The sequence below is a fragment of the Eucyclogobius newberryi genome, unplaced genomic scaffold (genome assembly GCF_026437365.1).
Source record: "Eucyclogobius newberryi isolate DKJ021-1_F unplaced genomic scaffold, fEucNew1.0.hap1 SCAF_15, whole genome shotgun sequence".
Classification (NCBI taxonomy): Eukaryota; Metazoa; Chordata; class Actinopteri; order Gobiiformes; family Gobiidae; genus Eucyclogobius; species Eucyclogobius newberryi.
The window spans coordinates 5,382,915-5,443,862 of NW_027315779.1; the positions used below are offsets into that span (position 1 = coordinate 5,382,915).

The 60,948-nt window shown below is 42.0% G+C and overlaps 3 protein-coding genes and 1 pseudogene across 3 annotated transcripts; all 4 read left to right on the forward strand.

Annotated features, from left to right (window-relative positions):
• The first annotated feature begins 13,524 nt into the window (after positions 1–13,524).
• LOC140360284 (olfactory receptor 6C4-like) lies at positions 13,525–16,170 on the forward strand. The gene is made up of 2 exons (XM_072445494.1): positions 13,525–14,475; positions 15,949–16,170. The coding sequence occupies exons 1-2, from the start codon at positions 13,525–13,527 to the stop codon at positions 16,162–16,164; spliced, it is 1,167 nt and encodes a 388-aa protein (XP_072301595.1). The 3' UTR covers positions 16,165–16,170.
• A 20,427-nt stretch (positions 16,171–36,597) lies between these two features.
• Positions 36,598–37,505, forward strand: LOC140360426 (olfactory receptor 2AT4-like; annotated as a pseudogene).
• Positions 37,506–48,673: 11,168 nt separating this feature from the next.
• On the forward strand, positions 48,674–50,395 carry LOC140360427 (olfactory receptor 6C2-like). Its single transcript, XM_072445635.1, has 3 exons — positions 48,674–49,602; positions 49,708–49,743; positions 50,392–50,395. Exons 1-3 carry the CDS (start codon positions 48,674–48,676, stop codon positions 50,393–50,395), a joined length of 969 nt encoding a protein of 322 aa, XP_072301736.1.
• Positions 50,396–57,622: 7,227 nt separating this feature from the next.
• Positions 57,623–58,636, forward strand: LOC140360285 (olfactory receptor 1E16-like). Its single transcript, XM_072445495.1, has one exon. It carries the CDS (start codon positions 57,623–57,625, stop codon positions 58,580–58,582), a length of 960 nt encoding a protein of 319 aa, XP_072301596.1. The 3' UTR covers positions 58,583–58,636.
• The last annotated feature ends 2,312 nt before the right edge of the window (positions 58,637–60,948 follow it).

Consider the following 60,948-nt stretch of genomic DNA (forward strand, 5'->3'; position numbering starts at 1 on the left):
AAGCTCATTGTAAAACAACTCGGACATCCACACTATGAGTGTGAACGACGTGAAAGATAGTGGGTTCTCAGATGACTTGCGGACTGGTCTTTTCAAGTACTGGCTCAATTCTGTACCGTCTGTTAAGTACAGAAACACACCGTTGCGCGAAAAGTGGGACGGCTAAGCGTCCTATCAAGTCCTGTTGCTCGACTTCCTGTATTTTCGTTAGTAATTACTTGTTTACTACGCGTTATCTCCCCCCTGGGATGACTAATAGGTTGAGAAGTTTGCCTAAAATGCACCAGAATGCAGGAAATCACATCTACGAAATTCTAAATTTTAAATAGCCCCACCTAAAAAAAAATTCACCAGCCGCCACTGAGCTACAGCTCTACAGCTCAACTCACAGCTCAACTCACAGCTAAACTCACAGCTACAGCTCTACAGCTCAACTCACAGCTACAGCTTTACAGCTCAACTCACAGCTACAGCTCACAGCTACAGCTTTACAGCTCAACTCACAGCTTTACAGTTCAACTCACAGCTACAGCTTTACAGCTCAACTCACAGCTACAGCTTTACAGCTCAACTCACAGCTACAGCTCAACTCACAGCAACAGCTCAACTCACAGCTACAGCTAAACTCACAGCACAGCTCTCAGCTACTACTCACAGCACAGCTCTCAGCTACTACTCACATCTACAGCTCTCAGCTACTACTCACAGCTCACAGCTCAGAGCTCCAGCCACGCTCGCTGAGCCCCGCTGGCAGCAACGCTCACGGCATCCACACAAACTCCAAACCACGGCGCCAGCCACTCTAGCTCCGAGCACGAACCTTGCCAGCCACTCGCTTGCCCCGACCCCCGGCAGCCAGCCACACGCTCGCCACGGCAGCAGCTGCCACACCGCAGCAGCCACACACCGGCTCCCTCCCTCAACCACTCATCCCTCCCATCCCTCTCATCCCTTCCTCTATCACTCATCCCCCTCATCCCCTCCTTCAATCACCCCGGCCACACGCTCACCCCGACCCACGGCAGCCGGCCACACGCTCCCCCCGACCCCGGCAGCCGGCCACACGCTCGCCCCGACCCAGGGCAGCGGCCACACGGCAGCAGCCATACGCCCGCTCCATCCCTCAACCGCTCATCCCACTCATCCCTCCCATCCCTCCCTCTATCACTCTTCCCACTCATCCCCTCCCTCAATCATCCATCCCACTCATCCCCTCCCTCAATCCCCGGCCACACACTCGCACCGAACCACAGCAGGCCACACGCTCCCCCGGTCCACGGCAGGGGCCTCACGGCAGCGGCCACTCGGCAGCAGCCACTCGGCAGCGGCCTCATGCCCGCTCCCTCCCTCAACCACTCATCCCTCCCATCCCTCCTCAACCACTCATCCCACTCATCCCTCCCATCCCTCCCTCATCCCACTCATCCATTCGACGCCTCTTCCAGGTCCTCACCACGCCGTCTCTCCCCAGAACTATCGCCGGGCACCGGGTCGCCGTCTCTCCCCGGAGCAGTCACCGGGCACCGAGATGCTCAGTCATCTCACATTCCCTCTTTCTCAGAAGAGGCATATCTCGGCACGCACCTCAACCCATCGTGCATCTCGATGCATCGAAGACCGCTCAATGCACTCCATCATCCTACAGGACAAGCCCTTAATTCCAGACCAAGGATCCGCTTCCCGTCCCGGTCAGGCGACCATCAGACTAGGATGATTCTTCTCCTCAAGGCCCAAGGGAAGGCAGCTCGTTTCCGGCTACTCTAACGGGTCCTCCACGCCTGTTCGGATTATACCCCACTATCGTTCAGGACATTTTTTGGGGGTTCGACCAGTCAGAAGGCACTCATTCGACAACATGTCTTAGTAGATCAGTAAGGGATCATTTCTATTACGCCGCACCTCATAAGTCTCTAAACTGCCTACTCCCCTCTATCAATCCGTCACCTGCATTGCTTATACTCAAATCACCATAATCGACCAACACCTACTGTAACAAAGAGCCTGTTTGTTACACTAGCACTTTACACTGTTCACTATTTGCACTTTAAATTACATTTAACTTTAATTGCACACAGCACTTTATACAGCTATTAGTACTTTAAGAAGACAATTGCACAAAATTGATTTTAAATATTTATTAAAGTAATGTCTCTTTTATCCCATTTTTAGATCTGGTGCACAGGGGCACTTTAATGGAAGCCGTCTGTCCTGGAGGGAAAAGGGAGACAGATTAAATTATGAAATTGGTTATGTGCAATATATATGGTGCAATATTGGTTGAAGATGTTTTGGTGTGTGTTAATGTGGTTTGTGTTTTAGTGAATTGTGTATTTACTCACTTCCTCTGTTCTTGTGTCCAGGAGTCAAAGGGCTCCCTCCAGGAACAAGCTCCCTTTTTAAAGGTTCCCGGCCGGATCAAGACAGAGGAAGTATAGGGGAGCACCATTGGGTTAGCACAGGAGTTTAAGGTTTTTTTTTTTATCATGGATTAGGTGTTGGTTTTAGGGTTTTATGTATATATTTATGTATAGTGAAATGTGTATGTGTTTATTGGTTTTATGGAGGTTTTAGTACCTTTTTATGAGCTAAAGATACTGTCAACATCCATTGTAATTATGAATAGTTCGACCCAATGAGGTGGACCAGATAAAAGGGGCCTGAACCATCAGTCCTGGTTCTGCTGCTGGAAGAGACACAGCTCGTGGCCTCCAAACCTTTTTGCACATGCACTTTGCACTTTAGTTTGATTGAAGATTAAATAAAAACGTGGACTACCATTATCTCTCGTCTCACTTGACTTCTACCGCTCCGGCCATCCTACGTCTCACCTACTCAGGATTCACCGTTCAAAAATTCTACGCTACGCACCGAATTTCGATGATCGCCAATTCCTCTTCGATCTTCAGGAAACACTTAAAATCGGACTACCCCTTCATCTATCTCTTATTTCACTCATTCTAAAAAAAAAAGCTTGAATTAAGTTCCTTCATTCATCACTCACATTGACCTTACTACTATCCTCAGCTCGTCAACTCCTACATACATGCAAATTGCTCTCCCCAACCTTTCTCCGCAAGAGGAAGGCGACTCCACCATGTAATCCAGTTTAACAATTGCTCGTCCAAACCTCAATCTATCGCACTCTCACCTTTTCACACCCACGTACTCCATCGATGACCCACAAATGGGTCATTCAAATGCACCAGTACTAATTCTCATCTTCAGTAATGGACAAACCGCTTTTAGATCAGGCTACACTCCAGAGAGCCCTCGACTATCCAACTCCTCTTCTCTCGCGCCACTCGGTTAACATCATTTTCAGCCAGGCCTCACGTCGAGATCCAGATCATCTTCCTTCATTTTACATCATCTTTGGGGGTTCTGAATCGGCTGGGCTGATTACCCGAGACAGAGCCCCCATCCTGAGTCTTTACACAGCCAACTCTCGTTGCTCGATCGTCGCTGCATCGTTGCTACATCGTAGCTTGATCGTGGCTCGATCATGGCTACACTGTCGCTACACCGCCGAGCTCCGTCGCCGAGCTCCGTCGTCGTTATTATCAATAAATGTTCTTTCATACGTTGTGGTGTGGTCCCTGCTAGTGAAGTGGAAGATGGAGATGTTAATCGCCTACTGGTGTTCAGGAGCGGGACCACGCCTCAACGTCTACTCCATTAGTAAACACGCCCCACTCTCTAACCACACCTCTAATTACCCAGAAGCCCTATTTATAAGGCCTGTTCACAGAATATCTTGTCGTCTCTGCTCTCTCGACCCCACCCTCCCACCCCATGTCTCGATCATCTTCACCTTAACACATTACCATCTACTGAGGGGGGGTACTGAATCGGCTAGGCTGATTACCCGAGACAGAGCCCCCATCCTGAGTCTCTACCCAGCCAACTCTCGTTGCTCGATCGTTCATTCTTGATCCTTGTGATCATTGTGAATTAGGTTTGGGAGTATTTGTTTCATTTGGAGATAATCGAGGTGTATATTCAGAATAGAAATAGGTCTGCATGAGGCACAATCCAATCGGTCCTTCCTTTCTTTTGGTATCAGGGATATGATGGCTTCTTTCCAGGAGGGACCTGAGTTTTCTTAAGTGCACAGTTAAAAGTGGCCAAAAGGAAAGGGGAAAGTGTGTCTTTTAAAGCTTTATACCACTCCGAGGTGAGCCCATCGCGCCCAGGAGATTTATTGTTCTTCAATCTTTTGATTGTGCATTGCATTTCCAAAATCATTTCAGCTCCTAATTTCTTGTTTCGTTCTTCTGACATAACAGGTAAATTAAGGGCTTCCAGACAGCAATTTATATAATTTTCTTGGAATTTAATTTTTTATTTTTTTTTAGAAGGATTCAAATGCCGATTGAATTGAAGTTTCTAATATAGTAATTTAGAAAATGTTGATCCACTCTTAAAATGGCTTTTTTTTTTGGTAAAGAGCATTTTCCTAAGTATTTCGTGTGAAGGTCTTACTTCCTGCTTCCGAAGAGTTCAGACGCTTTCTTGATTGCTCCAGCTTGCTATCGCTGCTTTTCTTATTTATTTTGCTTTTTAGTCAGTTTTTGTCTACCAAACATTTTTGGTTAGGACTTTTTAAATAACATTTTTACAGTTTTAACTACATATCTGGGAGAAGAAGGGAAACAGACTCTTGTGAACGCTGTCGGAAATATCAACAAGAAATTCATGAGCTAAAAACACGGATATTTGCTTTAGAATCTGAAAAAGGACTCAAGATACAATTCCAGTGTCATCCAGTGGTAAGAAGTCCGCAGTTTTTACAAGAAAAACAGCTAATTTTAACATAAACCAGAGTGACTGTGTCATTCTCAAAATAGTTTTAAGACCAGAAAGACCAGGCTGTATCTTGGAGCAAACTCGGTGCAAAGCTTAAACGATACAGAGATAACGTAAAGTCATCTATGATACAGCTTACAAACAGACTTTTACCACTTTCAGAGACTGAATTAAATGAAAAAAGACATAACGTGGACAAAAGGAGAGAATTTGTGTCAAGCGTCAAGGTCACTGATAAGTGTCTCCTGATTTGCGATTCTGCAATATGGCATGTGGCGCATGAAAAGATCAACACAAATTGTTTTCCCAGCGCCACTGTTTCTGAGATAATTCCAAATGTTTTGGCCAATCTTCAAGGAGTTAAACCGCTGATTGTGCAAATGGGTGTAGTGGATATACGGTGAAAACAGACTGAAGTTTTGAAAAGAGACTTCTTGAAGTTATTTGACGTGCTTGATCAAATGGAGATCAAAACATTCATAAGTGGACCTCTTCCGACAGTTTAGCCAGTTGCTTCAACTGAACACATGGCTGTCCAAAGAGTGTGCACCTAGAGAACTACTCTACATTGAGAACTTCTATCTATTCTGGAAACGAAAGGACCTGTTTAAGAGATATTTCCCCCAACTATGCAGAGGTGGAGTGAGGGTGCTGTCAGAGAACCTGCTCCATGCACTGAGGCATTGGACTGGCCTGGACAGGGTCCTGAGCAGATAGTTAGAGAAGAGAGGAATGAGAGAAGAATTCCTTCTCCATCAGCCAGTGACCAAGCCAATGTTTCATCATCAACAGCACCACAAGCACAACTGCCTCCACCAAAGGATTCATCGGCATCCGATCCATCAGCAAAGGTTTCAGCTCCAGCTGCTCCACAATCACCTACACTGCCTCCAGCAAAGGACTCATCAGCAACAGCACCACAAATATCTTCACCGTGGCCAGCGCAGGAATTATTCTCCATAGGGTCCTCATCAAAGGCCTTGGACCCGTCTGTGACAGGTCCGACAGCATCCCTCCTTCCCATCTCCACCCTCACCTCAGGGGCCGTCCCAGCCATTTTGAATGACTGATCAAATCAGTCCTTAAGATGGCTCCACTCACGCCTAATATAGCAAGATCAAGAGTTATGGCAACACTTATCAACTCTTCCCCCGGACAAGCTGAGTCCTGCTACACCAACAAATGCCCCACCACCTATCCCCCCTTGCCTTTCACCTGGCATCTCCCATAGATAGGATGCACTGGGTCTCAGCGTTGCTGGGACCTATATATTATTATATATATTAAAAATCAAACCAACCTGGGGCCCTGTGTAAATAGCCCCCCCTAGTGCTATTTCTGTAGTCGTCATACAGATGGGAAAACAAAATGCGAGTCAGGTTGCCCAATCTGAGAAATTTGATGTCACGAACGGCACAACGGAGCCAATTACGGGCTGGAAACGGGCAAAGAATTAACAGTCTTTAATGGCACAGAACAGTAAAATACAAGGTCTCTTGGTTAAGAGTGACAAAAAACAAAATATCCTTCCAGCGGTGGGCGGCGCCAGCAACCGCGGTGTCAGGGTAAAACGAGAGGCCTAGTCAGGTCCGTTTCAGGTTGTGTACAAAAGGCAAAAACAGTGTTGTCAGAGAATAGGCGAAAAGGTAATTTCAGGACGGTCCAGGGTTGACGACGGCAAACAGGAATCACGAGGAGTAAGCAGAAATCAGAGTCAAAAATAGGACTCAAAGTCAAACCCGCTCGAATGTTGGGGCTAACAGGGCTTCGCAGACATCTTACACTGAACAGAGAAACCCAGACATCTTAAATACTACACCCAGTGATTAGCAATGAGACACAAAAGGGGGTAACTAGAGGGAGAACAAGAAGGGAGGGGGGAAACGAAGAGGAGCCATGACGGTGACCATGATGTTTGATTCATATTCCCTGTGAAAAGATAAACCCCAGTCCCACTGAAACTAGTCTGCAACTTGCTGTGCTAAATGTCAGATCCTTATGTAATTAAGAGTGCAATCACTCTTAATTAATAATTTTACTTCTTCATATAATCTTGATTTTATGTTTTTAACTGAAACATGGCTTGACAAAAACACGGGAAATGTAGTTCTAATTAGAATCTGCTCCACCCAACTTTAAGTTTGAATCTGAAACAAGAGAAAACAAATTTTTTTTTTCATTATGGAGATTTCAATGTACATTTTGATAATATTTGTGACAGAAACGCTAAAGAGCTTGATGCTGTCCTTGAAACCTTCAGTCTAACTCAGCATGTGAGTGGCCCCACCCACAGCAGAGGGCACACTCTAGATCTGTTAATCACAAAGGGGGTTAATGTCAATGTGGTCGATGCTGCTCTGTCTGATCATTTCTGTGCCTTTTTTGACATTTTTGTTTCCCCAAACCAACGGCTGGTCCTGCAGTTGTTTGACAAATAAATGACAGCACAGGTGCACTATTTATGGATGATAAACTTGTCTCAAAATGTCTCATGTTCTAATGTAACTTACTTTTTGAACTCTGTTACATCTAGTGTTTTGAATGTTCTGGACGTCATTGCCCCTATGAAGGCTACATTTTTTTTAAAATGAGCAGAAGTAATTGGAAGCTGCAGTAACAACTTCTGTCTCCTGTTCGCCACAGTAGACAGATTAACAAACCCTCCAGCTCAGCTGCTGTTAGAACTAATTTCCACATCCAAGTGTAATGAGTTTGCATTATTTTTTAATGACAAAGTTCAGGGCATTAAAAATGCTATAAATCCCACAATACAAAAAATAACTCTAAAACCACCAAGACACTTAGAGCTAACTCACTTTGCACCTGTAACAAAACAAAACAAAACTGTCCAGGATATCATCACCAGTCTGAGTTCATCTACATGCTGCCTCGTTGTGTTACCCACCAGATTTCTAAAGTCTGTAATTTGAACTTTAACCCTTGCAGCCTTCAAGACATGTTCCTTCACACGATTGTTTAGAAACTCAAGATGGTTTATCAAGATGTTGTGCTCTTTCGACTGTGATTGGAGGGATTTCAACTCCTGAGCCATCAAGAAGCTCAGGAATAATCTTCTCCAAAAAACTCTCTGAATCCTTTCCTTCTTCTTCTTCTTCTTCTTCTTCTTCTTCTTCTTCTTCTTCTTCTTCTTCTTCTTCTTCTTCTTCTTCTTCTTCTTCTTCTTCTTCTTCTTCTTCTTCTTCTTCTTCTTCTTCTTCTTCTTCTTCTTCTTCTTCTTCTTCTTCTTCTTCTTCTTCTTCTTCTTCTTCTACGCCCACAAGCCTCAGGTTAGGTCGACATGATCTGGACTCTAAATCCAAGAACTTATTTTTCATATTATTGTTCTCCGACTCCAGCGTTGTCACCCTGGCCCGCAACGCCTCCATCTTGGACCTTACTGTCTGGATTTTGCACTTTATTATCTGATACATGCTGCTGATAGAATCTGCTCCACCCAACTTTAAGTTTGAATCTGAAACACGAGAAAACAAAAAAGGGGGTGGAGTCTGTGCTGTCTTTAGAGATGAAATAATTACCCGCAGGTTGTCTTTTGGGGTGTTTTCATCATTTGAGTATGTATCCTTTAAAATGGAGCTAAAGCGGTCTCCAGCCATTCTCTTCATTGTTTTATACAAGCCTCCCCAGCACTGCCAAAGTTTTATTGATGATTTTACTGAGATGCTTTCAGTCGTATGCACAGACTTTGATGGTTTGGTCATTACAGGTGATTTCAATGTGCATGTTGATAATATTTGTGACAGAAACGCTAAAGAGCTTGATGCTGTCCTTGAAACCTTCAGTCTTACTCAGCATGTGAGAGGCCCCCACCCACAGCAAAGGACACACAAATGTTAATGTGATCGATGTTGCTCTGTCTGATCATTTCTGTGTCTTCTTTGACCTGTCTGTTTCTCCCAAACCACCGGTTGGTCCTGCAGTTGTTCAGAGGAGACACATAAGTGATGGCACAAGTGCACTGTTTATGGAAATGATAAACTTTGAAAATGTCTCATGTTCTAATGTAAATGATTTGTTGAACTCTGTTACATCTAGTGTTTTGAATGTTCTGGACACCATCGCCCCTATAAAGGTTAAAATGGTTAAAAATAAGCAGAAGGGGCCATGGAGAAATGATGATTCGGTCAGGGCACAGAAAAGGGAGTGCCGCAGGGCCGAACGGAAATGGCGCAAGTCAAAGCTCCAGGTTCAAAAAGAGATTGGCAAAGAGAAGCTGAACATGTACAACCTAAACTTATGTAGAACTAGGGAAATATATTTTTCTGAAATAATTGGAAGCTGCGGTAACAACTCGTGTGTCCTGTTTGCCACAGTAAACAGATTAACAAACCCTCCAGCTCAGCTGCTGTTAGAACTCATTTCCACATCCAAGTGTATGAGTTTGCATTATTCTTTAATGACAAAGTTCAGGGCATTAAAAATGCTATAAATCCCACAATGCAAAAAAATTACCCTAAAACCACCAAGACACTTAGAGCTAACTCACTTTGCACCAGTAACTGACAAAACTGTCCATGAGATCATCACCAGTCTGAGTTCATCTACATGCTGCCTTGATGTGTTACCCACCAGATTTCTAAAGTCTGTGCTGAACAGTTTGTTAGCACCATTCACTCACATAGTTAACATGTCGCTTCAATCTGGAACATTCCCAATGTCTTTGAAAACTGCAGTCATAAAGCCTCTCCTAAAGAAGAGCAGTCTTGATGCCGCAGTACTGAGTCATTACCGGTCCATCTCTAATCTGCCATTTTGGGGCAAAGTCCTTGAAAAGGTTGTTTACCAACAGCTCACAGATTTCCTCTTAATAAACAACTCATTTGATGTTTTTCAGTCAGGTTTTAGACCTCATCACAGCACTGAGACTGCTCTTGTCAAGGTGACAAATGACATCCGCCTGAACACTGACACGGGCAAAGCCTCAGTCTTAATTCTGTTAGATCTGAGTGCTGCTTTTGACACTGTCGATCATGGGATCCTCTTACAGAGACTAGAGGACTGGGTGGGCATCACTGGCACTGCCCTAAACTGGTTAAGGTCCTATCTGGAAGACAGGAAGTACTTTGTTGAAATTGGTAGCTGTGTCTCAGACCACATGACCCTAACCTGTGGAGTGCCCCAAGGGTTAGTCCTGGGTCCCCTTCTGTTCAACCTCTACATGCTGCCGTTAGGTCAGTTGATACGCAGTGAAAATGTGTCCTATCACAATTATGCAGACGACACTCAGATCTATGTTTCACTATCGGCAGGTGACTATGGACCAGTAGATTCACTCTGTAACTGCATCCAACAGATCAGTGTGTGGATGCAAAACAACTTTCTCCAGCTGAACTCAGACAAGACTGAAATAATCGTTTTTGGCCCACAGAAACAAAGAGAAAGTGTTAGCGGTCACCTCCAGAGTCTCGCTCTAAAACCTACAAACCAAGTTAAAAATCTGGGGGTAATAATGGACTCAGAACTTTAATAGCCTCGTCAAATCAATAACATCAGCAGCTTTTTACCATCTAAAAAACATTGCCAAAATCAAAAATATAGTGTCAAAACCAGATTTAGAGAGACTTATCCATGCGTTTGTCTCCAGTAGATTAGACTACTGTAACGGCCTGCTCACTGGCCTCTCCAAACGAGTTGTAAAACAGCTGCAGTACATCCAGAACGCTGCTGCTCGGGTCCTGACTAGAACCAGGAAGTACCATCACATTAGTCCTGTTCTCAGGTCTCTGCACTGGCTCCCTGTGGCTCAGAGAATAGACTTTAAAGCAGCTCTGCTTGTGTACAAGTCTCTCCATGGCCTAGCACCAAAGTACATCTTGGATATGTTAGTGCCATATGAACCATCTCGGACTCTGAGGACCTCAGGGACCGGCCTCCTGCTGGTGGCCAGAGTCAGGACAAAACATGGGGAATCTGCGTTTCAGTTTTATGCAGCTAAAATCTGGAACAGTCTTCTTGAAGATGTGAGACAGGCTTCTACTCTGACAATGTTCAAATCTAAGCTAAAAACAGTTTTGTTTAGCTGCGCATATGACTGAAAGGATTTTTTCTTTGCACTCTTCTCTTTTGTTTGTGATTTTATTAGTTTAGACAATCAGTTGGATTGATAATTTTTTATTTAGTTGATGTTATTGTATTTCTGTTTCTGTAATTTCTTTGTGATTTGAATGCATTTTTCCTGCTGTGTGAAGCACTTTGAATTGCCTTGTGTATGAAATGTGCTCTACAAATAAACTTGCCTTGCCTTGCCTTGCCTCAACTGCATCCATATGTGCTTTGGTTACACCTCCTGCCTTCAGCTCAGCGGCCACCGCAGCAGACACCGCAGCAATTATCTCGGCTTTAAAAGATTGCATATAAGGCTACCCCAAATAAATTGTCTGTTTGCTGTAACCCGACCCACCATTTTTCAAGTGGGTAGGTATTTAGGTATTTTTATTTTTATTTTTTTTAACTTTAAAGCATAAAATATTCCAAATTTGTATATAGAATTTAATGATAATTTGCCTATAAAGTTAAGTTAATATTATCATTTATCAAAAGAGATGCTACCGTAAATGTACAAAACAAAAAAATGAATAAGTCCACCCAATAAACTATTTTTGTACAGGACAAATTATTTAATTTTTTGGCCATTTTCATGTCGTGGAATCGTCGACATCTTGGTCATCATATATGACAAATTCTGCATATTTCAGCCCCCTGTCAAATCCCGCTTTTTCGATTCTGCCAGTGACACGCAGTGACCGCCAGGGGTCAGGCTTCAACAGACAATGACTTGAACGTTCTCCGCTCGTGTTAAGTTTCTATTTCATTTCTTTTTCGGCTTTGTAATATTTTTAGCAAGTTCCATTGATACAAAATTATTCAACACGGCGCCTTTTTGAAAAAATGGTCGGTGAGTCGGCGAATTATAAGAAAAATAAAAGAATTTGGCATAATTTTGACAAAATGCTGAAATTTGTTTTTCAGTCTGCAAAAATTTTGACGGCTCGTTCGGGTTACGGCAAACAGACATATTATTTTGCTCTGCCTAGTGCCACATTTCGTCTTATTTTGGACATCATCAGCAATAACTAATGATCAGTTGTATTCTCTCCCCCTTCCGATGCAGAGAAGCCATGAGAGTCTCCATCTAGGCCGGCGGTAGACCGTTTCTCCGCCGGGGAAGAACTGCGGTTCTCTGCCTCAGGCATACTAGCCATGTTAGCCTCGTTAGCTTTGTTAGCACAATTTGTACACAGAGTGATTCAAAGTTACAACGAAAATACACAAAGATACAAACTTACAATTAAAAAAAAAAAACGTTTAAAAGAGAAGAGAGCAGATCATATGCACAGCTAGAACTGTGTTTTGCTTGGATTTAAACATGGTCAGAGTAGAGGCCTGTCTCACATCTTCATGAGGACTATTCCAGATTACAAGATTTCGACCTTGATTTGTAGGTTTTAGAGTGAGAAAATGGAGGTGAATGCAAACACTTCTCTTTGTTTTTGTGAGCTGAAGACGATGATTTCAACCTTGTCTGAGTTCTGCAGAGAAAGGTGTTTTGCATCCACGCATTGATCTGTTGGAGGCAGTGAAAGGTTGAATACTGGTCCCTATTCACCTGCCATCAGTGAAACATAGTTCTGATATCATCTGTGTCGTTGTGGTAGGACACATTGTAACTGCACAGCCTGTAAAGGTTGAACAGAAGAGGTCCAAGGATTGGCTCATGGGTCCCCACAGGTCAAAGCCATATGGTCCGACATAGAGTGACCAATCTCACAACGACTAACTGTATAACATTTGCATGTAAAATTGAACTAAATATGACTGATTTAATGTTGTTTTGTGATTGCAAAAAAAAACATTTTAGTATTTAAAAATCTGCTTTAATACAATCCATATGTACCATACTAAATTGTGCTGTATAATTCTTGAATGTATCAATTTCAAGTATGTATTGTAGCACTGAAAAACTAACAAACAAACAAACAAACAAACAAACAAACATACTGTATTGTTTGTTTTACACAACTAATCAAATGCAGGCAATGTAATTAATAATGTATGGACACCATAATCATTTGCATACAACTGTAAAATATTCAATTCTTTATTAACTATGTTTAGAATGTAAGCAATTAATAAATGGACAAATTATACACAGGACACAAAAAACTTTTCTGGGATAAATAAGCCCTCCATTGTATACAATTATAGACCCTTTAAAAGACTATGTCATCAGAACATAGGAAAATAGGAGGTGTAATGAGAAAAAGTGAATTAACCATAACACTCTTAATCAACTGACATCAAATCTACATATAAATGGGTTTAAGTCTTGACACAAAAACTAAGAAACAGTTTTGATTTTCCAGGGTAGACAGACTTTTTTTTTTCAAGACTCTAATTTGTAATTGATTTTTGCAAAACGTAGAATCTGCTTTTATTTAATCTAAATGTTTAATTTATATATTTTTCTCTTATTTTCCAGCCTTTTTTGCAAATCCTAAACATGTAAGTACAGTAATAAGGAATAATAATAAAGACCAAAGCAATTCCATTGGCTGACACAGATTTGTTAATTAATTATTTGCTTAAATTGGCTGTTGACCTCAGGATCAGCCTGAGATGGGGCCACTGCTTTTTTCAGTTGCTCCTGCCCGTTCCCTCAAACTCACAAACATGTTGTGAATTGTATGTGTATGTTTTAAAATGGATCTATTTAACTCTGCTTTGGACAAAAATATCACATTTGTGCGTCCACCTTTTTTCATTATACGCGGTTTTATCGGCATTCCAAATGTGAAATATTATTATGTATTTCTATTTTTTGTATTTCTCTTCTCTGTCATTGGAAATGCATTTGTGATGCTTCTTATACTTGTGGATCATAACCTACAGACTCCTAAATACATTGCAGTTTTTAGCCTTTCTTTTTCTGATTTGCTTCAAAGTTGTGCATTAGTCCCAAAACTTCTAGATATATTTTTGTTCGGCCACGATCGTATCTCTTACAACGACTGCATGGTGTTTATGTTTTTCTGTTATGTAGGCCTTTCCATGGAGGCTTTAAACTTAGTGGCTCTTTCCTACGACAGACTCATAGCTATAATGTCACCTCTGCACTATCACCTCAGAGTTACTCACAAGTCTATGTCCAGATTAATTGCTTTTTTCTGGATTTTTGTTATACTAGTAGTGCTAATGGCAATAGGCCTCCTGACGAGACTTTCATTTTGTGGTTCTGTGGTTATAAAGAGCTATTTTTGTGATCACGGCCAGCTGTACAGACTTGGTTGCAATGATACATCACCAAATTTTGTTATTGGCATTTTGCTAACTGTACTTATCTTGTGGTTTCCTCTTGCATTCATTTTAGCAAGTTATATCAGAATAGGCATTGCACTGGCCAATATATCGACAATGCAAGAAAGAGTAAAAGCATTTAAAACTTGCTCTGCACATCTTTCACTCGTGGCAATGTATTTTGTACCTATCTTGACAATCTATACAATAGGTCCAGCTATAGATCCAAATATTAGGATTATAAACTTTTCGCTAACATCCGTGTTGCCTCCTCTGTTGAATCCTGTCATATATGTACTGCAGACGCACGAAATCAAAGACTCTGTGAAGAAACTTATCAAAGTAAAAAGACAAAATGTGATTACAGTGAAGATAGTCAAGTGAAGAAACCACTATGTGAAAAATACAAGGTCTATTAGAAGTGTATTGTGTATTAAAGTATTTTTTTAATAATCTATGTATGTTGTTGATATCTAATTTTCCCCCAACTTAACCTATACTATAACCCGCATTTTTAGAGAGATATGTTTGAATAACTGGTTCTCTTGTATAAATCACTACTTGTTTAATGAGGGCATGTTCAGGCAGTGGGAATGACCAGGCAAGGCCCAGTTTATTTGTAGAGCACAATTTGTATACAAAGTAATTCAAAGTTAAAATAAATATAAACAAAGATACAAGCTTTCAATTAAAAATAACTTTAAAAGAGAAGAGAGCAGATCATATGCACAGCTAGAACTGTGTTTAGCATGGATTTAAACATGGTCAGAGTAGAAGCCTGTCTCCCATCTTCAGGAGGACTATTCCAGATTTCAGCTGCATAAAGTGGAAGTACTTACTGAGCACAGGACTAATGTGATCATACTTCCTGGTTCTAGTCAGGACCCGAGCAGCAGCGTTCTGGATGTACTGCTGCTGTTTTACAGCCCGTTTGGAGAGGCCAGTGAGCAGGTCGTTACAGTAGTCTAATCTACTGGAGACAAACGCATGGATAAGTCTCTCCAAGTCTTGTTTGGACACTATAGTTTTGATTTTGGAAATGTTTTTTAGATAGTAAAAGCTGCTGATATTATTGATTTGAAGTTGCTGGCAACGTTCAAGTCTGAGTCAATTTAAATGTTTTTATTTTAAGATGTAAGAACACATAAAAACAAACGCGGTGAAAGAGAACCACGGCCATGGAGAGCAGATACAAATTAAAAACAGTGCTAATCCAAACAATAATTAAAACAATATAATCATGGCCTAGAAAACACTAAAAGAAAAATGTCCCATTTAGTCCAAAGTTTAATAATTTATATATTTTCAGTTTAAGTCTGAATGTGATTTTATTCATATTAGGAATGTCCATTATAATGTTAGTCCAGTCCATGATTGTCGGTACATTTTATGTCATCCATTTTTCCGTCAGGGCCTCTTTTCTGCCGCCAGGAGGATGCTCCAGAGATAAATGAAGATCATTTTGCAGATGAGACCGGGGACAGGGATGAGTCTGTCACCTGAGTGAGGTGGACCGGCTGGTGTCCTGGTGCAGCAGTAACAACCTGGAGCTCAACTGCCAGAAAACAGTGGAGATGGTCGTGGACCCCGGCCCCCCCCTCACCCCTCATCCCTCCGCTTTCTCGGTATCACCATCACCCGGGACCTCAAGTGGGCGCTCACTATCAACTTCCTCAGAAGTTGAGGAAAGCAAAGCTGCCAGCTGAGATGATGGTGCAGTTCTACACGGCCATCATCGAGTCCATCCTCACCTCCTCCATCACCGTGTGGTACGCTGGAGCCACAGCCAGGGACAAACAGAGACTACAACGCATTGTGCGCTCTGTTGAGAAGGTGATCGGCCGCGAACTTCCATCTCTGCAGGACCTGTATGTCTCCAGGGCTCTGGGACGAGCAGGTCAGATCACAGCCGACCCTTTTCACCCTGGACACGGACTATTTGAGCCACTCCCCTCAGGCAGGAGGCTACGGTCCATCCGGACCAGAACCTCCTGTCATAAGAACAGTTTCTTTCCCTCTGCCGTTGTACTCATGAACACTTCCTAAGTACTTTGCACTCACTGCACTGTTCACTTTTTATTGCACTACATATTTTATTTTATGTACATATCATGTCTATTTTACTCTACTCTACTCTACTTACCTATTTTTTAATACCCAGTAGTTATTTATTGTCCATTGTTTTTGTATTCGGGGTGCACGGTGGCAAAGGCGGTTAGCGCTCTTGCCTCCCAAGAAGGAGATTGTGGGTTCGATTCCCGGACCAGACCAACGTCACATGAACGTCTGGGTGGAGTCTGCATGTTCTCCCTGTGTTACCGTGGGTTCTCTCCGGGTTCTCCGGCTTCCTCCCACCGTCCAAAGACATGCATGTGTTAGGCAAAATTAGTGACACTAAATTGGCCCTAGTGAATAAATGTGAGCGTGAACTGTCTGTAATGTCTGTGTCTCTGTGTTGGCCCTGTGACAAGTTGGCCACTGTCCAGGGTGTACCCTGCCTAAGGCCCGAAGTCACTGGGATAGGCTCCAGTCACCCGCGACCCCGAAAGGGAACAAGCGGTAGAAAATGGATGGATGGATGGATGGATGTTTTTGTATTCATTGTTCAGTGTTTGATCTTTGTGTTGCACCGTACCGCCAGGACAAGTTCCTACGTCCGTAAATCCTGTTCATTGACAAACGGCAAAAAAAATTATTCTGATTCTGGTTATCTTAAGTCTGGGAGCAGGAACACGCCCCTTCCTGTGGCTACACTATATAAAGATCCAGATCACATACACCTGTGTTCATGATGTCGTGTCCCTGCCACCCTCTTTTTAATAGTTCTAATCATTCTAATTGATCTCCTAGATGGGGGTATCGAGGCCCGGGAGCCTACTGCCCTCATCGCCAGAAGCCCCAAACGGGATCCATTTCTGTACATTTGTGTTGTTCATGTTTCTCGCATGCCAGTAAACACTTTGCATCGTAGCTGGGGTTGTGGTCCTTGATAGCAAACTGCCGATTGTATCTATGGCAGGAGTCCTGAGGCCCAAATACAGTGTTTTCAAATCCAGCGGAATAGAAATTTCATATATTGTCCGTAAGGCTTTATTGATCTCCATCCAAAAACCTCTGAGCAACAGGACAATCCCATCCATGACACATGATAGTGATTTGCCTCCTGGCTGCCACATCCTCTCCAACAGTCTACAGTTCCCTGTGATATATGGACACTTTGACATGGGGTTATAAAGAAATGAGACACATTCTTCCAACAGAATTCTCCCCAGATATGTGATCCTCCAATGAGATGCACACATACTTTCCCACTCTTTATCAGCACAAAGTGACCCTCTCTTTCCCATTCACCCTTAATGTAATCAGTAGAGTGACTGCCCAGATTGTTAATACATTTGGATAATTTAAATATTAATCCCATTGAAAGTTCAGATGTATATGCTTTAATAAATATTTCAGCTCCTTCCATGTTGTAAGAACAGATTTCACCCACCGGGCCCTCCTCCACTGGTATCCCGCTGCTACCGGTCTGGTCGCATTATTCAGCTGTTCTCACAGGCGCAGCTCTTGCTTACGGTTGGCTATCTCCTTTCTTTTTTTCGTCTTCTCCCGCTATGTCTCACTAACTGCAGTCTGGTAGCTCACTCTCCGGCCTCCGTCCATGCTCCATGCCAGGCTCCCGTCAGCAGACCGGCGTCCTCGGATAACTTCTGCTTCCAGTCGTTTCTCCTCGAGCACCGTGTTGCCAGCTTACAGTTGTTTCTCCTTGGGCACCGTGTTGCCAGGTTCCACCCCATGTTCCACTTCCCTTCAAGCTCAGGCTTCCAGGTCTGCCCACCAAGCACCATTTTGCCAGGTTCAGCTTCAGCCTCCTCAAGGCAAGGCAAGTTTATTTGTAGAGCACATTTCATACACAAGGCAATTCAAAGTGCTTCACAGCAGGAAAAATGCATTCAAATCACAAAGAAATTACAGAAATACAATAAAATTAACTAAATTAAAAATTATCAATCCAACTGATTTTCTAAACTAATAAAATCACAAACAAAAGAGAAGAGTGCAAAGAAAAAATCCTTTTAGTCATATGCGCAGCTAAACAAAACAGTTTTTAGCTTAGATTTGAACATTGTCAGAGTAGAAGCCTGTCTCACATCTTCAGGAAGACTGTTCCAGATTTTAGCTGCATAAAACTGAAACGCAGATTCCCCATGTTTTGTCCTGACTCTGGGCACCAGCAGGAGGCCGGTCCCTGAGGTCCTCAGAGTCCGAGATGGTTCATATGGCACTAACATATCCAAGATGTACTTTGGTGCTAGGCCATGGAGAGACTTGTACACAAGCAGAGCTGCTTTAAAGTCTATTCTCTGAGCCACAGGGAGCCAGTGCAGAGACCTGAGAACAGGACTAATGTGATCATACTTCCTGGTTCTAGTCAGGACCCGAGCAGCAGCGTTCTGGATGTACTGCAGCTGTTTTACAGCTCGTTTGGAGAGACCAGTGAGCAGGCCGTTACAGTAGTCTAATCTACTGGAGACAAACGCGTGGATAAGTCTCTCTAAATCTGGTTTTGACACTATATTTTTGATTTTGGCAATGTTTTTTAGATGGTAAAAAGCTGCTGATGTTATTGATTTGACGTGGCTATTAAAGTTCAAGTCTGAGTCCATTATTACCCCCAGATTTCTAATTTGGTTTGTAGGTTTTAGAGCGAGACTCTGGAGGTGACCGCTAACACTTTCTCTTTGTTTCTGTGGGCCAAAAACGATTATTTCAGTCTTGTCTGAGTTCAGCTGGAGAAAGTTGTTTTGCATCCACAAACTGATCTGTTGGATGCAGTGACAGAGTGAATCTACTGGTCCATATTCACCTGCCGATAGTGAAACATAGATCTGAGTGTCGTCTGCATAATTGTGATAGGACACATTTTCACTGCGTATCAACTGACCCAACGGCAGCATGTAGAGGTTGAACAGAAGGGGACCCAGGACTGACCCTTGGGGCACTCCACAGGTCAGGGTCATGTGGTCTGAGACACAGCTACCAATTTCAACAAAGTACTTCCTGTCTTCCAGATAGGACCTTAACCAGTTTAGGGCAGTGCCAGTGATGCCCACCCAGTCCTCTAGTCTCTGTAAGAGGATCCCATGATCGACAGTGTCAAAAGCAGCACTCAGATCTAACAGAATTAAGACTGAGGCTTTGCCCGTGTCAGTGTTCAGGCGGATGTCATTTGTCACCTTGACAAGAGCAGTCTCAGTGCTGTGATGAGGTCTAAAACCTGACTGAAAAACATCAAATGAGTTGTTTATTAAGAGGAAATCTGTGAGCTGTTGGTAAACAACCTTTTCAAGGACTTTGCCCCAAAATGGCAGATTAGAGATGGGCCGGTAATGACTCAGTACTGCGGCATCAAGACTGCTCTTCTTTAGGAGAGGCTTTATGACCGCAGTTTTCAAAGACATTGGGAATGTTCCAGATTGAAGCGACATGTTAACTATGTGAGTGAGTGGTGCTAACAAACTGTTCAGCACAGACTTTAGAAATTTGGTGGGTAACACATCAAGGCAGCATGTAGATGAACTCAGACTGGTGATGATCTCATGGACAGTTTTGTCAGTTACTGGTGCAAAGTGAGTCAGCTCTAAGTGTCTTGGTGGTTTTAGGGTAATTTTTTGCATTGTGGCATTTATAGCATTTTTAATGCCCTGAACTTTGTCATTAAAGAATAATGCAAACTCATTACACTTGGATGTGGAAATGAGTTCTAACGGCAGCTGAGCTGGAGGGTTTGTTAATCTGTTTCCTGTGGCAAACAGGACACGCGAGTTGTTACTGCAGCTTCCAATTATTTCAGAAAAATATCTTTCCCTAGTTCTACATAAGATTAGGTTGTACATATTCAGCTTTTCTTTGTAAATCTCTTTTTGAACCTGGAGCTTTGACTTGCGCCATTTCCGTTCGGCCCTGCGGCACTCCCTTTTCTGTGCCCTGACCGAATCATCATTTCTCCACGGCGCCTTCTGCTTATTTTTAACCTATTTTAGCCTTTATAGGGGCGATGGTGTCCAGAACATTCAAAACACTAGATGTTACAGAGTTCAACAAATCATTTACATTAGAACATGAGACATTTTCGAAGTTTATCATTTCCATAAACAGTGCACCTGTGCCATCACTTATGTGTCTCCTCTGAACAACTGCAGGACCAACCGGAGGTTTGGGAGAAACAAACAGGTCAAAGAAGACACAGAAATGATCAGACAGAGCAACATCGATCACATTAACATTTGAAATATTTACCCCCTTTGTAATTATGAGATCTAGAGTGTGTCCTTTGCTGTGGGTGAGGCCTCTCACATGCTGAGTAAGACTGAAGGTTTCAAGGACAGCATCAAGCTCTTTAGCGTTTCTGTCACAAATATTATCAACATGCACATTGAAATCACCTGTAATGACCAAACCATCAAAGTCTGTGCATACGACTGAAAGCATCTCAGTAAAATCATCAATAAAACTTTGGCAGTGCTGGGGAGGCTTGTATAAAATAATGAAGAGAATGGATGGAGACCGTTTTAGCTCCATTTTAAAGGATACATACTCAAATGATGAAAACACCCCAAAAGACAACCTGCGGGTAATTATTTCATCTCTAAAGACAGCACAGACTCCACCCCCTTTTTTGTTTTCTCATGTTTCAGATTCAAACTTAAAGTTGGGTGGAGCAGATTCTATCAGAACTACATTTCCTGTGTTTTTGTCAAGCCATGTTTCAGTTAAAAACATCAAATCAAGATTATAAGAAGAAATACAATTATTAATTAAGAGAGATTTGTTACATCAGGATCTGACATTTAGCACAGCAAGTTTCAGACTAGTTTCAGTGAGACTGGGCTTTATCTTTTCACAGGGAATATAAATCACATTTCTCAGATTGGGCCTGACTCGCATTTTGTTTTTCCATCTGTGTGATGATGTGACTACAGAAATAGCACTAGGGGGGGCTCTTTTCACATAGGGCCCCGGGTTGGTTTGATTTTTAATGTGACAATAAGTCCCGGCAACGCTGAGACCCAGTGCATCCTAGCTATGGGAGATACCAGGTGAAAGGCGAGGTTGGATGGGTGGTGGGGCTTTTGTAGCCAAGGAGAGTTTGGGACCAGGTGAGAGGCGAGGGGGTATGGGTGGTGGGGCTTTTGTTGGTGTAGTCGGCTTGTGCAGGGAAGAGTTGATAAGTATTGACATAGCACTTGCTATATTGGGCGTGAGTGGAGCCATCTTAATGCCTGATTTGATCAGACTTTCAAAATGGCTGGGAAGGCCCATGGGTGAGAGTGGAGATGAGAAGGAGAATGATGAATCTTTAGTGGGAGTAGATGTTGCAGGGGGAACCCAGGGCTGGTGTGAAGACAGGGGCGATGACAGGGATGTTGTTGGGCTTGTCACAGTTGGGTCCAAGGCCTTTGAAGATTGTTCCTTTGCTGGAGGCGGTGGAGGTGAATGTGGAGCAGCTGGAGCTGAATCCTTGGCTGGTGGTGGTGGAGCAGCTGCTGATGAATCCTTTGGTGGAGGCTGAGGTTGTGGTGCTTTTGATGTTGAAACATTGGCTCGGTCTCTGGCTGATGGAGCAGGAATTCTTCTCTCATTCCTCTCTTGTCTAACTATCTGCTCAGGACCCTGTCCAGGCCCAGTCCAATGCCTCAGAGCGTGGAGCAGGTTCTCTGTCAGCACCCTCACTCCACCTCTGCATAGGTGGGGGCCATTTCTCTTAAACAGGTCCTCTCGTTTCCAGAATAGATAGAAGTTCTCAATGTAGTGTAGTCCTCTCGGGGAACACTCTTTGGACAGCCATGTGTTCAGCTGAAGAAGCCGGCTAAACTTGTTTATCCTCCTGTCGATGTTTGGAAGAGGTCCACTTATGAATGTTTTGATTTCCATTTTATCAAGCACGTCGAATAACTTCAAGAAGTCTTTTTTCAAAACTTCAGTCTGTTCCCGCCGCATGTCCACTGCACCCACGTGCACAATCAGCTGTTTAGCTCCTCCATGCTTAGCCATAATTTTTGGAAGGAGTGACGTTATCTCAGAAACAGTGGCGCTTGGAAAAGAATGTGTGTTTATCTTTTCATGCGTCACGTGACTTATCACGCCGTCCCCAACTAAAACAATCTGCGTGACCTTGGCTCCTGGCACAGATCCTCCTCGCTGTATTTTGGCCATGTCATCTTTCCTTTTTTCATTTAATTCCATCTCTGAAAGTGGTAAAAATCTGTTTGTGAGCTGTATTTTAGGTGACTTCACGTTATCTTTGTATCGTTTAGGCTTTGCTTCAAGTTTGTTCCAAGAAACAGCCTGGTCTTTCTGGTTTTTAGACAGTTTTGGAAACGACACAGAGTCACTGCGGTTTAGGTTGAAAGTAGCAGTTTTTCTTGTAAAAAGTGTCCTCTTCTTACCGTCGGTTGACACAGGAATGGTATCGTGAAGAACTTTTTCAGATTCCAAAACAAATATCCGTGTTTTCAGCCCATTAATTTCTTGTTGATATTTCCGACAGCGTTCACAGTCTTTCTCCCTTCTTCTCCCGGACATGTCGCTGGCGTCAGATATGTCGTTAAAACTGGAAAAATTTTCTTAAAATCCTTGGTTTACTTGAAAAAGTCTAAAGCAAAAATGTTTGGAAGACAAAAACTGATTAAAAAGCAAAATAAATAAGGAAAGCAGCGATAGCAAGCGGAGCTAGCAAAAAAGCGTGTGCACTCTTCGGAAGCGTGTGCTCTCTCTCTGTATATTTCTGTGATGTATTTTATCTGCATAATAGTGATATTTTATCTGCATCATTAGTCTAAGAGAAGAACGGGTGTGTGACAAACTGCATTTGTGAAGGGGTCGTAAAGATGGGCCAAAGGATGTTTACCCAAGGGGGTGTGACAGCCCAGAGGAGTTTGGGTAATGTTTTCCCAAGGCTTGATCTCTAGGAAAAATACCAAGTGCCTTGATGTGAAGCTGACCAATGAGAAATGTGACCCGTCTATTCCAGAATATCTAATAAAACCAACCAGCATGGGAAAAAACGGGGTGAGACGCAGGAGGATCACGCAGGTTGCGTACTACAGCCTGCATGATCAGTCCCGGCTTTTTCCCCCAAGCTTGCCATACAAATGTCTGATATTTCTGTGTCGTTTCATATTCTAAGTTGAATTGTGTTCTCGATGTGTTACGGAATAGCATTGGTGTATTGTCTCGATCCCAAGGACATTTTCTGGTCCTATAGAGCCGAGAAGTTCTTTATCTCCGAAGGGCAGCTGACCAGCTGCCCTTCGCGGAGATTGAGCGGTGAATCAGTGAAGTCTGTGCACAGCTAAAGGAAGTCCACTTTTCCCGTGGCCGCCCATCGCATCTCATTCTCCGCGAGGAGAGCGCGTCATTTCGAAGCAGCAGGAGAACACAGGCAACGAAGAAGGTCAGACAAAACATTGTGTGTGAAAAAGAGTTAGCCATAAAACGTTTTATGCATTAGTTTGATATTTCTGAAAAATATTGTTAGCTGGGGAGTTTATCTACATTACCATCTAAGAAACAATTCCAATCACCCCCTATAATAGTATTTGTAGTTCCAAATTCCACAATCAATGATGTCAATTTAGAAAAAATATTCAATTCAATTTTTGGAGCTGCATAGACATTCAGGATGGTCACAGTTTGGCCATATAATGAACCGTGTGCTAAAACAAAACATCCCCCTGGATCTGATTCAATGTGTTCAACTTTAAGTGGAAGATTTTTGTGGATCAAAATTGCAACTCCTCTGCTTTTGCTATTATAAGAGGAAAAATATATTTGGCCGACCCAGTCTCTTTTCAGTTTTAAATGCTCCGATTTTGTCAAATGGGTCTCTTGTAGCAGTCCAATGGCTACCCTTTCCTTTTTCATAAATGTTAATATTTTATTCCTTTTTGTCGAGTTATTGCACCCTTTAATATTCCAAGAACATGTTATGACTGTTTTGACATTTACCATGAAGTTATTCTAAAACATGTGAGCTTTTTCCATCTTTTCAGAAGCCACAAATTGCTCAGTAGATCATTGGATGCCGCTTTAATAATAAAGGTTAAAATAATCCAAATATATTTAAAAAAAAGAGTAAACACAAAATTTAAAAAAAATAAAATAAAATGAAAAAGTGAACACCTACACCAACCCATCCCATTCCCTCCCTCCCTCCCCAGCAAGCACCAAATACAGCACAAACTATCTCCATGCTGTTGTGCTAAACTATTCCCTAACATTTAGAAGAGGCTCTTGTCGACCTTTTATACTTTAAGAGTATTAGTCCAAGAACGTTTCCATTTGTTTTATTAGTATAGGCATAAGTATAAGGCCTGAATGGTCAATAAGCCTACGGTAGTTGGTATTTAATATCCTTTAGTTTGTTCTAATAGTATCAGTGGAGAACGAAAATCCCAGCCCCGACCTCGACAGACAGGAAGAGGCCCGATGTCCGGGACCAGCACTTCCCTGGACAGCAGAATGAAACCCCCGACATTAAACAGCAGAAGCCCCACTCACACCGCTCTGAGGTCCATAGAAGCTCCAACAAGTATCAGGAAAACCCCAAAGCCACCAGTAAAGATCAGATCCTGTCCAACCCATGCGCCACCCCCGGCACCAATACCCATCCAGGTGAGCACTCAGTCATGACACCCGTCTCCAAGCTCGAAGTTTGGGACGCAATATCCCAGCAACTCATTCTATGTATACATCGTGACACACGCCTTTTCTGTTGTGCACAGATATATTTTACAATATGTTATAAGTTCACATGAGGAATAGGCTGGTAGTCCATGGTCCAATACAGACAGGAGTTGAGGGATAGGACCAAGTTGACGTTGTAGATATATATATATATTTTTTTTTTAATGTTTATATATTACCGTAGGTGTGATTGTTCCATAGGTGATGGTTCACTAACCTGGGTCTGAAGGCCGATACACTGTTCTGCCTCCGCAGGTGAATGAAATCGTTGATACTTGCCCCTGTATGTAAAGGACAATATAGCTGGAAAATGCATAGTGTATCTTATGCCCAGTGTTTGGAGTTTCTTTTTCACCGGGAGAAAAGCTTTGCGTTTTCCTTGAACCGCTTCACTGAAATCTGGGAATACGTGGATCCGCTTGTGTTGGAACATTAAATCCCCTTTGGTGCGTGCCAGGTGAAGGATCTTCACTTTGTCCTGATGGCTGAGAAGCTTCATTATGAGCGGGCGAGGATGTTTTCTAGCCTCGGCTCGTTCACGGTCCCCGACACGGTGGCACAGCTCCACGCGCAGCGTCTCCGAGAAGTTTTCTTTTCCGAATAAATCCGGAATAAAGCGCTGAACAAAAGCGGTGCAGTCCATTCCCTCAGATCTTTCTGGGACTCCCACGATTAGCAAATTAGACTGCCTGCTTTTGTTCTCCAAATAGTCCACCTTTGACTGTAGTAAGGTTACGGTTTTCTCCAGGACTTTGACGTGTTTTTGCGTGTCGGAGATGTCATCCTCCGTTTTGCTCACGCGTTGCTGGATTTCCGTAAACTGCTCGGCCAAACTATTCATTGAATTGTCCAGATGGTTCACAGATTGTTCAATGGTTCCTAGTCGACCAAGAACCTCTTGTTTGCTGTCCTGTATCGCCTGGAACAGACAATCCAAAGTGCGTTCACCAGCCATTGATTGCGAGGACGCCACCGCAAACACGCAGTGTAATGTTTCACCAATCAGACTGCAATAGGCTATAATATGAGGAGAATATAGTGTTGTCCATTCAATGCCTCATACTTAGCTTGTAGTCTTGTTCAAACGTTCATTTGATACAACATTTTAGGCGAGCCAAGGTGCGGAGCTCAGTCACGCACGTCCTTCACCTCCGCGATCGCGGAAAAAAACTTTTCTTATTCATACTGACTCTTCATATTTGGATCTTGGAGCGCTGGGACTAAATACAGCACTCTCAGCCATACCGTTTATTAATAATAATTCCTTGATAAAAGGGCTAAATGATAATGTTGTTGTGAAAAATACCCTCAAAACTTGGCAAAATGTGCGCAGACACTTCAGAATAGTGGAGCAATATTCATTTTTAGCACCCATTTATGATAATCCCGATTTTCCAGTATCATGCACAGATGCAGGCTTCAAAATGTGGAGAGACGCCGGTATATATAAGATCCAAGACCTCTTCTCTGGTGGAAACCTAAAATCTTTTTCTCAACTTAAGTTAGAATATAATCTCCCACAGACACATTTTTATCGATATTTACAGATAAGAAGCTATATCTTTTCAATTCCATTCTATAAAAATGGCCCTTATAATAATGAACTTGAAACTATTCTACTTAAGGCAGCTCAATTAAAAAAGAAAAGCTTAGGCTATTTGTATAAACGTATGTTTGTCAAACCCATTTTGATAAAAAGTAAAAATCTTTGGACCGATGACTTTGGAGCCCATTTGGACGAGTCAAAATGGAAACAAGTATTATTAAATGCAAAGAAAATTACATGTTCTAATAGATCTTATGAAACCCAATACAAAATAATCCATAGGCTTCATGTGACACCAGTTATTCACAGTAAATATGATTCTACAAGCTCTCCACAGTGTCGAAAATGTAAAGCCAGTTTGGGAACATACTCTCATCTAATATGGTTTTGTCCCCAAGTTCAACATTTTTGGCAATGTGTCCGAACAGAAATTAAACGCCTCCTACTCATAAATATCCCAGCAGATCCTTATTGTTTTGTTTTAGGACTAGACACATATTCCGAGAAGAAGCATAAATATATTTTGAGAATTTTATTATTTGCAGCCCGCCTAACAATCCTACAAAGATGGCTAGACGATGAACCTCCAGATCTTCGTATGTGGAGGGAGAAGATCATGTCCTTAATGCCACTGGAGAGGCTCTCACACGTCCTGAGAGGCTCTGTAGGACCCTTTGTTAAAAACTGGTCCCCACTAGCCTCCTTTTTTGGAGAGGAATGGAATAAGGTGATTACCATGGGCTTTTCAGATTAAGAAAACTATCACTAAATTTACGGGATAAACTAACTAATCATTAAAGTAGATATGCTATAACTTGATAAATTGAAGGGATCATGGTGAGCAGATATTAATGTAGATATGGAACTCAAGGTAAAGAACATAATTGGTGCCGCTCCAAAACCTCTTATAGATGTAAAATACAGTACTTACTATTATTATTTGTATTTATTTATTTATTATTATTTATTATTATGATGATTATGATTATATTTTATTATTTTTAATTATTATTATTATTATTACATATATATTTCCCCCCCCTTTTCTCCTCTCCTCTCCTTTTAGGGGGTGTGTAGGGGTGTAAGGATGTAGGGGTATAAGGGTGTAGGGGTGTAGGTGCGTAGGTATGTATGTGTGTATGTGTATATGTACGGGTATATCTATAGTGCGGTGCTGGAGTCCCAGCTTCGGCTTGGCGCGGGGTAAGAGGCTTGATCCCAATTTCCGTGCCTTCTCTTGGACGGTCGAGTGGATTCCTGGACACGGGATGAAGGCGGCCTTGTGAGCTCCGCATTTTGGATCAGTACTGGCTCCGGCATGGGTCGGGGCCGCCCTGAAGTTACTTGGGGGGCGGGTCCGGTGTTGGCTTGCCCGTGCGTTTGCCCTCGACACTGGTTCCAGTTGGGGTGGGCCTCAATCTGGGATGCTGGGTTCCTCGGTCAAGTGGTGGGTACCAATGTTACAGCACCTGATGTGTATATACATGTACATGTACCGGTATATGTGTATATAGATATGTATAAGTTTATGTAACTTATGATTATACTTGCTTTGATGTTTTGAGTGCACTATGTGGTGTCTTTTAAATGCAAAATCAATAAAAAAATAAAAAAATAAATAAAAAAAAGACAAAACATTGTGTGTGAAAAAGAGTTAGCCATAAAACGTTTTATGCATTAGTTTGATATTTCTGAAAAATATTGTTAGCTTTCGAGCATTAGTTTTGATATTTCTGAAAAATATTGTTGGCTTTGGAGCATTAGTTTTTGATATTTCTGAAAAATATTGGTGGTTTTATGCATTAGTTTGATATTTCTGAAAAAATATTGTTAGCATTGGAGCATTAGTTTTTGATATTTCTGAAAAATATTGTTGGCTTTGGAGCATTAGTTTTTGATATTTCTGAAAAATATTGTTGGCTTTGGCGCATTAGTTTTTGATATTTCTGAAAAATATTGGTGGCTTTGGAGCATTAGTTTAATATTTCTGAAAAATATTGGTTGGCGTTAAGCAATTAGTTTAATATTTCTGAAAAATATTGGTTGGCTTTGTGTAGATAAGTTTCTCACATAAAGGAGTTAAATTGCTCACCATGAGTTAAGTTTCTCACCGAAAGAAAGTTATGATGCCTTATGCCGAGTTGTTACTGACATAAAGATGAGTGAATGTAAGCGCTGTGCACGAGCGAAGTAAGTAAGAGTGAAGTGTGAATGTGTGAATGAGGATTAATAAGTGATTAACTAACAAGTGTGAATCACAATTAATCATACAAGGGTCACAAGGCGTTATTCTGAGAGATCTAAAATTTGCAGTCATGGGTGAATCTTAAACACCACGTTTATGTCCGGAGGAATCTAATAAGGAATTTTCTCTAGAAGCTTGACATTGACCGTGACTGTAAAGCAAGTAGCATTTCTCTCAGACGACCGAGACCACATAATGCCAAAATTATCACCCGAAACTGTAAAAAGACAAAGGAAAAGTCATAAGAGGATTTTGGAGGGCGACTTCCAGTATGCTCAGATGACGTGGCAGAGGGGGAGATAAGGGGGGTCAACAAGGCAGGAAAAGGGAGAAGAAAGCACTCAGAGGACGCTCTGAATGAATTAATAAGTAAAACTAAACTCAGCTGGTTTTAAATTTTAGTAAAGAGAGCTCTATAGAACAAATTTTAAGGGTTTTGTTTGATTGACAACAATCAATTATAAAGATTGTATTAAATTTGATAAGAGATGAAGATGAATTCAGATTTTTATAGATGGCCAATTTTTTGGGGAATGTGATCACAAGACAGGACACTTCCTGTCCCCGACATAGAATACAAAAGTCGTGTTTTTTGAGCGCACAGAACAAAGCTACGTTTTGTTTTGTTTTGTTTAGTTTTTTTTTTGGACTTGACGAAAATTATCTTTTTGGACTTAATGCATGACTAGATGAAAGTACAGGACGAAAAGACAGAAGTGTTTTTAAATTTAGAATCAAATGCAGGCACAGGCCTGGAGTGATAATATGGGTAAATGAGTGACTGCTGATGTTTTTGGACATAGCAGTAGAACGGGCAGTAAGTAAAGTGATAGTAAAAGTTATATCAGTAACTTATTTATTTGTATTATCATGAGGAAACCTCGTATTGCATGTAGACGTAAGTGAGGGAATAAGTTAAATAGTGACGTGCGGATGTCCTCCTTGGAAAGACATGACTGTGTTATTAACTAGGGCAATTGACGCAGAAGTGGGAGGACACCAAGTCATAAAAGATAGTCAGAGATAAGGGGCTATTGACTGGCAAAGAATCTGGAGGACTCAGGATGGAGCAGGTGTTGTTATCTTTACGGATCACAGGGACACCAACAGCAACACCTCAGGGGGGGTTGACTGATGAGTAATAGGAAAAGTTAACATTAACAGGGAAAGAATTTGACATTCTAAAGGAATTACCTGAAGGATTGTGGAGATTCAATCAAGAATTGAATAGATTTAAATTAGACAATATCATCTACATTTAGAAGTTATAGAAGTTATGAAACCAGTGATAACGGGAACTAAACAGGAGGATTGAAGAACAGTGGAATCCCAGGGGATGCAGCGTCTGATAGTTATATCAGCAGCAATGAGAAAAAGCAGGTTACAAGTGAAGGTAAAGAGTAAGTGAAAAGAGAGAAAGAAAAGAGCAGGTTTAGAAATTTGGAAATGGGTATTTCCTCCGTTACAGAGGGGAAGACAGAGAGGAAGATGTGATGAGAGACGAAGAAAAGAAACTTGCCTTATGGACAAGGGGAAGGTTTAGGATCATTTTGATTTGAATACACATATAGACTTGTTACAACAAACTAATACACAATGTTTGTAAAGCACCACATGAGCAGGTGTGAGATTGAGTTTGAAACTCACCTGAAGCACATATAGAAGATTAGCACATATTACATTAGATGGGTGACTTTATTCAGGCCACACCCACAAGAGGAGATGTGAAACGTTATGTTAATTATGTGAAAATTCTAAGTTTGGAACTGACCCTTATGGCCAGCTGAGCTTGACGTGGACACCAGACTTTTAGAGTTTGAAACATTTAGAGTTTGAAATATTTGGAGTTTGAAACAAATGGTGGTAAAACAGATTTACAAGTTACAGATTTGGGAAGTGTAAGATTACACACAGACTGATTGACCCACACAGGGGGGAGCCCGGTGCGTGGAAGGGGGGGCTCAGCCAGGGATGTGACCACTGAACTGTGAAAGGTCAAGAGGTGACATTGCGGAGTTGGAGTGACAGACGCAATTCCATCTCTTCCTTGATTACATCCTGGATTAATGAACGTTGTAAACTATCTGGATTATTGAATTTTGTTTAAATGTAGAAGTTTGAGAAATGGGCAAGGCCATATCTCAAAAAGGAGGGATATGTACGTGTAAACAAATATTCCGAATCAATAATTACTAAAAAAAAAATTGTAAACAAGAAAACTGTTTGAAATACATTGAATTGTCGAAAAGACTTTGTTTATCACCGCAGCAAAACGTGTTGGAGATGTGGTGTTTACAGAGGCGAGCCAAGTGGACGAGCAAGGTGGACGGAGCCACACCGTGTCGTCCTCACACCGACCATTGGAGGGACGAGAACATGGGTGCAGCAGACAACACAGCACCAGATCCATAACATCGCAGACGCAGGACTTCGTTTGTATGGGTTTTGTCCAGAGTCTATGGTAGAGTACGATACTCTGCTACAATGGACGGGAGACAGATTCTACAGTACGCAAAGTGCTATACTCTGCTACAATGAACGAGAACCAGAGGCTACGGTGCGCAGAGTACCATACTCTGTGGAAAAAGAATCAACAGTTATCATCATCACAGCGATGACAGTAATATGGGTGCTGAACACCTGTATTATGCGCGGGACAATCGGGACAATCGATCAACATACAATGGTGTGTCACAACTGTGTATACCGGTAAATGAAACATACACAGACCAGGAAAATAGAGGGAAGAAAAGAAGTGATCAACTTGAAAGGTTATGAAATGCATAATGTGTAATGTGAAATGTATAATGTATAATTGACATGACAGAGGCTGAAGAAACACAATGGCATATTACACCACAGCCACTGTTGTTTGCACTAACTAAGAGAGTTTTTTTATCTGCTACAACATAACTACATGCAATGTTAATGAGATTATGAATTGAGATGGGAAATGTACCAGTTCATAGGTGTGACCGAAGCGAACAGAAGAAGGTCTCTTAAGAAACCAAGCGAGGACGTATGGTGATGTGGGGACACTTGTGGGACGTTGTGCCTATGTATCCCTTTTGTGGCCAGCCATGGTCAGAACAAAGATCAGCATCGAGAGGTTGGTGGACAATCTGGTCCCAGTAGCACCTGATACTACGTATTTGATTCTATTGGGGTGTCCAGAGAGTGTCCCTGACGAGTCAAACTGACTGACCAGAGAGCAGCGGGTTTAAGGGCTTTCCGCTTGTACTTCTATATTTCCCATCACACCGCACAAAATTATAGACAAGATAAATTGTCTTTTTGTCAAATTACAGAGATTGACTAATCTGACTCAAAATTTAGGACAGTAATGCTGTAGAAATGTTGTGGGCCGAGAGAAAAGAAGTGTGTTCAATGTTTGAAGACTGTGCATTACTTTTTGAGTGTAAAAGTGTCATTTTAACACCTATATGAAAGACATGTTGAAAACTGAAAAGAGTAATATGTTTGGCATATGATACAGTAGACTAATCTTTGATAAACAGGAGGGAGATGTGATAAAATGTGAATATATGAGTATATTTCTGTGATGTATTTTATCTGCATAATAGTGATATTTTATCTGCATCATTAGTCTAAGAGAAGAACGGGTGTGTGACAAACTGCATTTGTGAAGGGGTCGTAAAAATGGGCCAAAGGATGTTTACCCTAGGGGGTGTGACAGCCCAGAGGAGTTTGGGTAATGTTTACCCAAGGCTTGATCTCTAGGAAAAATACCAAGTGCCTTGATGTGAAGCTGACCAATGAGAAATGTGACCCGCCTATTCCAGAATATCTAATAAAACCAACCAGCATGGGAAAAAACGGGGTGAGACGCAGGAGGATCACGCAGGCTGCGTACCACAGCCTGCGTGATCAGTCCTGTCGTTTTCTCCCAAGCTTGCCATACAAATATCTGATATTTCTGTGTTGTTTCATATTCTAAGTTGAATTGTGTTCTCGATGTGTTACGGAATAGCATCGGTGTATTGTCTGATTCCATGACACCTTATCAAGCTCTGACTCAGCGTGCGTGCTGATTGGCTGTAGAGCCAAAGTACAACACAACCCCTGCAGGGGTAAGTCAGAGACAGACAAAGGAATGTTGAGCAGAGAGTTCCATTCAGTTTTCCATCTGAGGAATTCCATGAGATCGGATCTTGGGAGATGAGGGCCTCTGCCCTAGCTAGGTTAAGCTAAGCTAAGCTAAGCTACGGGACAAAGACTTTACAAGAGACATGCCTGCAGAAGCTGACTTTCTCTCCCAGAACTAAGAATTCTGTGCCCGTTTTTAAACGTGATTGAGACTGCATCATGCAAACTCAAGCAAGGGACCTTTTTGCAACTTTTCAAGTCCAGGACAGCCTTTTCAGACCAGCCTCATCTGTGAATCAGTGCAACGGCCCTTTTTGTCTGAGGAACGCCTCAGAGCCCAGGAAAACAGAGAAGCTCTGGCCAACATGTGGACGTGGAGACGACACGGACAACACAGGCCCTCTGACACCACACAGGCATCACAGCTTCTGGCTTTGTTCGTATAAATGCACTTCACAGCTGGCTGATAATATCATCTTAGAATTAACTCTGACACACAACTAGATAGATCTAGAGCAATCATGTCTAGCATTTTCATCTGTTATCGACTCATTTGCATATTCCTAATTCATATATATTTTTAATTATTTGGTCAATAAATCTTCATAGACCACATAGACCACTGTAAAGTGTTAATTAATTTCCAGAAAAGGGGTCAATGTCATGGTTACGTTCTCACAAACCTTCAGATCAACGAGCAAATACATTTTTAATAAATACATGAATTTAGATATTTGATTATAGAGTTGTTAAATGCCAAATATACAGCTGGTGCCCCAATTTATTCTTAAAATATGATATCAAACATACCCACACTTATGCAGTGTGTCATGTTTGAAATCTTGAACAACTCTTGCTGCTCGGGTCCTGACTCGAACCAGGAAGTACCATCACATTAGTCCTGTTCTCAGGTCTCTGCACTGGCTCCCTCTGGCTCAGAGAATAGACTTTAAAGCAGCTCCAGTGCAAGTCTCTCCATGATGTTAGTGCCATATGAACCATCTTGGACTCTGAGGACCTCAGGGACCGGCCTCCTACTGGTGCCAGAGTCAGGACTAAACATGGGGAATCTGCGTTTCAGTTTTATGCAGCTAAAATCTGACAATGTTCAAATCTAAGCTAGAAACAGTTTAGTTTAGCTGCGCATATGACTGAAAGGATTTTTATTTGCGCTCTTCTCTTTTGTTTGTGATTGCATTGGTTTAGACAATCATTTGGATTGATTTAAAAGGGAGTTGGACTCCAAAACACGTTAGACGTGTAAAAGTACGTACAATCAGTTGGACTGATTTAAAAAGGATTTTAAAATGAGTTGGACTCCGAAAACACATTACCCTTTGTGGCTAGGTGTTTTTATTTTATTTTTTTATTTAGTTAATTTTATTGTATTTCTGTTTCTGTAATTTCTTTGTGATTTGAATGCATTTTTCCTGCTGTGTGAAGCATTTTGAATTGCCTTGTGTATGAAATGTGCTCTACAAATAAACTTGCCTTGCCTTCTTTAATCGATATCAACCTTGAATGTCCCCCTCTTTCACAAGTGGAAGGTCATTCATAACCTTACAGTACTTGTACTAGTAAGAATACCCTACACCGCTGAACCAATTAAATCCCAGGTCAGCTTCTTGCTGGCCGCGTCCTGACTTCTTTCAGCCCCAGATAACCCTTCAACTCCAGCTGAACTGTTTTTCTATCTCAAAGCACTAGTTCTCCTCCTGAGTGGTCTCAGCTGCAATTGAAGCATGTCCGCCTGTCCGTCCGAGAGATTCGGATCCCCCCCTTCACTGTGGACCCCCCTTCACTGTGGAAGTCCTCAAGGTTTTTAGTTTTTCCTTGCCAAGAAGGAGGATCTAAGGACAGGGGACCTGACTCATGCTAGCTTCGCCACGCAAACTTTGCCAGCTACTTCCATCATAACCAATTTATTCATCCACTTGTTTTTTTTAAGTCGTGGATGGTCATCACGGATTTGCTCATATCGGTCTTGTCGTAGTATTGGCTGCCATCTTAAAATCCATTAATTTCCCAGAGCCGCTTTCAGGCACCGGGATGCCGCCTCTTCCCTCTTCAGGCACCGGGATGCCGCCTCTTCGGGCACCGGGATGCCGCCTCTTCCCTCTTCATGCACCGGGATGCCGCCTCTTCCCTCTTCAGGCACCGGATGCCGCCTCTTCAGGCACCGGGATGCCGCATCTTCGAACACCGGGATGCCGCCTCCTCCCTCTTCGGGCACTGGGATGCCGGTCCTTCCTTGCTCTGGGAGTTTCCAGGTACCAACCGATGCAGAGATGCCGTGAGAGTCTCCACCTAGGCCGGCGGGAGCCCGTTTCTCCGCCGGGGAAGAACTGCGGTTCTCTGCCTCAGGCTTACTAGCCATGTTAGCCTCGTTAGCTTGCGATGCAGAATGATTTCCAAAGGGACTGTGGCCCGTCAGCGTTGCTTGTTTTGGTCCCTTAATGTTACAAGACATTTGGTGGGTCGAACGATGATTTTAAAGTCACGTTTTGCAACAGAGGTGCGGGTGCGTTAGCTCAATGCGAATGCGCCGCCATAACTGGAAGTCCAGTGACCCACAGATTTTTAACTTGATTTGTAGATTTTAGAGGGATAAACTGGAAGTGGATGCAAACACTTCTCTTTATTTTTGTGGGCTAAAGACAATCATTTCAGCCTTGTCTGAGTCCTGCAGAGAAAGTTGTTTTGCGTTAAATCACCGATCTGTTGGAGGCTGTGACGGGTTGAATCCCCATATTCACCTGCTGTCAATGAAACATAGTTCTGATATCATCTGTGTCATTGTGGTAGGACAAATTATAACTGCACAGCCTGTAAAGGTTGAACAGAAGAGGTCCAAGGATTGGCCCATGGGGTCCCCACAGGTCAAAGTCATGTGGTCCGACACAGAGTGACCAATCTCATTATGATATATATTTTTTTCACAACTATGAACTGTATGAAATTTGCATGTAAAATTAAGCTAAATATGACCAATTCAATGTTGTTTAGAGATTGAAATACAAATTCCACAAGGACAATATGGGAGTGTAAATGAATGATTTTAGGATGGAAAATCTGCTATAATACAATCCATATGTACCATACTAAATTGTGTTGTATAGTTCTTGAATGCATCAATTACATGTATGTATTGTAGCAATGAAAAAACAAACATACTACAATGTTTGTTTTTCACCACTAATCAAATGCAGGCAATGTAATGAATTATGTATGAACTCCATAATAATTTGCATACAACTATAAGATATTAAATTCTTTATTTACTCTGTTTAGAATGTAAGCGATTATTAACTGGACAAATTATACACAGAGCACAAAAAACTTTTCTGGGATAAATAAGCCCTCCATTGTATACAATTATAGACCCTTTAAAAGGCTATGTCATCAGAACATAGGAACATAGGAGGTGTATTGAGAAAAAGTGAATGAACCTTAAAACTCTTCCAATAAGTAACTGACATCAAATCTACATGTAAATGGGTTTAAGTCTTGACACAAACAATAAGAAACAATTTAGATTTTCCAGGGTAGGCAGAACATTTTTTCAAGCCTCTAATTGTATTGGATTTTTTCAAAAAGTAAAAGTGACACTTAAATCATAATTACGTAGGATTGTGGTTAAGGCCTTTAATTGAAATGTTTAATTCATATATTTTTCTCATATTTTCCTGCCTTTTTCCCAAATCCTTAAACATGTAAGTACAGTAATAAGGAATAATAATAAAGACCAAAGCAATTCCATTGGTTGACACAGATTTGTTAATTGATTCGTTCCCTCAAACTCACAAACATGTTGTAAATTGTATGTTTTAAAATGGATCTATTTAACTCTGCTTTGGACAAAAATATCACATTTGTGCGTCCGCCTTTTTTCATTATACGCGGTTTTATCGGCATCCCAAATATGAAATATTATTATGTATTTCTATTTTTTGTCTTTCTCTTCTCTGTCATTGGAAATGCATTTGTGATGCTTCTTATACTTGTGGATCATAACCTACAGACTCCTAAATACATTGCAGTTTTTAGCCTTTCTTTTTCTGATTTGCTTCACAGTTGTGCATTAGTCCCAAAACTTCTAGATATATTTTTGTTCGGCCACGATCGTATCTCTTACAACGACTGCATGGTGTTTTTGTTTTTCTGTTATGTAGGCCTTTCCATGGAGGCTTTAAACTTAGTGGCTCTTTCCTACGACAGACTCATAGCTATAATGTCACCTCTGCACTATCGCCTCAGAGTTACTCATAAGTCTATATCCACATTAATTGCATTTTTCTGGATTTTTGTTATTCTAGCAATGCTAATTGTAATAGGCCTCCTGACGAGACTTTCATTTTGTGGTTCTGTGGTTATTTTTGTGATCACGGCCCGCTGTACACACTTGGTTACAATGATAAATCCCCCAATAATATTATTGCCTATTTGCTATTTGTACTTATCTTATGGTTTCCTCTTGCATTCATTTTGGCAAGTTATATCAGAATAGGTATTGCACTGGCCAAGATATCGACAATGCAAGAAAGAGTAAAAGCATTTAAAACTTGCTCTGCACATCTTTCACTCGTGGCAATGTATTTTGTACCTTTTTTGACAAACTATACAATAGGTCCAGCTTTAGATCCAAATATTAGGATTATAAACCTTTCATTAGCTTCTGTGTTGCCTCCTCTGTTGAATCCTGTCATATATGTGCTGCAGACGAAATCAAAGACTGTGTGAAGAAACTTATCAAAGTAAAAAGACAAAATATGATTACAGTGAACCAAAAAATTACACCAACCGAAAAATTATGAATTGCATTGTCTATCAAAGTTTTTATTATTTATGTATCTTGTGGATTTATTTTTCAACTTATGCTGTACTATAATTATAGGTGTACTAACTGCATTTTCAAAGATATATGTTTGAATAACTGGTTCTCTTGTATAAATCATTAATTCATTAATTCATTTTGTACTGCTTGTTCCCGTCAGGGGTCGCCGGTGACAGGAGCCAATCCCAGTGACTTTGGTACACCCTAGACAGGGGCCAACTCGTCGCAGGGCCAACTTTGTGTATAAATCACTACTTTAATGTTGTTTAATGTTCAGGTCTTGGGAGTAACCAGACAAGGCATTACAGAAAAAGAAAAGATAAAATCACAATACACACAGATAAAACATTAACCTTTAAGAGAGCAGATCTTTATTCTGGATTTGAACATCGCCAGAGTTCAAGTCCCACATCTTCAGGAGGATATTCCAGATTTTAGCTGCATAACACTGATTACACTGAATTCTTAATTCCCATGTTTAGTCCTGACTCTGGTACCAGCAAGAGACCGGTCCCTGAGGTCCTCAGAGTCAGAGATGGTTTATATGTCCGTAACATGTCAGAAATGTACTTTTGTGCTTGGCCATGGAGAGACTTGTGCACAATCAGAGCTGTTTTAAAGTCTATTCTCTGAGCCACAGGGAGCCAGTGCAGAGACATGAGAACAGGACTAATGTGATTGTACTTCCTGGTTCTAGTCAGGACCCGAGCAGCAGCGTTCTGGATGAACTGCAGCTGTTTTACAGCTCGTTTGGAGAGGCCAGTGAGCAGGCCGTTACAGTAGTCTAATCTACTGGAGAAAAATGCGTGGATGATTCACTCCAAATCTGGTTTAGACACTATACTTTTGATTTTGAGACTGATGACAGATAACAGATAACAGATATTCTCTTTGTATGGTGACTTCTACCTTCTGTTGGAAGTATCGGTATCAGCATTTTGTGCATGCTCGTTTTTGAATATGGATCATTGATCTGTTTTGCATTCATTGTTCAATGTTTGTTGTTTGTGTTGCACCAAATCACTAGGACAAGCTCCTATGTTTGAGAATTTTGTTCATTGACAAATGGCAATAAACCTTATTCTGATTCTGATTTGGTGTGAAGGTGGTCGCCCTGTAGTGCCCAATTGATCCCAAAATGTCCCCAAAACCTCACACTTGGACCAATCAACGATCAATATTCTTCTTCTACTGGCTCTTTCTCTTTCTCGTTCAATCTCTCTCTTTTAAAAAAAAAAAAGTGGTTTAGCGTACATACTTTGAAGATGTAATCAAACCCTGCTCTTGTTCTCAGAAATATACATATACAATTAACATGTAATTGCCATGTGCCAATTACACACTTTGGCGTATCAATTACCAATAAATGATCAGTATTTCCAAAACAAAGCGTGCACAAATTCTGATAATGTGTGCACAAACGTTTGACACAATTTTGGGGCCAATCGGACACTGAGGTGGGGGTTAACTTCACACTAGTCAAATCAACTGCTCCATTTTTTCTGCCGTATAATTCCTAAATATATCAATTAAATGCATGTATTGTAGCACTGAAAAAACAAACATACTGCATCATTACACCCTTAACTTACATTTAAGGTTTTTTCAGTGAATTACAATTAAGCAAATGCAGGCATAACCCTATAATAATTTGCTTACACCTTTACAATGTTAAATGCTTTATTTACCATGTTTAAAATGATAGAACAGAGAACAAAAAACAGCCTCTTAATTGTATTTGAGTTTTGCAAAAAAAAAAGTATTCTTAAATAATTATTAAAGGTTGAATGGACGATTTTTTGGGCCCAAATCTGAGTCTTATTTCCTTGTGGCGTGGACTGCCGATTAGTCCTGCCACGTATCAATCATAAAACGCACCTATCGCTCACCTGCAGCCATGTGCGGCTCGTCCCCATGTTTCCGTGTGTCTAAGCGCATTGATCTATCATAATATAGTTCCCTCAGTGTACGGGACAAAATGAAGGCGGAGAAAGACTGTTCGAGATGACTCAGAAGAGACGGAAATCTACGGGAGACGAGAGATGCGATGTGATCCGTCGCGCTAATAAACAAACACATGTGTGTGTTGTATCAGTCCGCACGGGGGAGTGCGCACGCGCACTTCCGCCTGCGTTCTAAAATTGCCGAAAAATCTTCCATTACACCTTTAAGTAGGATTCTAGAGGTAAGGCTTTTAATTAATATTTACCTGAGAAGTTAGTGTCATTTCTACGGCTACACCGTACAAAATATGGCATAGATCCAATTGGCTTTTTCTATCAAGACGCCAAAAGATAACTACGTGCAAAATGTCATGAATTTTGGAAGAACTAAAAATCTTAGTTCCCCTTTGCAAAAGGCATGGAAGATTTGGCAATTTTCCCCAGTACTGAAAAGCACCCCCAAAGCATGATGGTTCTACCCCATGCTTCACAGATGGTACTCATCCTTCTTCTTCCACCAAGTTTCTACCAAAATGTTAATTTTTGGTCTCATCTGACTATCTCCCATGACTCCTGGATAATCCAAATGGTCATTAGCAATCTTCAGACGGGCCTTGTCATGTTCTGACTCAAGCAAGGGAACCTTCTGTGCGAGGCATGATTTTAAACCATGATGGCGTAATGTATTACCAAAAGTACATTTTGAAACTGTTGTCCCAGTTCTCTTTAGGGACAAGCTTAGCCCATAGTTCTGGGCTGATTCCTCACTTTTCTTATGATCACTAATACCCCACAAGGTAAAACCTTTCATGGCACCTTAGTCTAAGTGAGATTAACTTTAGACTTTAGACATTTTCTAACATTTGCTTCAACAGTGGATCTTTTTTCACCAAGCTGCTTTCCAAATTCCCCCGTAGCCATTTCCAGCTTAATGGAGGTCTACAGTTTGGTCTTTGGTGTCTTTTGCCAGCTCTTTGGTCTTGCCCATTGTAGTAGTTGGAGTCTGAATGATTGTGGGGTGGACAGGTGTCTTTATGCAGCTAACAAGTTGGTAACAGGTGCTACAAAATTAGATTAATAAGTGTTAGAGGTTGACTTTTTAAGGCAGACTAACTGGTCTTTGAGAGCCAGAAATCTTGCTGATTGGCAGGTGTTCAAATATGTATTTGCAGCAATAATACACAAATAAATTATCAAAAAATATATTATGTGATTTTCTTTTTAGATGCTGTCTCACAGAGGAAATGCACCACAATGAACATTTCAGACTCCTTTATTCTGGGAGAACGTACAAAAACAGGGTTTTCAAATACTTATTTTCCTCACTGTATGCTTGCCTGACCAGCCAGGCCCTCCTACATTCTGTTTGTAAAGTAGTCTGTCAAAACATGTTGGGACTGGCTGGTCAGGCAAACTGTATGCATGTTCTTTTTCTGGTTATTGCCAGTGTTGGGTATTGTTACTTTTAAACATAACCCATTATGTTACCTTATTACTGCCCTGGAAAATGAATGCGTTACGTTATTGCGCTACTGTGTTATACGTAACGCGTTAGAGTACTCCTGCGTTACCTATAATCAACATTTTATAACCTTTCCCTTTGCATTGTTCCTTCACTCTCAGCAAAACAGAAGTAGATAAGATAAGATATTCCTTTATTGTCCCACATGGGGAAATTTCATTGGTGCAACGCAGGTAGATACAGAGGCAGATACAGAAGAACAGATCACTTATAGGAAGTCTGAAAAACACTTTCAGTAGAAGATCTCCTATAAATAAATAAAAACTCCCATAGACTAATAAATAAATAAATACATAAATACCATTGCATGTGATCACGACAGTAATTGCACATGAATATGTGTCACGACAGCACATAGATTGCACATGAATTTCACTGTAATTGCACATGAATTGCAACAGCAATTGCACATATGACAGAATTGCACATGGTTAGGTCAGTATTGCGAGTGTTCAGTAATACCTGTCATGAGTCCTTAATTGGTTTGAAACGTTTCCTCCAAACACAAGGCTGTCACACTGTTCTATAACACTACTGATGCAAAAATTAAACCCAACACAAGCTTGACTTTCCAACAAACAGTACCATAATAATTAAAATATCAAATAAGCAAGAAAAGTAAATGTGTTTGGCTGAGCTTTATTTATCTTTCATGTTCAACAAAATTTTCCGACTGCTAATTACTTTGCACGGGACGTGCATAAGAGGATGAGTGCGTTAGTGTGTGTTTGGACCGTTCTTCATCCGTCTCAAAGAACTAGTTTTCCTCAAGCTCCAGCTCCACTGTCTATCTTGCGTCTGATGGCCCGTTCAGACCGGTGCGGCAAAAGCGTCCAGTTTACATTCAAAGTCTATGTAAACGCGCGTCGAGCACCTCCTGCGTTTTTGCGGCGCGGCTTCCGCGTATTTGCGGCGCGATTCGCCGAGGAGCGCGGCGAGGCGGGTGCGCTTTTGCGTTTTCTGCTCGAGACGCTTTGACGGGCGTAAAAGCATCAATGCATCAAAACGGTTCGCCGCAAATAAGTTCAGAATTTTGAGCTTTTCTGCGGCGTGGCGGGACAGAAGCCAATCAGAGATGACGCTCCGGTGACGTACGTACACATGTCCCCCCCCCGAGAAGAACCGGCACCACAACAATGGCAGACGATATATATATATATATATATATATATATATAGATATATATATATATATATATATATATATATATATATATATATATATATAGATATAGATATAGATATAGATATATAGATATAGATATATCTATAGAGATATATCTATATATATATCTATTCATATATATATAGTTATTTACTGTTCTATTTTTCCACAAAATACATTATTTTATATTATAAAATGTGTGTCCTGTTTACATGCATCTTTTTCATATATATATAATACTGGGGAGTCTGTGGGAAATTCAGTGGCTATTTAAAGATGTACTTATTTAATTTACCACAATTCAAGATCCTAAACAAAAACAAACAAGGACAAGATGAGATAATCCTTTATTAGTCCACACAGTGGGGAAATTTCAGTGTTACAACGCACAAGTAGGTACAGAAGTAAAGAGAACAGAGAACTAAAGAGCTGGAAGCTTCTCACTGTTTTATTCATTTAACTTGATCTCATTCTGTGTAAACAACATGGCATTTGGGCTCAATCTTGAGTGAACATGTCGTCTTTGCTATAAATATGAAAATCCCTTGATCAAAAACACTTCTGTGTTGTGGACGTCCAGTCCTCTGTGTTGTGGACGTCCAGTCCTCTGTGTTGTGGACGTCCAGTCCTCTGTGTTGTGGACGTCCAGTCCTCTGTGTTGTGGACGTCCAGTCCTCTGTGTTGTGGACGTCCAGTCCTCTGTTGTGGACGTCCAGTCCTCTGTTGTGGACGTCCAGTCCTCTGTTGTTGACATCCAGTCCTCTCTGTTGTGGACATTCAGTCCTCTGTTGTGGACGTCCAGTCCTCTGTTGTGGACGTCCAGTCCTCTGTTGTGGACGTCCAGTCCTCTGTTGTGGACGTCCAGTCCTCTGTTGTTGACGTCCAGTCCTCTGTTGTGGACGTTCAGTCCTCTGTTGTGGACGTCCAGTCCTCTCTGTTGTGGACGTCCAGTCCTCTGTTGTGGACGTCCAGTCCTCTGTTGTGGACGTCCAGTCCTCTGTTGTGGACGTTCAGTCCTCTGTTGTGGACGTCCAGTCCTCTGTTGTGGACGTCCAGTCCTCTGTTGTGGACGTCCAGTCCTCTGTTGTTGACGTCCAGTCCTCTGTTGTGGACGTCCAGTCCTCTGTTGTGGACGTCCAGTCCTCTGTTGTGGACGTCCAGTCCTCTGTTGTTGACGTCCAGTCCTCTGTTGTGGACGTCCAGTCCTCTGTTGTGGACGTCCAGTCCTCTGTTGTGGACCTGAAGCTGCTGGCGATTGTCCTGTAGAAATCCCCAGTGGCAAGAGATCTGAATAATAAAACAAACAAATAACTATATAGCCTAAATTTAGTTTACTTGTACTTTCATTAAATATACCACAATCGAATTTTAAATGGTGCACTAGAACAAAATATTAACGCTATGAAAACTATGTTTTTTTTACTAAAAAAAATATAAATTTTTACTAGCTATGTACTTTTCATTGGTTTTATACACAACCACAAGCAGATACACAGCAGATACACAACAGATACACAGCACATACACAGCAGATACACAGCAGATACACAGAAGATACACAGTACATACACAACACATACACAGTACATACACAGTACATACACAGCAGATACACAGCAGATACACAGTACATACACAACACATACACAGTACATACACAACACATACACAACACATACACAGTACATACACAGTACATACACAGTACATACACAGTACATACACAGTACATACACAACACACACACAGCACACACACAGCACATACACAGTACATACACAGTACATACACAACACACACACAGCACACACACAGCACATACACAGCACACACACAGCACATACACAGCACATACACAGCAGATACACAGAAGATACACAGTACATACACAACACATACACAGTACATACACAGTACATACACAGCAGATACACAGCAGATACACAGTACATACACAACACATACACAGTACATACACAACACATACACAACACATACACAGTACATACACAGCACATACACAGCACACACACAGCACATACACAGCACATACACAGCACACACACAGCACACACACAGCACATACACAGCACACACACAGCACACACACAGCACATACACAGCACATACACAGCACACACACAGCACACACACAGCACATACACAGCACATACACAGCACACACACAGCACACACACAGCACATACACAGCACACACACAGCACACACACAGCACATACACAGCACATACACAGCACACACACAGCACATACACAGCACATACACAGCACACACACAGCACATACACAGCACATACACAGCACACACACAGCACACACACAGCACACACACAGCACACACACAGCACACACACAGCACACACACAGCACATACACAGCACACACACAGCACACACACAGCACATACACAGCACATACACAGCACACACACAGCACACACACAGCACATACACAGCACACACACAGCACACACACAGCACATACACAGCACACACACAGCACACACACAGCACACACACAGCACACACACAGCACACACACAGCACACACACAGCACACACACAGCACATACACAGCACACACACAGCACACACACAGCACACACACAGCACACACACAGCACACACACAGCACACACACAGCACACACACAGCACACACACAGCACACACACAGCACACACACAGCACACACACAGCACACACACAGCACATACACAGCACATACACAGCACATACACAGCACACACACAGCACACACACAGCACACACACAGCACACACACAGCACACACACAGCACACACACAGCACACACACAGCACATACACAGCACACACACAGCACACACACAGCACACACACAGCACACACACAGCACATACACAGCACACACACAGCACACACACAGCACACACACAGCACACACACAGCACACACACAGCACACACACAGCACATACACAGCACACACACAGCACACACACAGCACACACACAGCACACACACAGCACACACACAGCACACACACAGCACACACACAGCACACACACAGCACACACACAGCACACACACAGCACATACACAGCACACACACAGCACACACACAGCACACACACAGCACATACACAGCACACACACAGCACACACACAGCACACACACAGCACACACACAGCACACACACAGCACACACACAGCACATACACAGCACACACACAGCACACACACAGCACATACACTTTATTATTGCGCTTAGACATGAATATTTCTGTACTGACCTGATGGACAGATGGACAGATGGACAGATGGACAGGCGTCTGTAGTTGTTGTCCTGGTACATGTCCGCGCACCAATGCGGGAAACAAGTCATCAAACAGGACCCGGGACAAACGAAACTACAGCTGAGAGCGATGTTTATCCAGTCTTGAAGCAAATGATGGTATTGACTCAACTCGGATCACTGGTGGATCCAGACACGCCGCCGAGCGTCTCCGTTTTTGGGCTTTGAAGAGCAAATACGCAAAAGGCACTTTCTCAACTTTGATCCGCCATTAGAGAAGCCAGACTGACAACATCTCCACTGCGCATGCGCACGCGGCAAACGCGCGTCTGCTTACTATATTTCGTCTCTGCTCCGCTGCGTCGAGAACGCGGCGTATTTGCGTTTTTCTTCATGCGTACTTGGGTCCAACTTCGCCATAACGCGCGAATAGGCGTTTGCGGTTTGAACGGGCCATGAGGGAGTCGGATCTTTCCTTCACTGTGGAACTCCTCCAGGTTTCTACTTTTTCCCAAAGAGGTTTTGTAGTTTTGCCTGGCCGAGAAGGAGGGTCTAAGGACAGGGGAGCTTGGGACATTTGTCGAAGGACACGGGATGCTGGGACATTGCCAAGTCCCTATGAATACTGTTTAAACAGTTTTGAAAACTGTAGCCCCTCGAGGGAACAATTGTTTTGATTTTGGGCGGGACAAAAATAAATATAAATGAATTGAATTTGGAAGTGCGCACTTTTGGAGCCGCGCTTCACATGGCCTTACAGAACAGCTTTGCATATTCACTCCTTATTGGCTATTTTGTCTTGAGTCAGAATGTTTTGCATTTTTTACTGGTAATTGCCAGGGTCGACTGAGAGATCACCACAGGTGACAGGGTACCAAACTAGAGTGCTTCGCACAGCAACGCCCTGCTGAGGCTCAGGCATAAATATTCAGATGAGAAAACAATTGTTTCCCATTTAAAAAAAATAAACTGTACATTTTTGGAAAGCGCTTCGTGTTGTAGGTACCTGGTCACTGACGGGCACTTACGCTATTTTTGAGTGGGCTCTGCCCACTGTTGTTGGCCCGCTAAACAATAATAATGTTCAGTTTTTGCATTACATTTTTATATGCACGGAACATGTATGAGTTGGGGAACGCCTTAGTGAGCGACATGGGGACAGCCCCATGTAACACGCTCGTTTTAGTGCGGATTTCTCACAGATATCACCCATTTACGACAATAATGTTTTCCCTTTACCAATTAGTATGCATGGGACGTGTATGAGTAGACGAGTGTGTTAGTGTGTGTTTGGAAGTGGGCAAGTTTGTCCAAAACGGCAACCGATTCACTCATTCTTCATAAAATATTCTTTTGTCGCTATTGTTGCTTCATAAAATAATGGTGTTTCAGAGAACGCTCCTCCGTTATCACCATGGGCTGTCCTGTCATTTTACTGCAAACTTGCTCATTATGTCATTAAATTGCTATTTAAATAGACTATTGCTGTGTAACTTCATTGCAAACACAAACATAGCCTTAGCTACAAAGACTTCATTAAAGTCACTTGTTGAACATACGCGGTGTTGTCGACTTCATGATTCTGTGCAACATAAAACAATGAATAATGAATAAGTCAAAAAGAGAAACAATTTAAATCTGTTATGGAATAAGAATAATAATAAGCAATAAAAAAAAAAAAAATGGCTCATGTACACAAATTTACTGTTGAGTTTACATATGTAGTGCAGAAAGTGAGTAGTGCAGTGAGTGATTAAATTATGGTTAAAATGACTGTGTTTAGGAAGTGTTCATGAGTCGGCAGTGGGAAAGAAACTGTTCTTATGGCGGGAGGTTCTGGTCCGGATGGACCAGAGCCTCCTGCCTGAGGGGAGTGGCCTCCTGTCTGAGGGGAGTGGCTTCCTGCCTGAGGGGAGTGGCTCAAATAGTCCATGTCCAGGGTGAGAAGGGTCGGCTGTGATCCGACCTGCACGTCCCAGAGTCCTGGAAACGTACAGGTCCTGTAGAGATGGAAGTCTGCAGCCGATCACCTTCTCAGCAGAGCGCACAATGCGCTGTAGTCTCTGTTTGTCCCTGGCTGTGGCTCCAGTGAACCACACGGTGATGGAGGAGGTGAGGATGGACTCAATGATGGTTGTGTAGAACTGCACCATCATCTCCGCTGGCAGCTTGGCTTTCCTCAGCTGCTGCAGGAAGTGCATCCTCTGCTGGGCCTCTGAGGAAGGAGCTGATGGTGGACTCCCACTTACATAAATGCCCACATCCTCAACCACCCCTATAATTGCCAGACCAACACAACCAAACAAGCTTTCCAAAGACATTATCACATGTCACAAAATCAGAGCACATGCTGTCTTATTCTAGATGTTAAACATTCTATCTTTTCAAACTTATAAGAGCCAAGTGCCTCACTGTAACACTTTGGGCACTTTGGGATGAGAACTTTGGTTTCCCCTACCACTAAGAACATGCTCCTCCCCTCAGTGGGACTTAACATCAGCCTTTTACAGGTGGAAATTAGCACTTGAGCTACAACCTGGTACAATGCATCTCTCCTGATAAAGTTAATGTATATTGTGCACTCTCCCTGTCTTAAATAAATAAAATAAAATAAACTCTGATTTCACTTCCAGTACTTGTATCATGTAGTCTTTGGCAACATGTCAATTTATCATATTTTGAGGTTAATCCCAATTTCTCCACAAAACCACAACATGTTCCGCTTCAATTGCTTAATTTCCAGAATTTAGAAAGTATTTCTTTACAAACTTTAACATGATATATATATATACATCATTACTGTCAAAAATCACACAATAATATCATGGGCTGCAACAAAATCAAATCAAAAGTTCAAAAGGGAATAACATGAACATAAACCATGATCCGTTTGCTTTTGAAATATGCACCAAAGGCTTTAGCTATATTTTTAAAAGGAAAAGCAGCATATCTACAAATCTTTTAGCCTCTTCAAAATATCCCAATGAATATACCGTAGTACTCTGAAATAAATATTGTACTGTGAGCTTTGGGTGTCGTTACATCCCAAGTGTCCAGTGACGTCAGTGCAGAGCGCGTGTTGTGCCGTCAGTCTTCTACAAAAGACCAGAAAGGAGACAACAAACTGCACCACTGTGAGAATATCAGACCATGGAGTTTTTCAACCCTGCCGGTAACAACAAGAACATAACCTTTGTGCGCCCTCCTTATTTCATCATCACAGGTTTATCAGGCATCTCCAATATCAAGCACTACTATGTCTTTCTGTTTATAGTCTACATTGTCTCTGTGATCAGCAACTCTTTTGTGATGGCGGTCATAGTGTTGGACCATAATTTGAGAACTCCAAAGTACATTGCTGTTTTCAACCTGGCGTTCGTGGACCTTTTTGGCAACACTGTTCTGGTGCCGAAACTTCTGGACACTTTCTTATTCAACCGACCTTACATTCGCTACAACAACTGCATGACTTATTTGTTTTTCTGCTACACCTGTCTCTCTATGCAGTCGTTTAACTTGGCCACGCTTGCCTACGATAGATTGATGGCCATAATTTACCCATTGCACTATCAAGTAAAGGTCACTAATAAATGTATGCTTTGTTTGATAGGATTAATTTGGCTATTCGTCATTCTTGCTGTTCTAATATGTGTCGGACTCATTACGAGGCTTTCATTTTGTCAATCTGTTGTTATAAATAGCTATTTCTGCGATCACGGTCAAATTTATAGACTTTCTTGCAACGACCACTTTCCTAGTTATGTTGTAAGCTGCCTATATCCCATACTAATATTTTGGCTTCCGCTGGCATTCATATTATTTAGCTATTTATACATTGCTTTTACACTTGCTAAGGTTGCAACAGTGCGTGAGGGGCTCAAAGCGTTTAAGACATGCATTGGTCACTTGTTATTAGTGGCGATTTACTTTATTCCATTACTGATTGTCTTTACGTTAATGGAGAAAATACAGCCAAATGCAAGAATTATAAACCTCTCTATGACTTCAGTCTTCCCTCCGATGTTGAACCCCATCATTTATGTGCTGCAAACCAAGGAAATTAAAGACTCAGTGAAGAGATTGTTACATATCAGCAGGAAGCCTAAAATAGCTGTCCGAAATATGACTTAATTTTAATGTACCTAAATCATATGATGTAATTTACTTTGTCATATAATGTATACAATTGTTGGATCAGCATTGCATAAGATGCTCACAATGTTATGTCTCAATGAATTATTATTATTATTTTTATATATATATACTTTTGCTTTTTTTGAGCCAAACAAAGAACATTTTTGAATTTTGACTGTTGAATTTTGAGTTTGTAAAGTGATGGTTGTTTTAATTAAAATAGATCATGGTGTGGTATATTCAGCTAAATTTACTGTACAGTATATATGGGATGATCTTAATTACATCTCTATTAAATAGCCTTGCTCTTTTCATTCAAAATTAAATAAACTGATTTTCCAACAAATCTTTGAGTTTGTACTGTTTTTTTCCAATAAAGTAACAGCATTCACTGTATGTTAAGCGCAATAAAGTCAGTATTGTTCTATAATTTTTTATATAATGTGAATGAATGACATCATGATAAACTTTGTCTGTAATTACGATGAAAGTTGGTGACTGTTAGGTTTGGGCACTCTTCCTCCCTTTACTTTGTCTGTTCAGTTTCTTGTGTAATGATCTGTTTAGTTTTTATTAGATTGGCTCCCGGTCGCGGGTGCGCTCCCACTTCGCTGTCCAACTCAGCTCGCCTGCTCCTAGCTTCTTTGTTTGGCCTGGTGGGACCGGTAGTCCCATTTTCGTATTTGTGTGGGGCGTAGATAGGGTTTTTTTGTACCTTTTTGTTGTTGTTATAGTTAGAGGTGTCAGCACCGGCTTCGACGGCCCTATACGGGGCTGGCCCGGTGTCGCACCTATTTGTTTCTGTTGGGTCCATCTTTCTTTTTTCAACTTTGGGGTGATTTTTAGGGCACGGGGGTTTGAAAGTTGGCATTTATTTTGGTGTAAAAACCTAATAAAATTGTATAATCTTGTTTTCACCTCCGATGTCCTTTAAATATGTTGCAGCCTCTCTTCGGGGTCTTAACAGTGACGATCTTCCACTTACATCTTACTTTGGATCTGTGATCACGGTCCAATTTACCGACTTGCCTGCAATGACAGGACCCCCAGCCGTGCGATTGGTGGTCTATCCCCCATCCTTATTCTTTGGATCCCTTTAGTGTTTATTTTATTAAGTTATATATATATTGCTTATGCATTGTCAAATATATCTGTTTCTCAAGAGCGAATCAAAGCTATGAAAACATGCTCAAGTCATCTTTCTTTAGTGGCTATTTATAACTTGCCAATTATCTTTGTTTATCGCTTTGGGGCAACAATTCACCCAAATGCTCGGATTATAAACATCTCATTGACTTCTGTGGTGCCTCCCATGCTGAACCCAATCATTTATGTGTTACAGACCAAAGAAATTAGACAATCTATGAAAATACGAAAAAGAGTACCAGCCATATCAAAGGTAACAACAGAAGGATTTTAGTAGTACTTTCACAGGTCATTGCTCCATCGCTTGTGAGCAAATTAGTGACAAAAGACATTGAACAAAAAATTGCACTTTTACCACTTCAAATCTTGTCCCTACTATTGTTTTTATTTTTTCAGATACTTTTTCAGTTCGTCTTCCATTACAAGGTAAAAGCAATGGAAACACATTTGCACACATTCATCAACACTGAAGGCCAGTGACATAAGGCATAAGGCGCTGGTACAGCTGGCAGTCCGGTGTAAACGCTCTCTCTTCTTTCTCACACTTATTGTGCTTTATCTCCTATATTTTGTAAATATAGTTAGTGTATTTTTTCTATTTTACTGTACGATAGGGACACGCGCTGGAATAGTTTTTTTAATTCAACTGTTTTTGAGTTTTTTCGGCTGGATTTGAGCGTTTTTCGTTGTGTTGTTGTGACGTGAGCTAGCTCCGAGCGAGCCCACCAGCCCCCCCCCGCGCCCTCCGGCCGCCGCTAAAGTACGCCGTGTCGTTGGTACACGTTTATATACACGTTTATATGAAAGAGGAACTTCACGAACGATCGGGACACGCACTGAAATCGCTTTAAATTAACTTGTTTTGACTTTATTCGGCTGGATTGAGTGTTTTCGTCGTGTCGTTGCGATGTGTCTTGGCTCTGAGTCCCCCGGCTCCGGCCCGGCCCCCCGGCCGGCGCCGTACCGCGTTTACACAAAGGAGGAACTAATGAAACTGCGGAGAACAGTCGTCTTACCCGGAGATCGTCACGTTATCCCGGCGGACATCCTAAGGAAAACGCAACAAAGCAGACGGGCTGGACGTAAACTCCGAGAGAAGAGAGGAGGAAACAGGAAGTCGGTTCCCGCCGTAGTCATGGGTAACGTGAGGTCCCTTCAAAATAAAATGACGGAAATAGCGAGCCTCATGCGGTCCCAGAGGATTTATAGGGACAGCAGCGTCTTGATTTTCAAAGAGACCTGGTTAACAGCAGAAATGCCAGACTCTATTGTAGGTTTGGACAATTTTCATCTGCTGCGGGCGGACAGAACGAGAGAATGCGGGAAGAAAAGAGGTGGAGGTCTGGCGGTGTATGTGAACACGAGCTGGTCCAAACCCGAACACTGCACAGTGAAGGAGCAGCTATGTAACAAGGATATTGAACTATTGGCTATTGGCATGAGGCCATATTATCTGCCCCGGGAGTTCTCACATGTGATTTTGATCGCAGTCTATGTGGCCCCGTCTGCCAATGCTGAAAATACTTGTGAAGCACTGCTCTCCTGCACTTGTAGGCTGCAAACACAGCATCCACAGGCTCTCTTCCTCATCTCTGGTGATTTTAACCACGCTTCTCCCTCTTCTGTTCTACCAACATACACCCAGTATGTTACCTGCCCCACCAGAGAGAATAGAACATTGGACTTGTTTTTTGCCAACACCAAGGAGGCTTATTCCTCTTCCCCCCTTCCTCCCCTGGGCAGCTCGGACCACAACCTTGTACATCTGAGGCCTGTGTATGAACCCATCGTGCGCAGGCAGCCTGTGGTGTCCCGTGAGGTGAGGATGTGGTCTGCTGAGAGCGAGGAGGCTCTGAGGGACTGCTTCAGCACCACTGTCTGGACTGAGCTTTATGACCCACATGGGGAGGACATCAACACCATCACAGAGTGCATCACGGACTACATCAACTTCTGTTTTGAGAACATTGTTCCCTCCCGGACGGTGCGGTGTTTTCCAAACAACAAGCCATGGATTAACCGTGAACTGAAGGCTCTGCTGAAGGAGAAGAAGAGAGCCTTCAGGTCAGGGAACAAGGAGGCGCTGAGGACTGTGCAGAAGGAGCTGAGGAGGGAGATCAGGCAGGCTGAGGCCGGCTACAAGAGGAGGATGGAGGAGCAGCTGCAGCAAAAGAACATTCAGGGAGTGTGGAGGAGCCTGAAAACCATCTCGGGCTTCAAAATCCCCCCTGCCCAGACAGAGGGGGATCTAACTTCTTTGATCGGTCACCCGCCCCTCCCCCTGCACAGCTGCATGCTCCCTCTTCCAAAGCTGGACAATGCCCTGCATCTGTTCCTCTTCGCTTATCTGCCCTGGACCATCAGCTCCCCACTTCGCCTGGACTCACCCATCCCCCCAGCACACGGTCCCCCTGCCAACCACTGACTGTCACAGCAGCACAGGTGAGGAGTGAGCTGAAGAGGATTAAAGTGAGGAAGGCAGCAGGACCTGACGGCATCAGCCCCAGGCTCCTTAAGTCCTGTGCAGATGAACTGTGTAGAGTTATGGAGCATGTCTTCAACATGAGCCTGAAGCTGAGGGTGGTACCACAGGTCTGGAAGACCTCCTGTCTGGTACCTGTGCCTAAGACACAGCGTCGCAAAGACCTCAACAGCTTCAGGCCAGTGGCTCTCACGTCCCACCTGATGAAGACACTGGAGCGGCTAGTCCTGGACCACCTCCGCTCCACCGTGAGCTCAGCCATGGACCCGCTGCAGTTTGCATATCGGTCTGGCATCGGAGTGGAGGACGCCGTCATCTCCCTGCTGCACCGCTCTCTCTCTCACCTGGAGCTGGCAGCTCTTTGAGGATTCTGTTCTTCGATCTTTCCAGCGCCTTCAACACCATCCAGCCGCTGCTCCTGAGGGACAAGCTGGAGAAGGCTGGTGTGGAGTATGACCTGGCAGAGTGGATCCTGGACTACCTCACGGACCGACCCCAGTTTGTGAGAGCCCGGAACTGTGTGTCTGACACTCGGACCTGCAGTGTGGGGGCGCCCCAGGGCACTGTCCTCGCGCCCTTTCTCTTCACCCTTTACAGTGCAGACTTCAGACATGACACGGACAGCTGTGTCCTGCAGAAGTTCTCTGACGACTCTGCCATCATCGGACTCATCACGGACGACGATGACGCGGAGTACAGAGGACTGGCGCAGGACTTTGTGCACTGGTGTCAGCGGAACCACCTCCTCATCAACGCGGGAAAGACCAAGGAGATGGTGGTGGATTTCCGCAGACGCCACCCCACTGCCCCCTCACCAGTGAACATCCAGGGACGGGACATTGAGAGAGTGGACTCATACAAGTACCTGGGTGTTCATCTGAACCACAAACTGGACTGGACTCATAACACAGACGCACTGTACAGGAAGAGCCAGAGTCGGCTCTACCTCCTGAGGAGACTCAGGTCTTTTGGAGTGACAGGGCCACTCCTGAAGACCTTCTACGACTCTGTGGTGGCATCAGCCCTCCTGTACGGTGTGGCCTGCTGGAGCAGCAGCATCACAGAGAGGGAGAGGAAGAGGCTGGACAGAGTTTTTATTTATCTATAGGAGATCTTCTAGTGAAAGTGTTTTTCAGACTTCCTATAAGTGATCTGTTCTTCTGTATCTACCTCTGGATCTACCTGCGTTGCACCAATGAAATTTCCCCATGTGGGACAATAAAGGAATATCTTATCTTATCTTATCTTATCTTAGCTCCGTCCTGGGCTGTGCTCTGGACTCGGTGCAGGAGGTGGGGGACAGGAGGGTCCTGGCTAGATTCACATCTATGCTGGACCATGAGTGTCACCCCCTGCAGGACACTCTCTCCGCTCTGGAGAGCAGCTTCAGTGAGAGACTGATCCACCCTCGCTGTGTGAAGGAAAGGTTCCGTAGGTCTTTCCTTCCTGCTGCTGTCAGACTTTATAAGAAAAACTGTTAGTACTGAACACTCGCAATACTGACCTAACCGGATACTGATGTGCAATTCTGTCATATGTGCAATTGCTGTTGGAATTCATGTGCAATTCATGTGCAATTACTGTGAAATTCATGTGCAATCTATGTGCTGTCGTGACACATATTCATGTGCAATTACTGTCGTGATCACATGCAATGGTATTTATGTATTTATTTATTTGTCAATGGGAGTTTTTATTTATTTATAGGAGATCTTTTACTGAAAGTGTTTTTCAGACTTCCTATAAGTGATCTGTTCTTCTGGATCTACCTCTGTATCTACCTAAGTTGCACCAATGAAATTTCCCCATGTGGGACAATAAAGGAATATCTTATCTTATCTTATAATATTTCAGGTGAAAACGGTAAATGCAGTGAATGCTGCGACCAGAAGAGACTTCAGATGGAGTTATTTAACTCTGCTCTTGGAAAAAACATCACGTTTGTGCGGCCTCCTTATTTTATCATCTCTGGTTTGATTGGTATTCCACATGTAAATTATTACTATGCTTTTCTGTTCACTTTTTATATTGTGTCTGTTGTGGGCAATGTCTTTGTGATTGTAGTGATAATCTTGGATCGTCGTCTAAGAACGCCCAGATATGTTGCAGTGTTTAGTTTGGTAATAACTGATCTCTGTGGTATTTGTGCTTTGGAGCGAAAAGTCCACGTCACGTTCATACTTTATTACATTCTGACCTGTGTTTTTACCTGATCTGTCCAGGTTTGCAAAGGGTTTGGATGTTCTCCTCACAGAGCATAATAGAGGTAAAAGTAATGCAAACATATTTTCAAAATAAAAGCAAAAGGGAGCGTAAAAACTGCTCACACACTTGGTTTTCCTTTATCCAGAGTTTAATGAAATGTCTTGTAAGGATGTGTAAATACATTTAAACTTATTCTACAACAGTTCCTTTGACAGGAAGTATCTCTCCTAGATTGTGCTTATTTATTTAATGCCCCTTTTGATTCTATATATCTTGTTTTTATTATTGTTCATCATTATATGATGCAACAAATCACCAAAACAAGTTCCTACGTTTGTGAATTTTGCTCATTGACAATGGCTTCTGGCAAGAAGAATATATTTGTAGAGCACAATTTGTTCAGATTTAAAGTGCTTCACACAACAGGAAAAAATGCATTAATATAACAAAACCAATAAAACATAAAAGAGAAGAATGCAAATAAAACAATTTCAGTCATATGCACAGCAAAACAAAATAATTCTAGCCTAGATTTGAACATTGACAGAGCAGATGTCTGTCGTCCCACATCTTCAGGAAGACTGACTGATTTTAACTGCATAAAACTGAAACGCAAATTCCACATGTTTAGTCCTGACTCTGGCACCAGCAGGAGGCCGGTCTATGTTTAGTCTTGACTCTGGCACCAGCAGGAGGCCGGTCTATGTTTAGTCCTGACTCTGGCACCAGCAGGAGACCGGTCCATGTTTAGTCCTGAGTCTGGCACCAGCAGGAGGCCGATCCATGTTTAGTCCTGACTCTGGCACCAGCAGGAGGCCGGTCCATGTTTAGTCCTGACTCTGGCACCAGCAGGAGACCGGTCCATGTTTAGTCCTGACTCTGGCACCAGCAGGAGACCGGTCCATGTTTAGTCCTGACTCTGGCACCAGCAGGAGGCCGGTCCATGTTTAGTCTTGACTCTGGCACCAGCAGGAGGCCGGTCCATGTTTAGTCCTGAGTCTGGCACCAGCAGGAGACCGGTCCATGTTTAGTCTTGACTCTGGCACCAACAGGAGGCCGGTCCATGTTTAGTCCTGACTCTGGCACCAGCAGGAGGCCGGTCCATGTTTAGTCCTGACTCTGGCACCAGCAGGAGGCCGGTCCATGTTTAGTCCTGACCCTGGCACCAGCAGGAGGCCAGTCCATGTTTAGTCCTGACTCTGGCACCAGCAGGAGGCCGGTCCATGTTTAGTCCTGACTCTGGCACCAGCAGGAGGCCGGTCCATGTTTAGTCCTGACTCTGGCATCAGCAGGAGGCCGGTCCATGTTTAGTCCTGACTCTTGCACCAGCAGGAGGCCGGTCTATGTTTAGTCCTGACTCTGGCACCAGCAGGAGGCCGGTCTATGTTTAGTCCTGACTCTGGGTACCAGCAAAAAAAATAAAAAAGCTCCTGTGTGTTGAGTTTGCTGTCAAGGTAACGGTTTGACATAGAAGTCTGATCGGCTCGGATTGATAAAAAATCAGCTGCTTTTACTTCATCACAAATGTAGTTTTTATTCACAGCCAATGCCAACAGTCAATGAGTTCATTCTGAAGCGTTTTGGACGTATCTTTGAACACAGACGTCTGTAGATGCAGTTTTAAAAAGTAAACATGGTAATAATAATATAGTACTAATTACTATAATAAAAAAATACATTTTAATCAGTGAAGGACTTTGGTTTAAAGTGACAAATTTGCAGACCCATTGAGTTTTACTCAAACTGAATTGATAAAATAATCATAAACTAACTTAAATTAATGTATAAAATAATCAGATTATGGTGCAGAGCAGTGGATAGCCCTGTCTAATAAAACCTATGGGCTAGCATTTTTAATAATTGAATTGAATTCTTGACCATGAATACGACATATAATTTAGACGTATTCAACATCTCGTTTACACTAAATACCAGAAAAAAGAATGACACATCTGTAATGATTATTTTTTGGATTAAACTCCTTTTCAAAGTATATGTGGTTTAAAATATGAATTATTTAGCATTTTGTTTTTTTTACACCATCCTGTAGCAAAGACAGGGACATCCCACATGGTTAGCAATAAAAGGGCCATCCTCAGTAGGAGGAGAGCTGCGACCAGAAGAGACTTCAGATGGAGTTATTTAACTCTGCTCTTGGAAAAAACATCACGTTTGTGCGGCCTCCTTATTTTATCATCTCTGGTTTGATTGGTATTCCACATGTAAATTATTACTATGCTTTTCTGTTCACTTTTTATATTGTGTCTGTTGTGGGCAATGTCTTTGTGATTGTAGTGATAATCTTGGATCGTCGTCTAAGAACGCCCAGATATGTTGCAGTGTTTAGTTTGGTAATAACTGATCTCTGTGGTATTTGTGCTTTGGAGCCAAAAGTCATCGACACTTTCTTATTCAACCATAATCACATTCCCTATAATGAGTGCTTGGCTTACATGTTTTTCAGTTTTATGTTCGTCTCCATGCAGTCCTTTAACTTGGTGGCTCTGGGCATTGGCAGGCTGATGGCTATTGCAGATCCTCTTCACTATCACGCCAGAGTTACATTTAAATTCATGTTTACGCTCCTCGGCTCATTTTGGCTCGGCATTATCTTATTAGTGATGATTGCAGCTGGTCTTCTCACTCGACTCTCATTTTGTGACTCTTATGTCATAAAAAGCTATTACTGTGATCACGGTCCAATTTACCGACTTGGCTGCAATGACGTGACCCCCAGCCGTGTGTTGGCAGGCCTGTGCCCAGTTGTAATTCTTTGGATCCCTTTTGTTTTTATCTTGGCAAGTTATATCTATATTGCATACGCTGTTTTTAAAATATCTGCAGCTCAAGAACGAATCAAAGCTATGAAAACATGCTCAGGTCATCTTTCTTTAGTGGCGATTTACTACTTGCCAATTATGTTCATTTATGTTTTTGCAGCAAATATTCACCAAAATGCCAGAATAATAACAGTTTCATTAACTGCTATTTTGCCTCCCATGTTAAACCCAATTATTTATGTTTTACTGACAAATGAGATCACACAATCAGTCAAAATGATATTCAAAGTGCAAAAGGTAACGGTGAAATGAATGCTGATTCTGAATGAAAGTTGGGGTTGATAATCTTGTGCATGAATTGTATTATATTTTTAAGGAGTATGCATGCTAAGTTACTTCATCTATTTTTGATACAATTCAAAATACGGCTGGACAAAATATCACTGTTTGGGAGATTACAGTAGACATTTCTGCCAATGATTGCATTAAGCTGGGAAGTAAACTGTGAATCTGCAATGAACAGCTGCTGCCCCAAGAAATAAAAAAAATGATTTTATTGTCATGTCTTTATCAGTGTTTTCAAAAATGTAAAAATATTTTGAAAGAAATGTTGAACCTGATTAAATAATTTAGGAGTCACAATTACAATTAAATAATGTTATGGTTTAATATCCTGTCAACTTACTGAAACTACAAATGATGCAGCGCTTTGTTTCAGACGACATCACATCATTCTATAGGTCCATGATATTTAATGCAGGTACGGCAACAAAATAAATATTGTTAAAATGCAGTTTTTTGTGACTGAACATGAAGTTAGTGGCCCTAGTCTCTAATATAAATCAGATTAAGCATTTGTAAGTTTATGTTCTAAAAGTCAAATGTCAAAATACAATGTAATTCTTGCCTCCATCTGAGATTATGATCATCATACAATATCATCATATTCTGTAAACAATAATTCTGTTTTTTGTGAATGGTTTTTGTGCTATTTTGTATAATGTATGTGCCACAAATTATCAATACTGTAAAATATACAGTAAATAAAACTAACTTCAATCTGACTCGGAATGTGAGTAAAAACTGTTGGTTTTAAAATTAAGATTTAAATGAGCCATGTGATATCAAAAAAGCTAAGTTACGTATAAGAGAATATAATAACATTTTTATTTTAATTTAGGCAATATCGCTTGAACAAAAAAACAACAACAACAAAACTGCATTTTTATTCTGCTAAATATTTTTCTATGATTATTTTCTTGAAGATACTTTTAAACTGAAATAAAGAAGTGGCATTTTTTAATTTGTTGCAAAAAATTGTTCCATAATATAACTCCTTTACTAGATAAACAATGTTCCCTCAGCGTGGTTCTCACATAAGATCTGTCAAACATACACGCTCCCTATAAATTATATTTACTTTCCCTCTGGGTAAACTTTATCTCCAATGGTTTAGGGATTTCTCCGGGTTCTCCGGCTTCCTCCCACCGTCCAAAGACATCCATGTGTTAGGTAAAAATTGGAAAGTCTAAATTGGCCCTAGTGAATGACTGTGAGAGTGAACTGTCTGTAATGTCTATGTCTCTGTGTTGGCCCAGCGACAAGTTGGCCACTGTCCAGGGTGTACCCCGCCTAAGGCCCGAAGTCACTGGGATAGGCTCCAGTCACCCGCGACCCTGAAAGAGAACAAGCGGTAGAAAATGGATGGATGGGTGGACATCAACTTAGCAGTATACAGGTCTACCAAATCATAAAACTTTGAAAGCTTAGATTGAATGAACAAAGAGTTACTTGGCGAAAATATATATGAACCTTGAGCTTTGTGCCAGGGTGTTTCACGTGCAAGACCATTAATTACACAGATATGACTGTAATTTTATGACTTTAAGCTGCTACATTTTTTCCCCACGATTTCTGGGGCGCATACAACTTTATAGATTTTTACAGGCTAATGACCACTGAGGGAAATTCTAGCATGAAGTGCAAGCATTTGACACAGTGTAGAAGAAGACGTCAGTGGACAGTGGTCAATGTTCAGGGAACACGTTGTGTTCTTTGTATGTTAAAGGCGTAATGGACGATTTTTCGGCGATTTGAGAACTTAGGCGGAAGTGCGCATGCACATGGACTGATACAACACACATGTGCGTTTGTTTATTAGCGTGACAGATCACATCACATCTCTCGTCTCCCGTAGATTTCCGTCACTTATGAGACAGCTCGAACTGTCTTTCTCCGTCTTCATTTTGTCCCGTACACTGAGGGAACTATATTATGATAGATCAATGCGCTTAGACACGCGGAAACATGCTGCTCTCGTGGGGATGAGCCGCACGCGGCTGAAGGTGAGCGGTAGGTGCGTTCTATGATCGATACATGGCAAGACTAATAGGAAATGAGACTCAGATTTGGGCCAAAAAAATTGTCCATTCAACCTTTAGGCGTCAAAATAATGTGTTTTATTACAATCCAACTCATATTCATGTAGAAATTAGTCCAATGAGGAACTAAATCTAGACGCAGCTGAACACAAAGACACACATGGAGCGCAGACATGCGATATATATATATATATATATATATATATATATATATACATATACATATACATATACATATACATATACATATACATATACATATACAACCTGACCAGCAGGTCAAAAGACAACCTGTGC

Coding starts and splice junctions, on each gene's coding strand:
- LOC140360284 (XM_072445494.1), top strand. CDS start 13,525: ATGGATCTATTTAACTCTGCTTTGGACAAAAATATCACATTTGTGCGT. Junction 14,476..15,948: donor TCAAAGTAAAAAGACAAAAT/GTGATTACAGTG, acceptor CGCTCTGTTGAG/AAGGTGATCGGCCGCGAACT.
- LOC140360427 (XM_072445635.1), top strand. CDS start 48,674: ATGGAGTTTTTCAACCCTGCCGGTAACAACAAGAACATAACCTTTGTG. Junction 49,603..49,707: donor ATTAAAGACTCAGTGAAGAG/ATTGTTACATAT, acceptor TATAATGTATAC/AATTGTTGGATCAGCATTGC.
- LOC140360285 (XM_072445495.1), top strand. CDS start 57,623: ATGGAGTTATTTAACTCTGCTCTTGGAAAAAACATCACGTTTGTGCGG.